The sequence below is a fragment of the Cupressus sempervirens genome, chromosome 11 (genome assembly GCF_028749045.1).
Source record: "Cupressus sempervirens isolate cs-2001-9-10 chromosome 11, ASM2874904v1, whole genome shotgun sequence".
In the NCBI taxonomy this organism is placed as follows: Eukaryota; Viridiplantae; Streptophyta; class Pinopsida; order Cupressales; family Cupressaceae; genus Cupressus; species Cupressus sempervirens.
In genome coordinates this window covers 366,396,644-366,468,732 of record NC_143128.1, presented here as the reverse complement: position 1 = coordinate 366,468,732, position 72,089 = coordinate 366,396,644, and positions in this window count along the sequence as shown.

The window sequence follows — 72,089 nt, the reverse complement described above, 5'->3', positions numbered from 1 at the left end:
AAGATCCTAATTTAAAAAATTTCTACTTTTTGAACAATGTATATTTTTAATTTCAATTTTATCTATAATTTTTATGTCATCATTTGGCAATGTACAATAAATATTAGATTTTTTCATTAAATATCATATGTAATTTTGAAGCCAAAGTAACATTTGAAAAGTTAGATTTTATTAAGTTTTAAATTTCTATTCCAACCCTAAACCAAACACAACTTTAGTTCTAGAGTAAGTGGGCTCTTATTTGGATATCCTAGTTATAGTGGGCAAGCATATATTTGTATCCATGTCTAATATTTTGACACATGTATTAGATGGTAGTGGAGGTGGAAATCAATTGAAAATATTGTCATTACATCAGTCTTCAATCCTTTTACCCTTGAATTGGGATTTTTTGTATTTTTTTTAAAGATAAAGGGTGAGAAGGCTAAGGTAGAACAATAAAATTATTTGAGAGTTGGGGTAGATAGGTATAAAAATGGTCTCGCTTAGAGTTTGAAACCATCATAATTCCCTATTTCTTGAGGTTTTACTTGTAATTCTAGACCTTCTTCTTTGTTAACATGTATTCCATGTTTGATAGGAAAAAAAGAAAGTAACAAGAGGCTTCTATAGACAAACAACTTAAGTGTTAAGAAAAATTAGAGAAGAAGGCTAAGAAAGACCTAAACAAACCAAAGAGACCATCGAGTGGCTTCTTCATATTATTGTAAGTCAAATGCACATCTTAAGATGTTTATAAATCTTGGAGCATAGTTTGAGATATAATAACAATTTACTCTTTTTGTGCCTTTGATATCGATTTGAAATGTTAATATAACTCTTTACCAACTTGTCTTGCTAAAGCTATACACAAGATTTTAGATTATTGTACAATTAGAGTGACAATGTATTATCTTTTGAAGGGAGGGATATATAAAATAGTATAAGGAGGCAAATCCAAATTCAAAATCTATATCCATTGTATGTTTATATTAGAACAAATTCCCAAGTTTTGCATCCAGCTTGCTGTCAATTTTTATTTCATTATTCTACAAAATGATAAATTGTGTTTTTTTTTTATAGGTTGCAAAAGATGGAGGGGAAAATGATAGTCAATGCTCATGAAATTATTGGTTCTATTTCTCTATCATTGAAATTAATGACATGAAATATGTATTTGATTATTCTACATGGGACTCAACCTTAGTCTGATTGTGAAATGTTTTTAGATTTTGGTGGAATACTTATCCATTTTACTTTAGAATCTAAGCAAATAAAGAAAACAACTGTATAATGCATTCTTTAAGGGAGCTATTTTTCCTATTAGACATTGGTTCACATGGAAGCATGCTTTACCAAATTAATGAATCAAAGGTTAATGACAAGATTCATTTGCATGAACAATAAAAATAGAGCAAAAAACAATGTTCCTTGTATCAATTCATTTAGTAAAAACTTCATAAATGAAAACATATTTAGAACTTACAATGAAAATGCATAAAGTTTATTTTTGGTGAACTAATGTTATAACCTATTGATATTGTTCCATTGAAAGCCCCACACAGAAGACATTATAAAATGACAAGGGGAAGGGAATACTAACAATAAATAGGAGTTTGAATTAGTATGTTGTTCCCTAAGGAAAGAGATTTCAAGTTAGATATGTTTCTTGTTCCTTTTAGGAAGTGTGGGGCAATATAGTGCTCTTTTAGGGTAAAATGAGAAATTTGACTTTCGCCCTGATCTAAAATGCCTTGCTTCTATTTTCTAATTAGATGTGTGTGTAATTAATATCTCAAATCCTTATATATTGTATTTAACCTTCAACTTGAAGGTTTGAAAACTTGTTAATTCCTTGGCTATCTTTATATCCTTTGCAATAATTCCGAAGCATTTGGTTATTTTAGAAACTTTATCTACCTAAGCTACTGACAAATTATAGATTTGTTTAAAATTATTGTACAACATTTCTGTGAAATGTCCTTAAAATTCATAAAAAAGTCAAATGCATATTTTGTTGCCAGACTTCACTTGGAACCAACCATCTAACATTATGTTATTGACATCCATCAGAATTCACTTTAGATTCCATTTGACATTAAAAAAAAATCAAATGACCTTTGAACTGTATCTTTACTACATCTTTGCATATCTATGAGCAATTCACTAGTTTACAAAAAAATGTTGTCAAGCTTCAATGGCCTTTGCAATGCCTTGCCTTCACTGGTCTAAAAGAAATGTTCTCAAGATTCCATGGCCTTTGCTAGAAATGATAAAATCTTAAAAAATAGAAATGAATTTGAAAATGTTGATGATGGAAAACATTGCAAAATTTTAATATAAGCTATAAATAAAACAAAAATGTTTTAAATGTCATAAATTTAAAATATGCCCACTTTAGATGATTATGATGAATTTGATATCAATATGCAGGCCCAATGTAGATGATTATGGAAAAATTGCATATCAATATGCAATCTTTTTCAAAGCATGGCTACCCATTAACTTAGTACTATGCATTCAATCACTTGGACCTCATCCTGAAGTGCAACAAGATCAATCTACTTGCAAACATATAAGATGTATTCTTCTTGATGATAGGCCATTAATAGCACTAGCAGTGATTCAAGCCTAAATTTAGTTTTGTCACTCTGCCCCTCGGTCATTGAATGCAATTTTTGGAACTGTAAATTTTTCAATTATCCAAGTTTTTTTAATTGTAAAATTTATACATATTAATGTTGATGTTGCCTGCCAACTTGTGTTTAGGATCCATAGAAACCTCTATATTGATACAGATGTAGCATTTGTAGTAATATTTTAATTAAAGTACAAGGTTTCTTTATTATTATTTTTGAATTATAAAGTAGCAAAACAAGGGGGTTGGCCCTTACAATGGCCAAATTGGTCAACAACCAACAGATAACCACAAGACAAAATTACCACCTAATGCTTATAATCAAAAAGACATTAACTAGATAGATGAAAATAAGAGTTTTAGTAGGCATTGAGCTACTATTTCATATACCATAACAACATAAACTATAAGAGTTTTTAAATAACGGCACAATTTCCTTAAAATTATCAAAGCTCAAAAACTTGCAGACGATAAACATAAGTTAAAAAGAGGAAACGACCCTAATTCCTTCCCTTTGAGGAGAACATTAACCCAGTCCTCAACCAAAAAGTTGAATAACATTCTGGAATCCTTGTTGGTCAAATCACCTTCCTGGTTGTCCTTTAGTATTTGCAAGGTGGTAGCCACAACATGAGTAACCTTGATAGTGAACTTGGCCAAAAGTCTCACTCTTTCCTCTAGGGCATAGAATCTCTCCTCAACACTTTATCAAAATATTTATGGGCCTCTGTGAGGGTCTCCTACATACCACTCTAGTTACCATTCACCTAATTTTTAGCCATTTCCTGCAAGACTAGTGGGTTAGGGAAAACATTATCTTTGGTTGTAACCTTAACCAGTGAGGACACTGTCATGGGGGAGGGATCACTTTCCACCATGTCAAGGAACTTGTGCCATGTGAGGTCCATGCACCTTAGTGCAATGGAATCTAACACATGATTTTTCTCTTTCCCACCTCTAGTCACACCTCCTGAACTAGGCATTGAGGAGTCTAAGACCTCCACCTTCTCCCCCTCCATATTCCCACACAAAAGTTTGAAGTCTTCTATTTAGTTCTTTACCTATGGTGGGTTGTCTCATCCAAATTAGAATTCTCCTCCTGTGAGGCCCTAAACATCAATGTCCTTTTGCACTGGACTTAGCAATTCTCCTAGACCTCCTCCTACCACTTTTCCCCTTATCCTTAGAGTCCTCTAATTCTTTCTCCTTACCTTTCTTCTTCCTTTCCATAGGGGAACCACTATGGGAAGGCTAGGGGGTGGGGGCTCTAGGCCCAATAATTCTGAGTGGGATTTGGTGGGGAGGGGGGTTAGGGAGAGCAAGGCTATCCACCTCAACAATTCTAAGGGGTAGTAAAGCAAGGTGAAATTGATAAAGTTGAAACATCAACCCATGATGGAGAATGGTATAGTTAACCACCTTCATCATTTTCTCCATAACATTAACAACCATATCAATCAAATCATGTAATAGGAAAAATAGGATAGAAATGTGATCATGGTGACGAAAGTGGTTCAAAAGAGGAATATGATAATAATAGTAGACACCATACCTTCCTTTGAGCATTAAATACTTCATTAGCACCAAGAAAACTTCATTCCAAGGCTCTAGGAGCTTTTCCCTCATAAAATCTCCCCTATGGTGAATGGGTTCTTCACCTTCCAGAAAAAATGATTTAGGCTCGCCTCAACATCAACCCTAGTCACCTTCTACCCCTTCATAACAAGGCCTATAACCATAGAGATAACTTCCTTAGAAATATGGAATGATATGCCATTAATAGTAACCTTTCTATCCTCCCATGAGTTAATTAATTATAGAGAACAATTTTCATCATAACCATTTAGCACCTCCATGAAAGGTATAAACCCTCCCTCTTTGAGAATGTACCACACCATCAGTTTACAAGCATTGTCCTCCACCATTGAAGGTTCAATGCACTGAAGATCACCACCCATAATAGAAACTTCCACTAGAATTCTCTTCATATTAAAAAACTAGAGGCAATTACTAACAATGCACTCACACTTAGGTGAAAAAAATGGTGGCTTTAAGTATTCATAAAGGCCTTTATTATAATCAATAGTCACATCACATCTATGCTCAGTTGTCACATGTCGCCTATCATTGTTATAATTCCAATTTTTTCCATCATTGCCAATACACTCAAACCTTTTAAAATTTTAACTTTTACTTAGCACTACATAAGAAAATCATTAAAAATACACCCGTATCATTCTTCAATATCCTCTTCCTTTCAAAACATGTGAGACAATTATTACACGTACCCCTTTCTTCATACCTTTTCATCTATCCTTTATGACATCTCCCCTTCTACCCACTCATCAGTGAGCTATCATCATTAATCAAAAAACCCTCCCAACTAAACTTAGTCATGATATAATTTCTTTGTTCATTGAAAGTCCTACCAAGTTTAGTAAGACTCCCAAATCTCTCCAGTACTATAAACCTTGTACTTTTAGTCCTATCACAGTCATCCCGTCTGCCACCCCATTTCCCTCCCAAAAAAATGGTGCAACTTAAATCTCTTTATTATGATCAATAAATGCCTAATATCTTCCACAACCCTCTTGATTTCCCAACCTTTTTTCATGATGCCTTTCATAATGTTAATTATTATTTTTGAGTCAACTTCAATCTCCACATTCTCTCATCCAACACTGATTACCAATTTCAAACCCCATAGCAAAGCCACTACTTTTGCCACATTAGTCAAGACTTTCCCCAAGTATCCAACATAAGCCAAAAGCATTCTATCATCATTGTCTCTAACTATACCTCCTACAAATCCATCCTTCCTCACCACTCCATCCAAATTAAGTTTAACCCAGTTCTCCCTAGGTGCTTTGTATCTTGTCCTTTTCATAGCAAGTTGCTTGGAATTATCAATCTCCAAGAACCCATCATCTAAATTCTAGTTTATGTAAATCCTTTGTTACCTTTGATTGGGGGGTTCATTAGTTTTTTCCACTTGTAGCTTTTCATATTCTCCACCAAATCTTGTAGATAATATCAGTAATAATCTCCTCTCACTCTTCTCTTCATTTCGGAATGCCCTGTTGCTTCTTTCCTTCCAAATGCCCCAGCAAACATGGGGGGATAACTTTCCACATTTGAATAAGGAGGGAGTGAGAGAACGAGCATTGCCAACTCTAATCAAATTGGTCCATCCCAAAATTAAATATGCAAACCATATCCAAATTCTATAGCAACCTACCCCATATGTTGATGGAAAAATTACACTCCAAGAATAGATGATGGATATTGTCTCTACTTCTTTACAAAGGTAGCATCTATTGAGTATTTAGAATCCCCTTTTCCTTAGGTTATCAATGGTAAGGATCTTCCTGTGCATAGAGGTCCACTAGAAAATATTTACTTTTGGGATCAAATAGCTAAACAAAACTTTCTCCTAGTATTTAGGCACTAATTATTTTTCAAAAATTAATTTATAGGTAGAATTGATAGTTAAATCCATCGTCATAGTCACCTTCCAAATAAAGGTATCCTTTTTTAGCTCCTCTTGGGATTCTGTACCCCTTGAGTAACTCATTTAGTTCCTCTAGTAGCTAGTTACCATCTAAGAAGTTATCTTGTAATTCTAACTTTTTCTACTTCCTCCATGGACCAATAAAATTAAACACCTTTATCCCCACCTGCTCCTAAAGATGGTCATGGAGGGAACCCATATAGCATTATGACCAGAGGTTTATCAATAAGCCAAGTATCCTCCTAGAAATGAACTTGACCACCATCACCCACCAGCCACCTCACTCCTTCCCTGAGTAAACTTATGTTCTTAAGGATATTACCACAAATCCTTGAACCCAATGGGAGGTCATTTCTCCAAATGTAATGAGAAAAATTCAAATTTCCCAAATACTTAGCTTTAACAATCTTCCACCAATTGACCTCATCCTTCAATAGTTTCTACCTCACCTTACTGAGAAGGACATTATTCAAATTAGAAATCCTTCTAATTCCTAAACCTCCTCTACCTTTGGCTTTATAGACCATTTCCTAACTCACTAGGCTTAATCTATTCTTCTCCTCGCCCCCTAACCAAAGGAAATTTCTTTGAATTTTCTCTAGTTTCTCTACCATACTATGCATTCTTTTGAATAAGGAGAGGAAGTAAACTAGGATTCCTTGGAGGGAAGAGGCCAACTGTTGTAGCTTTCACCCACTACTCAATGTTTTCCTTTTCCACCCAATCAACTTCTTTTGCATCTTTTCTAGAATGGTATTCCAAAAGTTATTACTTACTTCTTTCATAGTCAATGGAAGCCCAAGGTGAGTATCAAGGAGTGAGGTAGTATTACACCCTAGAATATTTATGATCCTCCTTTGGATATCAGACACAATGTTAAAGAAAGAAACCTTACTTTTATCAAAATTAATTTTTTGTCCCGTATTGATAGCATAAACCTCTAGGATGAATTTCTAGGTTTTTGCTTTTGCCACCAAGGACTCCTCACTTAGGAAAGTGTCATCCACAACCTATTGAATCACCTCCACTAGAAGTGAGGTAGCGAGCTTAATACCTTTTATCTCTCCTCCTTCCATCTTCCTCAAGAACACTCTTCCTAGTACTTTAGAAACCATTATGAATAGATAGGAAAAAATAAGATCCCCTTGTCTTAGGCCTCTCTCACCTCCAAAGTTTCCCCAAGGTGATCCATTCACTAGCATAGAATAATATATAATTTTTATCATTTATTTAATCATATTAATAACTTCCTAGCTAAAACCAATTTTCACCATAATATCATACAAAATGTCCATTTGATTCTATCATAAGCTTTTGAAATATCAAGCTTTAGTACCATACCAAGATTACCACTCTTCTCCATTGAGTGAAATACCTCATGTGTTTTTATAACAACATCAAGGATTTGACAACTTGGGAAAAACCCATTTCGGGTTCTCCCAATGAATTTTTGCAACAATGGCTTAAGTCTATTCACCAAAATCTTGGAAAAGATTTTGTAAGTGGTGTTGCATAGGCTTATCAATATGAAATTAGAGAGAACGCCTAGATCCTTAACTTTCTGGATAAGAATGATGAACATTTTATTGACTCACTTTAGAAGCTTCCTAGTTTTGAAGAAATCACAAGCAAGTTGAATCAAATTAGTTTTGATCATCTCCCAGAAGTATTTGAAAAAGGCCCGAGGGAAACCATCAAGGCCTGGTGATTTATAATCTTTCATGGAAAAAATAGCTTTATGAACTTCTTCCTCTATGACCAATTGAGTTAGTTCCTCATTCTCCTCCACCAAGATCACAGTGGGCATGGAGTTAATTAGCCATTGTCTATCATCCTCATTAGTAGTTATATGCTCCTCTTTAAGAGACTCTTTGAAATATGTGCTAGCCCAATTACCAACATCTTTTTTTTTTGTTAGTATTGTGTTATTCTCATCACTCACATCATCAATTGTGTTTCTTATTTTATGGATGGAGGCCTGCCTATGAAAAAATGTAGTATTCCCATCACCCAGTTTGACCCATAAAACCCTTGATCTTTTCTTCCAAAATGTATCCTCTCTAAACATCATATATCTCCACACCCTCCTACAGTTTTCCTCTTCTAGTATCATGTCGTCTAAGGCCATTCCCTCCCCCATCAATTTCAAGAGTTCCTCTAACCTTTTTTCCACCTCCTGCTTAGTCTTAAAGATATCCCCAAAGTACTTCTTTTTCCATAGTTGGGCATTCCTTCTAATGTTGTTCAGTTTGGTGGAGAGTTTGAGCATGACAGTTCCTTCAACTTGTATTCCCCCCCACTCTACCACCCAATCACCAAAGTCAAGGTGAGGATGCAACATTATTTCATATCTGAAAGGTCTAGGTCCCCCCTCCATCTCCTCCTTCCAATTAAAAATGATAGACACATGATCTAAGGTAATACTGGGAAATCCCATGATAGAGGAGGAAGTCAAACCTTCCTAGCCCACTGGGACTAGAAGTCTATCTAGTTTGACTTAGATAAGGTCAGCCCCCTTTCTATTATTTGACCAAGTAAACTTTACACCATGCATTTCCATGTCCATCAAGTCATATTTATTAATGAACTTAGTCAAATCCTTCATACTTTCTGTAAAATCCACCACAACCCCAATTTTCTCTAAGGGGTATAAGGGGGAATGAAAATCTCCCATACAAAAGGTGTTCTTGGAATGGGCAAGTAAAATAGACAATTCCTCTTAGAGATGACCTCTTCCTTGTCTTGAATTTGGAGCATACACATCAACAACATTCCAAACCTTGCCATCTTTTGTATGTTCAGTAATAAGATAATTTTTAGAATAATGTATGAAATTCCCTTTTCTAACACTTGGGTTCCAAAAGGTAGCAACTCCTCTTGATGCTCCCTCCACCTTGCTATAGCAAAAATTAGCCTTGGCCAAATGTAACTAGCAATAATTCCGAGGTTAGATAAGGTCATTTTAACTTCTTGGATAAAAAGGATATCCACTTTCATGTTAGATAATTGTTTCTTGAGAGAAAACTATTTTTGAGGGCTATTTAACCCCCTCATATTCCAAGATAGAAAGATCATTTTCTACCTTTGGTCATAGACTCCAAGGCCAGTTGCCTACCACTAGCCACCTCCCTTGCCATATACTTCATTCTTCTATTATGTTTCTCAAATTTCCCCACATCTAACTTCAACTCCTTCTCTTCCTCAAGTTTCCTTGAGATTCTGATCTATCTTCTCTAGGTTTTTCATTTCCCCCTTTCCTCCTCCTAGAGGGGTAATAGGGTAATGATGTTATCTATCCTCTTAGAGGCAGAGGGAACATCATCTCTCTAACTAAGCATTCTAGCAACCTCCACCATTTCCAACCTTTCTCTTTGTCCTTTGAAATCTCTTTATCTTTATCCTCCAAACCTCCATATACCTCCTCAAGTACCATATTTCTCATAGGGGTTTTGAGAAGATCCTTGATGCCTTGTAAAAAAGGGAGAGGTCCCCAACTTCACTATCCACTATCTCCCCTTCCTCCATCACACTGGAGGACCCACCCAACTCCATAATCTCCCCAATAGCCACTACAAGAGCATTCTTCTCCCCTTCTGAGGGCACTTCAACCTCCACCACAAGCCTTTCCCTAGACAAAGATTCTAAAATCTCCTTTTTTTCCAACTCTTCCTCCCCCTTATCTTGAGAAATAACCCGAGCTTCCTTGTCTTCAACTAGCTCCTCCTTCCTTTCAAAGTATTGTTCTTTTTGTAGTTAACACACAAATTTCAAAACAAGGCACAATTATGGGAAAAAAGCCCTACATTCTTATAGACAATAGATTGTACTTTCTTGCCCCACTTAGAGCTAAGTACAATGGATTCAGGTAACATGGCCCCAATCACAACATTCACACTAAACCTTGCAAACACCAAACAAGATTTCCAAAGGGTAACTGTGTCTACTACAACAAAGTGTCCAAAGGAGTTCTCAATAAACTTGAGAATTATTTCATCCTAAAACTCCAAGGGAAGTTCCTGGAACCTAACCTAGATCGAGGCCATTCTGTTCAACTCTTTCGCTAGGTCCAGAGTAGGGTGCCATTTTGCCACTATTAGGCTATGTTTCCCATAGAACCAGGACCCCACCAATACCATTTTCATTTCTTCCATCACCATAGATTTGAAGTATAAGACACCACCTGACATTTTTGAAATAGGCACACTCCCTTTTAGCTTCCACTTCTGACTTACCCACTTCCTAGTCATCTTAATCGATGGGTAGAAGGAAAAATACCTACCAATCAGACACAGTTTCATATTGGTAGACACACTATCCACCAAACTATCTAGAATAAAAATCTTGACTCCCTTTTCACCATTGATCACCTTGGGAGCTTCTAGTGGGGCATGTATCTTACTTTCTTGAAGGACCACATCCTTCCATCGTTAAGTCACTTTTGGACTCACAACGCTCTCTTGACATTCCATAGGAAGTAGAATAAATTCCACCAGATCCCCACAAATAGCATGAACAGAGTCAACTCCCCTCTGGGCATCCACAGTCGAGGTCAAAACTAGTTGCAGGTCTGGGAAAGAAATAGGGATTTGGCCTGGCCCTGGGGGGCTATTCCCACTCATCAAATTCAAACTTCAAAGGAGTGAGAAACATAAAGAGCAAAAATTGTTAATGATAAAGAAACAATTATTTTTATTATTATTATTGTCAGTGTTCCTTTATAGATTCATTTATTCTAATTGAACTAATTTTTTTATTAGCATTAAACATCGCACCATAAGTTAGAAAAATAAGTCAACTTTGACTATTTAACACTTTTAGTCTAGGAATGAATCCTTAGTATGTGATGTTTAAATCATCCCCAAAAGAAGATACATGATTACACTGATATATTAGAGGTACAAATAAGAGCACTAATAAAAAAAAATTAAATTGACATAATAATCATAATAAGATCCACATATAGAACCATAGCCTATAATAACATCCTAACCTAATAGGACACACATTATCTCTAACCATAATACTAACCATAGCTCAATAAACTACAACTACTCAAAATTAATATTTTTCTTATAATGTCAAAATAGAGATTGAAATGAAAGTTGAAATGTGCCATGTCCCTTTTCGTAGAAAATTGTAGAAACACAATTTTTACAAACACCATTATTTTGTAAATCATCTATCAATAATCTCATACACTATATGCAAAACAATCACAATTTTTTTATTTCTAATTATATTATAATGCCTCTTCAACTATTTATTGCACATAGCATTACAATTGCTAATAATATTTACACAATACATAAAATTTGAATCACATGAATAAAAACTTTAATTGATGTTAACCGTTTCATTCATTTTATGAACCCTTATAAAATGTGAGCCAATAAGTTTGATTCAAAAAGTATAAATTAAATTCTATTAGAAATATTACAAATTTTATTACACATTAAATAGTTTAAAATTATCTAAATATATATTACATAAAATTTGTAATAACATTAGATATATATGTATATGTCAACAAAGTACACTACTGTGTAATTGTGGTGCTTTGCAACTATTGTCCTACCCATTTGATTTTCAAATTTCCTAATGGTAGATGTTGAGGAGGACCCATCCTCCCCCTTGTCACGTATGACCATGTGCCTTTGAGTTCATCCTCTAATTTGATGTTGACTAAAGAAGACCACAGTCTACCACTTATGGAGTTAGTTGAAACCTTGGGGTGCAAAATGTTGGTTTTGGGAAAGTTGTCGAGGCTATGAACCCCACCAAGAATGGTTGGAAATCCGTTCTTGTGGGAGCTCCCAAGAGCATTCTAGAACCATGAAGTATCTTCATTTGGTAGTGGTGGGTATATTTCTATACTTTTTTACCTTCAATTAAAATATTTAGGAAATGGGTTGGGGGTCAGTGGAAGTTGAAAGGAAGTGTCTCTACATTAGCTATGTCAGGTAGCCTCTTCCTTTTCAAGTTTATGGATGTTGAAGATCTTTCTATGTTCCTTATGGGATCATGGTTATATGGTAAGCACCCCCTCACTAAGGAAAAGTTGAAGCTAGGGTTTGACCCTACCAATGACCTTTTGTATATGGTGCCAATTTGGATAAGACTATAGGGCCTCCTATTGGAATTTTGGGATGAGAAGATATATCACTAGATTGGTGATTCTTTCAGGAACTTGATTGTTGTGGATGGTGTTACACTAGCCAAATCCAGACTTGTGTTTGCACAGTTTTGTATAAATGTTTTCATCAATAAAACCCTTCCCACCTTTTTCATCCTAATGTCAAAGTTTGGGAAGCATATACAAGCACTAGTATATGAAAATGATACCATGTTTTGTCAGAATTGTAGAGCTAGGGGACACACTATGGATACTTCCAAACCTAAGGAACAACAAGAAAAGGATAAAGTATCCTCCAAAAAGATTGTGAAAAATAATGAGGGAAAAAGCTCAAAATCCAATGGGACCACCACCCAAGACACTCTGGTGAAAGACAAAAAATGGTTGGAGGAAGCAGAAATCTAGGAATCTTTCTTAGGTAATTCAAATAATGGAGTCCTTGTAGGTGTGAAACCCTAGGAGATCTCAGAAGTATTGGAAAGCCCTGAAGGGACAAAAATCCAACAAACCTTTGCTAGAAAGGAGGCTGAAACTACCATTGTACCTAACCCTCTCTAGCTAAAGGGTGAGGTTTTATAGAATAGGGACCCCCAAAACACTTTGGGCTCCCTAGGGATGGAAAATAAACAAAACCTTGCAAAGTTGGAAGTAGGAAATACCATGGTTCTTTAATTCCACCACCCTAAGGATGGGGATCCTCAAGAGTATGGTCTACAAAAAATTATGGTCTCTCTAGGAGAGACTAGCCCCAAGGTTCTAATTAGTGTTACTGAACACTCAAAGACTACAACCCTCAATTCCCCCAGCGAAGGGTTATAGCAAGAGGATAACCTCTAGAAGCAAGTGGGGGATACTTAGATGGAAGATGAAACTAAGGGGGAGGAAGGGGAATGGAAAAAATAGAAGAAGAAGAATAAAGTAAAAAATCTTTAAAAAATAGATGTGGGAGGAGACTCCACAAGAGGTAGACCAAAAGAGAGGGATAGGCGTCAGAAAGTCATTACAAGAGAGATTTTTGTTGGTAGGAAACTCACCTTAAACACCCACTGAAGAGGTAAGAAATGATCTTCTTATTTTAGAATATAAGAGGGTTAAATAACCCTAAGAAGTAGTTTTCTACTAAATAGTATATTTTTTAACATAAGGTGGACATCTTGTTGATGCAAGATGTTAAAATGAATTACAATAAATTTACCCAAATTGTTAACAACCTCTAGCTAGGGGCTATGTAATTTTCATTTGAATCCAATGGGGCTTTTGGAGGTATTGTCACCCTCTGGAACCCATCTAGATTGGAAGGCTCCCTCCTTTCATTCTCTTAAAACTAACTCTTGGTTTCTTTTGAGAAAGATTAGAACTCCTAGTATTTTTTCAATGTATATGTCCCCAACACTAAGGATTCCATAAAATCCCTATCGGAAGAAATAAAGAATTTTTTGTAGTCTTTCCCTTCTAACAATTGCCTATTAAGAGGGGGCTTCAACTCCCCTCTGTACCCATATGAAAATGTAGGAGGCTTGCTAACTATAATGATAGCATGGGTGATCTTGTTATCTTCATAAATAACTCCACTCTTGTGGATATAAATATCACTAGCAACCCCTCTATGTTGACAAATAATAGGAAAGGTGCCCATTTGATCTAGGTTAGGTTGGATAGATTTTAGAATCCTATGCTTGGGTGGCTTTCAATGACTCTCATCTAAAGTATTTACTTTTTACTATCTCTATTCACAACCCATTGATGTTTTGGTGGAAGGATATCGCATTGTGTGACCCTCCTTTGTTCAAGTATGAGAGAATGTGGTCTTCCACCCATCTTTTAGGGAGATGGTTAAAAGGAGGTGAAACACTACCATAATGGGCACTATTATGTTTACAATTTGCTTCAAAACTAGAGATAACTAGGACAAAGTTCAAAGGGTGGGGTAAGCATAATTTTGGGGACATATTTTATTTACCAATAAAGATATTGCTAGTTTGGTATCCCAACTCCAAGCCCAACTATCTAAATGGAATGCTCCATTGGATGTTCGACATAACGAGGAAAAGTGTAGAGGAGACTAGAAGAAACTTTTGGACAAAAACAAAACTTATTGGAAGTAGTGCTCAAGGGTCCAATGGTTGTGTGAATGAGATAGGAATACTTGCTTCTTCAACTAATTTACTACAAATTAGAGGAGGAACACTATTTACCTTCAAGATGAAAGGGTTGAAACCTCTAATAACAAGCTACTTTTCGGAGGGATTTCTACTAACTCTTCCAAATCCTTCTACACGTGTATGGGTATTGACATGAGTGGTGTCTATGAACCACTCCTCCAATACATCCCAAATATGGTCACAACTAAGGATGATGAACTCCTTCTGGAGAGGGTATCAGATGAGGAGGTTAGAAAAGTTATCTTCTCATTGAATTAATTTAAGGTCCCTAGCCCAAATGGCTTCCTCACTGCCTTCTATTAGGAATTTTGGGACATTCTATGGGTGGATGAGTCCAGAGTTGCTAGGGATCTTTTTAGGACTTGTAAAATGTTAAGACAACACAATAAAACCTTTGTTGTTTTGGTCACTAAGCACATCACTCTAGTTAATATCAATGACTTTAAGCCTATGCACCACTTTTTATAAAATTCTATCCAAAATCATGGTTAACAAGATCAAGACCATTTTAGATTAAAAAAAATTAGTATCAATCAAAATGGGTTCACTTAGGGAAGAAAAATTATGCATGTTGCCATCTATACACATGAAATCATTCACTCCATGGAAAAAAGTAAGCAATTGGGTATGGCTCTTAAAATTGATATTTCCAAAGCATATGATAATGTAAGCTAATCCTTTCTTTACAAAAGTTTCTCTTATTTTGGTTTCAATAACAAAATTGTCACTTTAATCAAGGAATGTGTGGAAACTATTAACTACTCTGTTATTTTTAATAGCACCTTGGGAGAGTTTTTTGGTCCTAAAAAAGGGCAATGGGACACCCTCTCACCCTATCTATTTATTATGGTTGTTGAGGTCATAGGTAGGAATATGCAAAGGTTGGTTGATGAGGAAAAAGTGAAAGGCATTTGACCAGCCTTGAACCTCCCCCCTCTATTGTCCGACAGTTTTTGGATGACATCTTTTACTTTGGTGAGTTCTCAATGGTGGAAGCCAGAGAGTAGAAACTCATATTAGGTCAATATGTGGTTGCTTCTAGACAAAAAATTAACCTTCAAAAGACAAAAACCTTCTTCTTTAATACTGACAAAGACATTCAAAATAACATGATCAAAATTCTAGGCTACCAACCTATTGACCTCCCCTCTACTGAACTTAGCCTACCTCTCACAATTAAGGAGGATTAATCATGATTTTGGGACTCTATCCTAGAGAGAAATCAAAAACAACTTGTGGGGTGGAAAGGTAAATTCCTTAATCACGTTGGTAAATTGCTTAATCTTGTCCCTTTTCAAAAATTTTGGTGTCATGGTTAACAAGTTGGAAAGGATACAATGCAATTTCTCATTTTTGGGAACTGAGGAGGGAAAAAGACTCTCACTAGTAAGGTAGGACATGGTTTGTGCTCCTAAAAAGAATGGTGGCCTAGGTCTTAGGAAAGTTAGGAATATTAATAGAGGTCTAAATTGCAAAATAGCTTGGAAGTTGATGAAGGATGAAGAGGATTGGTGCAACATTATGAGAGCTAAGTATATCCAAGAGGGAAGTTTTAAGGACAGGTTTAAAGATGGGAATCTCCCTCAAGGTTCCAAAATTTGGAACAATATTACTAAATGCAAATCTCTTCTCCAAAAATGTCTAAAATGGCAACTTGGAAATGGAAAGAAAATCATGTTATGGAAGGACACCTAGAATACTACTACCTAGTAGACACTAATAAGGATGTTAATGTATGTAATTTTTTGACAAATAGACTAGGTGATAAAGTGGAGGGGTATATTAGCAATGGGAGGTGGATTAACTTGAGTCAATTTTTTACCAATAATCAAGGGTTACAAATCATTATCAAGAGCTAGCTAACAACCTAAAGTACATGAAAATCTCACAAACTAATATTGACTTGAGAATTCTTTGGGCTCCTACATCCTCTGGGAGATTTTCCACAAAGTCAAACTATGAGCTCACTTTATCTTTACCAAGCTCTAACCTTGAATGGGGAAAAATTTGGGACATGCACCTCATTTCAAAAATAAATTTCTTTTGGTGGACTCTTCTACATGGGAAAGTCCACACTCAAGATAACCTTGTTAAAGGATGGTTTAGCTTAGCTAATAGATTAATTATGTGCAGATAAGAAAAGGAAGCCATTAATCACCTATTTATTCACTATGAGGTTGCTACTTATATCTGGTAATAGGTTTCCAATAAGATGAAGCATATTTGGACTATGGATGTGGACCACAAATAATTTGTTAACTAGGTTAGCCTCTCTATCCACCCTCTCATTTGCATCCTATGGAAAATCAACCCCCCTCACATCTATTGGTGCATCTAGAAGGGGAAAAATAATAAGATCTTTCATGAAGAAGAAAGAACTCCTCATGTCACCTTCCAATTGGGTATGTGGATGCTTTTGGAGAATGTGGCTACCAGTCAATGGAAAAGCCTAGACTCACTCCACTTCCTAGAGGAAATTGAAATTGTGAAGGATTAGAACCTCTTAAAAGGTTTTATTAGGATTGATAATACTAAAAAGGTGGCTAGATCTAACATTGAATGGGCTCCTCCCCTACCTGGATGGTGTAAACTTAACTCTGATGGATCTGCCAAAGGAGAAAAACATGCAAGTAGAGGTACGATAAGGGACTATAAAGCTAAATGTAAGGAATCTTTTTTGAGACCTCTAAGAGATCACACAATTAATCAGGCTAAGGGCACAGTGCTCCTGTGGAATCTTAACATTGCCTTAGCTATGAGGATAAATAAGATAGAAATGGAGGGTGACTCTAAAGTCATTATACATGCCATTCAAGGAAGGGCAATATTGGGTGGAGAGTTAGCACCATCCTTGATGATTATGTTGCCCAACTTCTTAGATTCTAGAACCATAAATGTGGGCACATAAATAGAGAGGTAAATATGGTTGTAGACTTTATGGCTTCTGCTAGGCTATGGATGGCAGGATTAAGATGATGGAGGGAGGTAAATCAGCTACTTGAAGACACAAGGAACCTCGTTAGGAGGGGGGAGAATATGTGAACTAGGTAACCATGGTTAACATAATTTTGTAGCTTACACAACAAAGGCATAAGGGTACTAAGGGTTACCCTTTCCTTATTTCTAGAATTAACAATTTTTAAAAAGACACTTGGCACAAATTAATTATGAGTTGGAAAGGAAAAATTGAGCTCAGTTCAAGGGTGTATAGGCACAAAATTTTAATGATGTCACATCATTATGTAAATAATTTGAGTAATTTTATTTCTAATGCAACAATTAAAAATTCTACACAAGGGCAAGTTGAGTACTAAGAACTTTCAAAAAATTAAGGCTTTGCATGCATATAAGTGGTTAGATTACTTAACCAATTCGTACTCATGTCGCTATCATTATGGAAATAAAAAGAAAGGATATGACCACATTAAAAGGGGTTTTTTTTAATTTCATTCTCTCTATGCAAATAATTCATTCGCTACATTTCTCTATGTATTTGAAACTAGAAACCATGGGTGACAACAAGCTTTGTATCGAGCCTAACAAAATAGACATTGCCTTCAGGAACAATGTGAAGGCCATTCTTGTGTGTGAAGAAGGAGGACTTTTATAGTTCATGGAATTTATGATGCGTGGGCATGGTGAAAGTATTTCAAAATAGTTTCTTTCATCCTAGAATGACTAAAGAGTTACAATAAGGGGCCTAGCCTTCAAAATTGGTCATTGCTAAAGCCACAAGCCCTACCATGGAAGGAAGAAAATGGAAGAGGACTAGTAAGACATATGATTATGAGGCCTTAAAGAAATTATTCAATCCCCTAGATGAATTGGTCAAGAAGCATGGTGGGTTTAGTAGAGAAGAACTCTTGGGTGTCTAGAAGATTGTTTGACACATCATAATGAAATACTTCACCCTTGAAGGTAAGTTTAATGTGTACTAATTTTATCACTTGCCTTTCCTTAACCATTTGCACCATAAAATCCTAATTTCCATTCTTTTTTTCCTACTTCATTCCATAGAAAGCAATATTGAAGTTAAGTGTAAAGGTAAGGACAATTTGATTTTTAATCAAGGGTTGTTGTTTAGACTATATAATTTTCACCATGCATCATGCCCTCCTATCAATGAGTCCATTGTTACACATGTTGCCACTCCCCTTGATTCCCTTGAAGCTGGCCCCTCTCATCCTAGCAAAAAAAAGGCCCAAAATTGAGTCATCCTTCTTATTTGACCCTAATGAAAAAACTAGTGAGCTTTCCAAGTCCCTTAAAAAAACAAAGAGAGAGGTGTACACTATGGAGTTGGGTGACAATATTGAAACCCTTGGGGTCTAGAGGTCTAATTAGCTTGCTTAATACAAGAAAGTCTTGAAAATTACCAAAATGTCAGAATCTAATAATTTTGTCACTAAATCTAGTGACAAAATTTATGCTCATTCCTTGAGAAAGTCCCTAGACTCCCCCCCCCCCCCCCGGCTCTATTTTCAAGAATACCCCCTTCCCTCATCCTTTGATACACAAATTAAAGACCCTATCCCAAATTCTACTCCTAGCCCCTCTTTCATGTAGGTTTCTTTCATGGAGGTGGCTAAGGACACTTTTTCTTTAGCACATGGTGGGTTGGGAAAGATGAAAGAAATTCTTGAGAAGTAGGTAGCAACAATACAAGAGCTGACAAGATAGGTTGATATCTTCAACAAGAGGATTAAGGATACAAACAAGCTTGCTATCAAAGTGATGCATGCTTGTTCTGTGATGTTGTGTGTGTTGCATGAGAATATTTATGGGTCAAAGTCTAAGATTGATGAAGACTATAAGGATGTGTTCCAATTCCTTGAAGAAGAGTGGATTTCCACACTGCTTTCGAAGTGGTTGGGAGTTAATTAAGCTATTATTCTTATGTTTTTTTTATTGTTTTTTTAATTAAGAGCTAGGATGGCTTTAGAACTTTTACCTACCTTGCGTGGCATAGAAACTATGGTTTTATTATGCTACAAGACTCTACTTTTTAGTAGCACAGATACTTTGAACTATTCAAAAAAAATTTGAGAGAGGAAAATTATGGGTTATGTGTGTGTGTCTATTGAAATTTTCTAGTGCTATTAATTCACTAGATTTGTTACATGGGCCAACACCCTCTTACTCTTTTTATTTATCAAAAACTATATATGTATATTTTTTAGAAGTTAAATAATATTATTACTAAAAAAATTGATACAATATATTTATTGAAATCATTTGATTTAGAAAAAACATTTAACACATAAATGATTAGTGGTTGTTCTCCTAAACCCAATTAAATACAAGAGATCATATTCCAAAATTCTCCAAATTTTATTTTAAAAAAACCTTTGTATTGAATTTGACTTTCAAAGTTTGAAATAATTAAACTAAGAACATCATAAGAACCTAAAAGTTCTTGAATGGAAGCTCAAGTGAAGCACACATCATATGATATCAAGAACATCCTCTCACAATCTTTAGACGTGTCCTTTCTTTCACCAAAATGTGTGATACCCAATTATATTTTAGCTAACCAATCAAAATCTTAGTTCACTTAGAATAAAATTCATACATCAGATAATTATATTTCAAAGTAATTATTAAATAGCAAGATATAAAATTAATATTATATATTACTATTATTATTAAATAATTTTATTCTTAGTAAATATTAGTACATGTATATTAATACAATTATTATTATATTTTATTTATTTTAAAAATTAAAGGATTGAAATTATTATTTTTTAAAGAAATATAATAATTTTAATTACTAAATAAAGATGTTAACCTTCCCACATCTCATATAAAGCCTAACATCAACATGTTACATATGATTCATTTATTCAGTGAGAAAAGGAAGAAGATGCAACCTATCTAGCAACATGAAAAACAAACATAACCTAACTCTAATTTATTAAGCACTAAATACTAAAAACACATACAAACATAAAAAAACAAGGGTTTTGTGTAGTTGGAGTCCCTACCTAAGGTGGGGAAGTGGTTAGTATGTCAAATATAGTGTAGTTCATGTTGTCTGACAAATCAACAATGTTTCATGTGAAAAATAAAATGAATGCATTTAAGAAGTGTACACAAATTTTCTATTTAAAGAGAAGTTTTCCTAATCCACATTGGCATAGTAAGAAAACAATTCAATAATTATGAAAGAGCTATTTATTACATCCCATGTTAATAATACACAAATATACAAAACAAATATAAGTGTAATTCAAAAAATAAATCCAAAACCTTGACTCTTCTCCAAAGAAATTAAACTAACAAAAGTAAGAACTTGAAAAGAATAAAAATATTTTATCAAAATATGATATCATGTTTAGTACAATCAAAATCTCATGTCTAGCTTTACTTTGTTTCTCTCTATGGTAAACTAAACCAAAAGACACAAAGGCTATAACAAATTTCCTAGACATTGGCTTAGTTGATCTTGGTATCCCCTTCATAGAACATTGTTTGTTAGGAGAAAGGCATGATCTAGTCATGGAACCTAATTCTAGGTTGAAGACTAATGTGAGCATATGTTTGGCTAAAGAAATTGCTTCACAATCTCCCTCCAACCATTCTAATTTAGATGGTAAACATTAAAAAAGAAGAAGTGTTTTTTCTTTTATAATGGCCTTGAAGATCTTAAAATTGCTAAAAATTTAAAAAAGAAGAGAGGTAGGAAGCCTCTATTAGAACTTTGAAAGAAGGAATGGTTGAAAATTGGTCAAAAAAAAATGCATTTATATATAGATACATATGCATTTACATATATGTGTATTTACATAGATATATGTTTTTAAATAGATTTATGCATGTACATATATTTGTATTTAAGTGTATGTGTGTGTGTGTGTGTGTGTGTGTGTGTGTGTGTTGTTTTATTATTTCTCTCTTTCTGGTTCTTATTTTTATTTTTATTTTATATTTATTTATTCTTATATTTATTTTCCTTTTAATTTCCTAACTCCTTTTTGTTCCTTATTTCTGGTCTCTCCTCTAGTTGAGTCACCTTTAGGTCTTTTTGTCCTTGATAGTAGGTGTGCTCGATTATTGTGCTTCCTTTTCCCCCTCCTTTTATTGGATTCTTGGTCTACGATTTTCCATTTTTCTCCTCTCTTCATTTTCTTGAACAACCTGATGATGGATCATGTAGTGTGATCCAAAATTTCTTGATGATAAAAATCATTCACACAATCAAATCCAAAAATTGAATAGTAATACTAATGGATTGTGGAAATTTGATAGCTCTAAAAAATAATAAATTTATTCAATGTTGGAAGGGGAAGTTCCCTTCCACCCCCCAATGAGAACCTTCACTTGGAATGTTAGGGGACTAAATGCCCCTAACAAACAATGGCTCTTGAAAAGGAGTTCTAAAACATTCAATTCATATTTTATTTTAATTCAAGAAACAAAAATGAACAAAGAAGAAGATATAAAATTCAATAAAAAGTTTGGGTTATGGAATTCCACTTGGGTTGAATCAGATGATGCTTCTGGGGGACTTGCCATGTTTTGGGATCTGAGAAGGATAAATTTATGTAATATTACCAATGGAAATAATTGGATTTGTGCTAAAGCTAGATGTGTTAACAATAACCAATCATTTTCTATAATTAATGTATACTACCCAACTAATACTAGAGATAAGGTTGTAGTTTGGAACCATATCAACTCCTTATTGTCTTAGGACCCATCCAAGAATTTAATCATCATGCTGACTTCAATGCTATATTAGAATCTTCTAAGAAAAAAAAGGGAGTATTTTTATTTCTCAAACCCAAAAGGACTCTAGTTTGTGGATATCTACCAATAACATGTATGGAATCAAAACTAAAAATGACATTTGCACTTGGACTAATAGAAGGACTTTAGTATAATATTTGTAAAATTAGATAGATTTTTGTTTAGAGGCAATCTAGCTAACTTTGACTTAGGTCTTCAAGAAGAAATTATTAATCATTTTGAATTGGACCACTTTTTAGTTAGACTTAATATCTCTATAACCCTCTCCAAAGCTAAATATATGTTTAGATTTGAAAACATACGGTTGTAATTTAAGGATTTTTTTTAATTTGGTTAAGTCTTGGTGGGATGAGTGTGAAGTGGTTGTCTCTAAGATGTTTAAATTCATTTCTAAGTTTAGAAGAGTGGTTTTGTTGGAAATCTAATTGAAAAGCTTATTGTTGTTGAAGATCAAAGAGGGAGATTGTTGTAAAAGAATGTTTTCAATCATTATTTTGCCATTGACATAAATCCTGCTATTTGTAGGGATGATTTTTCTTATAAGATCCAAGCACTATCACTTAGTTGATTGATGAAGAGGATTTGATCAACAAGATGTAACAAGAGCACCTAAGGGAAAGGTTGAGTTATGATATTGTAATGAAGTGCAAAGATCAACTAAGACAATGGTTAATTAGTGTATTGATAACATACTCAAAGATATAGAGGTTGGTCACACTTAGACATATTGGAGGAAGAAGTTGTAGCAAGGTTAATTGCAAAGCTTTAACTTCAATCATTAGTAGGTGTTGAGCAAGTTAGTTGAAGCTGAGAAAATTCCTAGTAGAAATTGAGTAGCAGACATTTTCAGCATGTGTTGAGTGATCTTCAGGTGCCGAGCATTAGGAAAAACATGGTTGATGCCAAGTAACATAGTATGTGTCGAGCAACAATATTTCAATAGTGCCAAGCTGCTACATTATTTCAAATGATGAAGATTCACCAAATCTAAGCTGAGTTAGTGGTTACATTGAATTTTGTGAACAAGTTGGAAGATAAGGATGATGAGTTGTTGGCACAAAATCTTATGTAAACCATTTTTGGGTGAATTCTAAAGGATTATTCAAGAAGTTTCTAGAGGAAATAGAATATGGGCTAGATACAATGTATCCTACCTAATCCATGCAAATTGAAATTGAAAAATGGAAGAATCGAGCACAAAAAGGAACTCCAAGACTTCTATTTAAGAAGTCATAGACCAAGAAGCAAAGAGTTGCTGATATTGTTGCTGCTAAAGTGCCAAATTTGTGAAGTGGTTGAAAGGGTGGCAAGAAGGAGATATCTAAGAAAAGGAAGAGCACAAAGGCTCTTCTTCTATGAGTGGTCATTAAGAGATGATTGCACTGGTACATTGAGTATGGAGACTCAAGGAGACAAAGCTTTAAAGAAGAGCCAAGCTATTAAGAGTTCTAGAGATTGAAAGCCAGGCAAGGTTATGAGCTAAGAAGTGATCTGAGATCTATAAGATAAAGTTGTATGTTGTAATCAGGTCAAGCTTTTCTAATACTCTCTAGCAATTGTATTAGATTTGAAAATCCTATGGACTTAGGTTGGCCTAACAACCATTTGTAAATCCTTTAATAGAGTGTCATTCCTAGTGAATTTTCTAAAATCCTCTAACTAGGCCCACTTTGAATAGGGTGGTTAAATCCTCTAACAAGATCACATTTAACAGTGTGTTCTAAGCCTTTGACAGGGTAGGCCTTTGACAGGGCATCACTTCAGAAGGGTGAGAATTGAGTAGCATGTTACTGGTGGTTTTCCCCAAATTGGGTTTCCATGTAAAACACTATGTCATGTGTTGATTTTTTATGCGTTATGCGTATATGTTGATTTATATTAACTTGCTAATTAGAAAAGTTAAAGCTTGGATGAATAAATGATTGAATTGGTTCACTACACTTGAAGAAAAGTTTGAATAGGACATTTGGACCTTGAATAACTGATTCAACACCCTGCCCACTCTTAGTTATTCTAAATAAATTCTAACAATTGGTATCAGAGCCATCTACTGATTTATTTTCAAGGTACTAGAACTAGGAAGATCAAGATGTCCAACAGAGAAGCCCACAAGCTCAACAAAGACAACTTTTTTGCATGGCAAAGTTTGATGAAATTGCACCTTAGATTAATAGGTGATTATGCACAAACCTCAATTGGGACTAAACATGTAACTCCAGTAGGACCTCTTACTATAGATGACTTAAACAAAAAGAAGGAGCATAACCAATCAATGTTGGAGATTGCATCTGCACTTAGCTATGCTGAATATGATGACATCAAATACTATAACACTGCATTCAAAATGTGGAAAACCTTATCATATATCTATGGAGGAGATCAAAATGTCCAAAGAGAAAAGAGAGAAAGCCTAAGAGGGAAGTTTGATGACATGAAGATGGAGGAAGGTGAAAATGCTGTTCAGTATGCTGCAAGAATAAAAGAAGTGGTGAGTGCAATAAGAAGTCTAGGTGGACAACTAGAAGAAGAAACATCCATCAACAAATACTTGAGAACTCTGCTCCCTATCTATGCTATAAGATTTTCATCCATCCAAGAGCTAAGGTTTGTACAAGGGAATACACTAACATTTGAAGGAATAGTTGGAAGATTGAATACATTTGAGCTATCCAATTTTGACAACTACAGACCTGAGAACCTTGAATGAGCTTTCAAGGCCAAGATGAAAATGAAAGATATTAAGGAGGATGCACCAAGAAAAAGGAGAAGAAAAGGAAAAAATGCATCCAATGATATCACCATAGATGAGGAAGATGTGGAATAGTTAGAAGCACTTCTAGCCAGTAGATTTCATAGAGGAAAAGGAAAATTCAAAGGTAAGCTCCCTGTCATATGTTTCAATTGTAATAAAGTAGGTCATATAGTTGCAAGATTCCCACAGAAGAAAAACTCTAATAAAAATGATGATGATAGCAAAAGAGAAGATGATAGCAAAGATTACAAGGAGAAAGGCAAGAGATGATACATTGTTGAAGAAGACTCTAATGAAAATGATGATGAAGTAGTCTATGTAGCCATGAAGGATGAATTAGCTAAAGGTGAAGATGAAGCAACAACATTGGTTACCTATGTGAACAAGAATAACAAGTGAATCATAGACAGTAGATGCTCACATCACATGACAGGAGATAAAAATAAGCTCATTACCTTTACTCAATATGATGCAAATAGTGTTAGATTTGGTAATGATGCTCCATGTCAAATCAAAGGAAAATGCTCTATCAAACTTACAGAGAAAATTTCATGTGATAATGCATACTATGTTGAAGGATTAAACTACAATTTGTTGAGTGTATCTCAGTTAGGCAATGTAGGTTTGCAAAGTGGAATTTGGAAACAAAACTGCCAAGATCTATGATATTGATGGAAATTTGATAGGAAAATGTGAACAAAATAGGAGTAATCTATTTTATCTAGATATGGAAGAAGCAACATGTCTTTTTGTTAAAGTTGATGATGTGTGGTTGTGGCATAAAAGGTTGTGTCATGTTAACTTTGATAATCTGATTAGTATTAGTAGAAGGAACAAAGTTGAAGGGTTGCCCAAGTTGAAGAAACCTGAAAACACAATGTGTAAACAATGTCAATTAGGGAAGATGAATAAATCTAGTTTCAAAAGAAAAACATACACTTCCAATGAAGTACTAGAGTTAGTTCATATAGACTTATGTGGCTCAATAGAAATGCAAAACTACCTAGGAGACAGATATATAATGTTATTTATAGATGATTATTCTAGGATGATGACTGCTATGTTCTTAAAGAAAAAATTTGATGGATTTCAAATGTTCAAGGGGCATTTGGCTAGGGTTGACAAGGAAATAGGAAAGAACCTAAAATGTCTAAGGTCAGACAGAGGAGGTGAGTTCACGTCAAGAGAATTTGAAGTATTTTGCAATGAAAGAGGTATCAAAAGGAAAATGTTAGCACCAAAAAATCCACCATAGAATGGTATTGCTAAAATAAGAAATAGGTCAATGATTGACTATGCTAGAACCTCGATGATGGAGAAAAATGTAGCACTAAAATACTGGAGAGAAGCTATAAGTATTGCAGTCTACACATTAAATAGAGTTCAAGTCAAGAAAGGTACAAATGCAACACCCTTTGAATTGTGGTATGGTCATTCACCTAATGTTAAACATTTCAAAGTGTTTGGTCATAAATGCTATATTCTAAAAGACACTAGAAATGTCAAGTTTGATGCAAAAAGTAATGAAGGAATATTTCTTGGGTACTCCACTAAAAGCAAGGCATATAAGTGTTTGAATACTAATGCTAACAAAGTTGTGGAGAGTGCAAATGTAAATTTTGATGAGCATGCAGAAGTTCACGTTGATGAGTCAAAGCAAGCAGAAGATTATAGATCCTTTGTATACTTCTATGAAGGAATGACATCTAAAGACAATGCTACAAATCAAGTTGGGAATTAGCAACAAACTTTAGTATCTACTGAGTCTCAACCTGTGAATTCTAAGTTGCATTTAGAAGTTGAGCTAGAGAATGTGGAAAATAAACATTTTGATTTTGAAAATAGTATGCAAGAAAGAAATGATGAAATAACAGATGTAGAAGAACAAGATGACTCTGAAGCTGAAGGATTAAATATGGAAAGAAGGATTGAACCCAGATCAGCCAAGTATGTAAGAAGACATCACCCTGCAGATCAAATTAGTGGTGATAAGGATGCTAGAAAAATGACAAGGAATAGACTCAAGAATGAATCATGTCTACTGAGAAAAGTTCAACCCAAAATAGTCAAAGATGCACTGCAAGATGATGACTGGTATAAGGCCATGAAAGAAGAGATAGATCATATTGAGAAGAACAAAACTTGGTTTCTAGTTCCCAGACCAACTGATAAGAATGTGATTGGTACCAAATGGGTGTTCAGAAACAAACTTGGTGAGAATGGTGAAATAACAAGAAACAAAGCCAGATTAGTTTTCAAAGGCTATACACAAGAAGAAGGATTGGATTATGGAGAGACATTTTCCCCTATTGCAAGAATGGAAGGAGTAAGAACATTACTTGCATATGCTACATATAAATGTTTCAAAGTCTACCAGATGGACGTGAAGTCAAATTTTCTGAATGGTATACTAGAAGAGGAAGTCTATATAGAACAACTAAAGGGATTTGTTGATGAAAAGAATAAGGGCATGGTTTGCAAGCTACATATAGCACTATGTGGATTGAAGCAAGCACATAGAGCATCATATGAAAGGTTGCACAAATATCTTGTGAAGATAGGATTTGAAAGAATAGATGATAATAGCAATTTGTACATCAAATTTGAGGAAGGTAAAGACATCTTGATATCAAAAATATTTTTTGATGACATAATATTTGGAGGAAAAGATGTTTTATGCAAAAATTTTGCTGATCAAGTGAAGCATGAATTTGAGATGTCAATGTTTGGAGAAATCAAATTCTTTGTTGGATTGCAAGTACATCATTTGAAGCATGGCATATTTGTGACCCAATCCAAATACATCAAGGAAGTACTCAAAAAATTTGGGCTGGAAGACTCAAAACTAGTTAGTACACCAATGGCAACAGGTCATAAACTATCCAAGAATGATGAATCTGCTAAAGTAAATTAGACATTGTATAGGTCAATGATTAGAAAGTTACAATATGTTGTACATAGTAGACTTGACATTACATTAGCTGTTGGAATAGTAGCAATATTTTCTACCAATCCAAGAGAAAATCATTTAATGGAAGTAAAGAGAATATTGAGATACTTGAAAGGAACTGATGACTTTGGTCTATACTACAAGAGGAATGAGAAGTTCAAACTAAAAGCTTACACTGATGTAGATTGGGGAGGTAACATTGATGATAGAAAAAGCACCAGTGGAGGAGCACTTTTCCTAGGAAAGAGGTTGATCACATGGATAAGTAAAAAGCAAAGGTACACCTCATAGTCTACTGCTAGAGCTGAATATGTGGCAGCTGCTATAAACTGCACCAATATTGTGTGGATCAAAAATTTGTTGCAAGGTATGAAGGAAGAGTTATTTGAACCCATGACACTTTATTGTGATAATACAAGTGCTATCAATATATCAAAGAATCCAGTAATGCATGCTAAAACTAAACACATTGCAATGAAGTATAATTATGTAAGAGAACTGGTGGAAGACAAACAAGTGAAGATGGAATATGTCAGCTCAAAGGAATAGATTGTTGATATATTCACCAAAGAACTACCTAAAGATGATTTTGAGTATCTTAGAGGTCAGTTAGGGGTGATACCCCTAGCTAAGGCTAATTGAACCAAAAAGAAAGTATGCCCTACATCAAATAAGCAGAATGCTTAGATTTTACACATTGATGCAGAGGATGTTTACTTTGGGATCCATGCCTAAAGTGGTAGAAGTGCTAAAAACTTCAAATTAGTCAGAAGAAAGATAATAGAGGGAGACATTAAATGAACTTGTAAGAGCTATATCTGCATATTAGGATGCTAATATGTCTTTGGAATTGTTGTCAAAGAGGGAGAAGTGAACAACTAATCAACAATTGTTAAAGATAAAGGATCAAAGAAGTAGAGGGATATTTCAAAGGTTGATCAGAATAGTAGAAGATGAAGAATATAGAGGGAGAAAGACAAAGAAAAAGGCTACAACAAGAAAGAGGGAGAAGTTGAAATGAAGCAATCAGAATAGTAGTAGGAGATGTATTTATCTTTTTTTGGCATTTGACTTACTGTTCTAACCTACGTAGTTTGTGATTGAATAGCTTAGTTTGATGGTTGATTAGCTCATTTTGCCATCAATGCCAAAGCGGGAGATTGTTGGAAATCTAATTGAAAAGCTTATTGTTTTTGAAGATCAAAGAGGGAGATTGTTGTAAAAGAATGTTTTCAATCATTGTTTTTCCATTGATGTCAAACCTATTATTTGTAGGGATGATATTTTCTTATAAGATTGATGCACTATCACTTAGTTGATTGATGAAGAGGATTTGATCAACAAGATGTAACAAAAGCACCTAAGGGAAAGGTTGAGTTATGATATTGTAATGAAGTGCAAGGATTAGCTAAGACAATGGTTCAATAGTGTATTGATAACATACTCAAAGATATAGAGGTTGGTCACACTTAGACATATTGGAGGAAGAAGTTGTAACAAGTTTAACTACAAAGCTTTAACTTCAATCATCAGTAGGTGCCAATTAAGTCAGGTTAAGCTAAGCAAATTCCTAGTAGAAGTCGAGTAGCAAACATTTTTAGTATGTGCTGAGTGATCTTCAGGTGTCAAGCATCAAGAAAAACATAGTTGATGTCGAGTAACACAGTATGTGCTGAGCACTAATATTTCAATAGTGTCAAGCTGCTGCATTATTTCAAATGATGAAGATTTGCCAAATCTAAGCTGACTTAGTGGTTACATTGAATCTTGAGAATGAGTTGGAAGATAAGGATGATGAGTTGTTGGCATAGAATCTTATGTAAACCATTTTTGGATGAATTCTAAAGGATTATTCAAGAAGTTTCTAGAGGAAATAGAATATGGGCTAGATATAATGTATCCTACCTAATCCATGCAAATTGAAATTGAAAAATGGAAGAATCAAGGGGGAAAAGGAACTCCAAGACTTCTATTTAAGAAGTCATAGACCAAGAAGCAAAGAGCTATTGATACTATTATTTGCAAAGTGGTTGAAAGGGTGTCAAGAAGGAGATATCTAAGAAAAGGAAGAGCATTAAGAGATTATTGCACTAGTACATTGAGTATGGAGACTCAAGGAGACAAAGCTTGAAAGAAGAGCTAAGCTGTTAAGAGTTGTAGAGATTGAAGGCCAAGCAAAGGTATGAGCTGAGAAGTGATCTGAGATCTGCAAGATAAAGTTTTATCTTGTAATCAAGTCAAGATTTTTTAATACTTTGTAGCAATTGTATTAGATTTGAAAATCCTATGGACTTAGGTTGGCCTAGCAGCCATTTGTAAATCCTTTAATAGGGTGGCATTCCAAGTGAATGTTCTAAAGTCCTCTAACCAAGCTCACTTTTAATAGGGTGGTTAAATCCTCTAACAAGGTCACATTTAACAGTGTGTTGTAAGCCTTTGATAGGATAGGCCTTTCACAGGGCATCACTTCAGAAGGGTGAGAATTGAGTAGCATGTTACTGATGGTTATGCATACATGTTGATTTATGGTAACTTGCTAATTAGATAAGTTAAAGCTTGGATGAATAAATGATTGAATTGGTTCACTACACTTGAAGACAAGTTTGAATAGGACATTTGGACCTTGAATAACTAATTCAACCCCACCCCCATCCCCCCCCGTCCCCTCTCACTTATTCTAAAGCAATTCTAACAAGTTTTTAAGATTTCTAGAATTGAAAATGGTAAAGGTGATGCTTTCAAGAAATCGAAAGAGATATATAATGACATTGTTAATTTCCTCCTAAAATTTTATAACAAGAAGGACAACTCTAACTTAGGTGTGCAAACTAAATTTCTTTTTTCCATCCCAAACCTTATAACTAGGAAGGAAAATAAAAATCTAAATAAAACTATTTCCTATAAAGAAGTTAGCATTGTAATATTTAAATGAATCTGAATAAATCCTTGGGAGTAGACAACTTTACCCATAAGTTCTTTCAAAAGTGTTGGGATATCATTGGATATGAACTTTATAAATCTCTCAAGACCACTAGAAATTCTAGGTCCCTCCTAGTTGAGATAAATAAGACATTTATTACACTTATCCCTAAAAAATCCAACTTCAAATCTATTGGAGACTTTAGAACCATATCATTGTGTAACATTGTTTATAAAATATTTTAAAATTTGGCTAATACATTAAACTCCTACTTATTTCCAAAGTTATATTTGAAGATCAAATAGGGTACATTCCTAATAGATCCATCCTTGAAGGAATCATCATGCTTAGGAACTTTTTCACTCTTCCCAAATTAATAGGGACTATTGTTTGATGATTAAGTTTGATATCTAGAAAGAATACAACAAAGTTGATTGGCAATTTTTATGTAAATGTTTAGATGCTTTTGGTTTTTCTAGAAGTTGGATTAACCTCATTTTTAGTTTCATTGCCACACCTAAGCTTTCCATCATGGTTAATGGTAGGTTGGAAGGATTCTTTAATATTTCTAATGGTATTAGGGAAGGTGTCTCATTATTTCCATTTCTTTTTGTTATAATGGTTGAAGCCTTAGGGTGATCCGTACAAAAATCCCATAATGAAGGTAAGATAAATTGTGTTCAATTTTTAAAAAAAAAAATACTCTAAATATTACTCATCAACAATTTGTTGATGATACTCTCCTTCTAGTGGAGCATTCTTGTGAGGAAGTCAGACGATTTAAAATTATACTTAATAATTACATGGAGGCCTCTGGTCAAAATGTTAATGCTAAAAAGTTAGAAATATTCTTTATGAATATCCCTCCCTCAGTAGAGAAAGACATATGTAACATTCTAGGTTTCAAATTAGGGAACTTTCCATATAAATATTTATGGGTCCCACTAGATAAGAGAAATAAAAGAAACAATATTTGGGGGATATTTTAACCAAAGTCCATCATAAATTTGAGGGATAGAAAGGGAGATGGTTTTCCAATGCAAGTAAAATTACCATGATCAAGTATGTTCTATTGACCATTCCTATTTACCAAATGTTTTTTCTCCCCCATTAACCTCTCAAACATTAACAAAATAGAATCCAAAATTAGAAAATCACAAAATTATGCTAGTAAGGATCTTGTAAATTTTTTTTAAAAATTCTCTTATTAAATGGGAGAAAATTTGTCAATCTTTCAAGAATGGATGATTAGGGATTAAAAACTTGGCTAAAAAAAATCTAGCACTAAGAGCTAAGTTGGCTTGGAACCTTTTTATAGTTCCAAATAGGAAATGAGATTCCATTCTTTTAATAAGTGTGTTATCAATGCTAATCCAATTAATATGTTTAGGGTATTTAATCACCCAAAAGGATCTAGGATCTAGAACTTCATTAAATCTTGTATCCTTATTATTAATAAGAAATTATCTTGAGACATATGCTCTTTCTTGGGGAGATTCATTAGTAGGCTATGTTCCTTTAGACTCTTTAGGTTTGGATCTCAACATTAAAATTACTCTATGTGAAGCCAAAGGTAAGAAACTTGGTAATTATATTATTAGGGATTGAGCTACTCTTTTAAGCTAGAAGTGGAAATATTTTAGTGATCTTTTAAGTCCCCGCTTGGAAAACCAAAAGAAATAAACCTAATATATTACAAATTTCACTAAACCTTTTTGTTTCTATTAAATTTTATATAACATCAAAGATAAAATGTGGAAGCAATATACAGATACACGTCATTTATACATAAGTAATACGAATACAAATTTAATTCCTCAAGGGTTCCTTTGCATTGAGTCACATTTAAGAAGTTTTATTAATAGTTAATTCTCAAGTACAATGTCTACAATTATAATGAATTACACATTCATAATCTCATAAAAACATACATAAGAACAACAAGTATGATAATGTAAAAATAAATAACATCATCTGTTGCAAATGTCATAGGGTATACAAAAATAGATATAAGTACATCAATATGCATTAAAAGATATTGTAGGATCGCAAGACACATTGTACATAGACACATCAAATGAACAAAAGTCTCCAAGAAAAGAATAAGAATGATAAAGATACAACTGCATCCACAAAAATTTGATAACTACCAATCTTCGGGGGAACCCAATGGTAAGAAGTCACTACCTCCCATCCACGTGGTCACCTAATCAAGGTCCCACTCCCACCATGCAGGAAAGATAATGAAAGATCCATAAAGAGATAAGTGAATCATAAATCAATCCTAAGAAAGGGGTCCTAATAGACAAATCTATCTCAAGGGTACACAAACTACTGATAAAGAAAGATAACAAAAGTTAAACAAGATGCTCAACCAAATAAAACACCACATACCAAAGTCAACATCAAACACCAAGTATACATCAAATATCTAAATAAAGAGATATAACATTGAAAGAATATTCATTTCCAAACCAAGTACTATCAAAAGAACAATAACCAATAGATAACCAATTGTCATTAATGAAAGTAAATCATCAATATAATAAAATGTCACTAAAAGAAAATACCAAAAATATATGAAGGAGACTCAGGCTACATACTAGGGAGTATCATCACAAGATCAAATTATTTGAGTTACCCTAGACTGATCTCTCAATAGACCCCCAAACCCTTGAGCATTGAGCTACCCTGAATCGGTCACTCTGGACACTGAACCCTTAATGTGATACATGTAGAACCAGAATGCCCTATCATGAAATGGGAAACTAGTCATACCTCTCACTAGGTATCATCTCATTCCAATCCTTAACATGTATAAGCACTCAGGACATGGACAAGGAAAAACCTCTAACTCATCTTTTTAATATTTTCTAAAGATTTTAATTACTATGTTATTTCTTACTATGCAAATTATGATAGGTTATCTTGGTACTAAACATTTTGGGTCCCAGGCCCCTATTGTAAGCCACACCCATAGAAATGCACCTACACAACCTCTCCTAAATTACAAACCACATTTGTGCCCCATTCCACAAAACAATAATAATCAAACTTGGTCCCTTGACAAGCAACCTAAGACTACAAAGGTTCTCAAAACTCAAGTAACCCATAAAGAATCAACAAGATAAATACCATAAACATAACTCTCATTTTGAAGTATAAAAGTGCATCATGACATCCAATTTAATATAAAACAACTTCCACCAATGCCTCTAGTGTACGTCCTAGATGGTCAACTAAAAAACTCAAACCATTTATGAAATAAAAACCAACAAGACAATAATTAAGAATATAAATAACACAAAACCAAAGCCACATGTTTTCAATGAGTCACTCTCTAAGATTTAGTTTAAACCACCAAATGTTTTCAATATTTAAGGCTTTACATGTTATTCAAATAAGGATAATACTTTAATAAAATAAAACTATGTGTACTATCAATTAAATCCAACTAGCTAATGCCCATTAATTTTCTAAAATATAATTTCAAATCTTAGATTGAAACTAAATAAATTTGTAAGTTTAAACAACTCCAACTAATAATAAAGTATTATCAAATAATTCACTTTCATAGAATTAATTAAAACTTTTAATAACTTTGAAATGTTAGTAAAACTATATTACATTAATAATTATTCAATTTCAAATTTTAGAAAATATAATAATATAATATCTATATATAGATATATTTATATCCCCTTAAAGAGGGTATCGATGCCTTAAAAGGTAGTGATGTTGCCTTGGACAAATTGCTCACTACCTTTGGCAATCAGGTATGTGCAGATCATGAATGCCAAAAAGTGGCGATGTCAAAAAAGTGGAGTTTTAAAATGTCTAAAAGCCTTTCAAAATGCGCCTTGACTTTTTTCCACCCATCCTAATACTAAGACAAAAAGGTTGGGCCAAACCTTATCGGGTATTTGATCCATTATTGGGTACCCAATATCATATCAAGTGTTTGATATGAGATCAAATACCCGAAACCTACAAGTAGGATTTTAAAAAAAACCTGAGCACAAAAAAGGTCATTTGCGACTGAAATGTTTTTTTTCTTCTATTTTGAATATCAAATCAGAGAATGGGTATATGATTGAGGTAACTAATTAATTTTACTTTTTTTATGATTTTGAATGAATTTTATTTAAAATTAGGTTTTTAAATAGTAATTGTTGAAATTTTTTTTTTTTAAAAAATAGAAATTGATGATTTGTTTTATTTTAATTAAAAACTTAAAATTTTGTTTTGTAATTTAATAGGTATGGGTGACCCAAATGATATTGATGACATTGAGCCATGAAACAATGTTCAATGAAACACTCCACCAAATGATCCAATACCCCTCAAAACCATCCATCAAATGATCTTCCACCCCCTCAAAACCCTCCTCAAATTGAAGATTTGATACAAGAAAATATTACTGAACTAAGGGGTTTGCAAACCACATATAAAACTATATCTGCATTGGCTCCCATGTTATTCATGTTAAACACCATAGTGCATAATATACAAACACTTACTGATGAATGAAATGTTGCTCTTCACTGGCATGAGAAAATGCATGCCATGTTTGATGATGGGTTGGACTATGATGAGGTTGTAACCCTAAACATAACTAAAGATGATATGGTTAACCTTTTTGCGGACCCGAAAATTGATAAAATAGTAGACTAGAAAAATCCCAAATTATCAATTAAATGGTGCACAAATGAGGCTATGCATTTGAACTTTTGGGATCCTTGGTGGATGGTTTTTGGCAAACCTCCACACATCAATTTAGAGGTGTCATTCTATTTCATTAGAAAACTATATGCTGAATTTGCATTGGGCCTCAAGGTAAACTCCTAGAGCATGAAGTCCAACATGGGTGTAGGAAGAGGAGCTCCTCGTGATAAACCCTTTTCTTAGTAGAAGAAAGCTGACACTTTTTCCCCCCTACTAATTTCTCCCCCCATCCTCCAATGCAACATCTCTATATCATTGCAAAGGCTAGGTCTTAGACTATGACAACCATCCATAGATTGAGTAGCCTATTGTTGCCTCTGTAGACACCTAAATTTGATTACACCGCTTTAGTAATCCTATTTAGTTATCTCTAAAGGCATCATTAATTAAATTCTTATTTAATTAATCCTTTTCCATCCCTATCTGATTAATTTAATTAATCATCTATAGTCCTAATTGATAAATCAAATAACCTATCATTTATCAATTAAATTCTATTCTTCTATCTAATTCCAAAATCTTCATTTATTAAATAAATCTATTTGATAAATAAAATCCTCAAATCTAAAAACCCCTAACTTATCCCTAATCCTCCATTTAGCCTAATCCACCCCATCCACCCATACTAACCAAGCTTAACCACTAACTCACCCACTCTCATTAATGCCATCCACTTGCACATCTCTAACATTCCTAATCTAATCCTAAACCCAAGCCTAATCCACCCCCTAATGTTGTCACATTCCCTAAACAAGTTTAAGACTTTCCTAAACCAAACCAAAGTCTCCCCTCAAAAATCCCAACCACCAAGTCATGAGTGCTTTTACAAACCATAAAATACTCTTACAAGCCCACTCATGACTCTTACATCCATCTTCCACACTCTTCCCTCTTCCACACTCATTCCTCTTACATCTCTCTTACATACTCAACCCCACTCATTATGCATTTAACCAACCCCTTACCCTACCCTCTCACACTCATCCTCCTTGTGACAAGTGTCACGTTCCCATTGGTGCTAAACAAGCACAATCCATGTGCTCCCCTTTGAGTGCATCTTAGCCCTCCTTAACCATCTCCCCATCCTTGCATCTAAGCCCTCCATCCCTCTACCCCTTGGCCTATAAATTGAATCCCATCCCAAGCCATTTCAATCACAACCATTTTGAGTAAAGTTATCATGCCCTTTTGAGAGCCAAAATCCATATTCATACCCTTATAATGCAAAATTGAGAGCTCACAAAGCTATCAATTTGCTATTACCCATCTCCATTGAAGCCATCTTGAAGCTATGTTGACATACACCGAATTCAATCAAATAGACGAAGCTAATCAACAAGAGGGCCCTTCATTGGGAGAGTCCACTTAATGGCTCACATTCCCATTTGAAGGCTCATCTTAGTCTTTCTTTATATGTTATTGTTAATTTAGTGTGTGAGTATTTTCATGTTTGTGATGGGGACACAACCCAAGAACAGAATGGACACAACAGAAAAGGGAAATTGTATTAACTGAGAAAATAAGCTAGTACAAATAGTACAGAGAAAATAAACTTCAAAACATGCCCTAAGGTCTTACAATAGCATAAATCTAGAGATAATTTCTCCTTTCAATACCTCCTCTCAAACTCCACTCCGAACTGCCTTTTACAATGCCAGAAATCTCCTTAAATAGACCCCAAAGGGTTAAGGACTAGGAGTACATTCTAGAAAGTGCTAGTAGGCATCCACTGACCAAATAGAAGGTTCCAAAAGCTGCGCTAGAAGTCGGTGCAAATTTAGAAGAATCCAGAAATGGTAACCGAACTTCTGGGAGGCATAACTTTTGAACCGTAGCTCCGATTGACGAACCGTTTACATTTTTAAAAATCTCTTGAAGCGCTCTATAGCCCTATGGACCAGCTTCACTCATCCCCCATTTTTGGACCTTTTTAAGGTCATTTAATGCCCCTAACTTGACTTTGAAGCATTCTTAGGAGGTCTCCAAAACTCAAAAAACTATAATAACTTTCAAACCGTGGGGCCTTATGACCTAATTCTTTTTCTGGAATGCTCTAAATTACAATTACATTCATCTAGCCAATTTACACCTCCTAGGTCACCAAAATGATGGCCCAATTACATGCTCCTATTTTTTTAGGATTTTCTAGCACACTGATAGTGGAACTGTGAGAGTTGGAACCTTTATTTGACCCAAATGGGTATCCAAAAATGAAAACACATGAAACATAAACAAAGTCTAAGTACATTTTTTTTGGGGGTGACACAGGATTGCCCTTATACCTCTGGATGCTCCTGCATCAGTTTGCTAATGTTCTTAGCACACTAACTTTTCATGTAAATAGCCTCCCCATGTTGATGATGTTGGTATGAATTCATCATTGGTGACCTCATCACATATTGTGTGCCCCATACTTGCATCATGTGCAAGAATATTTTTCTGGGTCCCATAGGTGATATTTTTGAGTATCAATTTCTATTTGAGGAGGATGATACACTAGACATGCCTAGAGAGACTACACACTTTGACATGAGAGAGGAGGGCATGCGAATCCATGGGATCCTTCTGTGTCAATACATGTATGCATTTTTTGGTTATAACATATGTGATTCAAAGTTAACCTTTATAATAGAGTAATTTTAACCCATATTGACTTATACATGTATGTGATCTTCATTCATGTTTAGTTGATGACTCAGAAGGAGCTCAAATAGGTCAATGATATCACACTCTCAACTATTTCATTTGGCCTTAAGACATCTACGGTACATTATGCTGTGTTCTCATTTTTTTTTCTATTTGATATTGGAACATATATGGTTTCTAATCTTTCCTTTCTCTTCCAGGTATCACTTGTCAATGGTAGGTAGAGTGTGGGGGGTGAGGCACAACTCAATGACAAGGGAAAGGTAACTAGGTGCTTTTAAAGTGATTAAATATTGATTCATTCTTGTAAAATGTTTGTGCTAATGAAATTTAATTACATTCTTTATTGTATAGGGCATGGGTACTAGTGATGAGTCTAGTTGGATAGATCCTTTGGCATTTCCATTCATAGAAAGAGCCCCATCATATGTATAAGTATCATTTATTTTTTATTTTCCTTATTTTCATAAACAAATTCAAAACTAATTTTCATGATATTAAAAACTAGGCTTTTTTATCTCATGGGAAACACCTAGTGTGCAGGAGGCTAGACATTAGAGTTTTGTATCTTTGCTCAAGTGGCCATTATATCCATAGAAGGAGTCGACAGAGGTAAGTTTTAGTTTCAATTCTTGATTATATGTTATAAATTTAGTATGCTATGAATTATAGTTTATAGTTTAAGTTGTAGATCCATATGAAAACCATACTTTCAAACATATACAAGCAATAATGAATAAGGTTCAAGCATTACTGAGGAAATATAAGAGTACTCTTGACCATCGTAGGAGGTTGACAAGAGAGTCATTTATGATGAAAGATTAAAACTATTTAAATCTTCATTAAAAAAGGATCATTGTGCATTTGAGTAATTCAATGTTAGATACATAGAATCATATAAATTTAGTACTCTAACTTTGGGTTTTCCTTTTTGGTTTATGTAGGAGGCATCTAATTGTGTTGGTTTCACAACACATGCCCCATTTCACCTAGAAATGGGGACCTCCTAGAATAAATTTTTAAGCTTTCTAGACCACTAGTTTGAGGTTTGAGTCTTTTTAGGGTTTTGGCTTAAGCTAGGTCTCTACCTAAAAACCCATCTACTAGAAACAGGAGATTCTAAGGAGGAATATTCAATTTTTTATATGTATATGGGAGCACACTAGCACACTTGGCACACCTAGCATACCCTAAAAGGTGCGCTAGTGAGCCAAATGCTTTAGTAGGAGCACTTCCCTTTGGAAGTGTGCACCTGTGTAGGTGCACACCTCCAAAGGTGTGCTCCACCCCGAGCCATACCCCTTCTAACACTTCTTTCTTTTAAGCACACTATAAGGGTGCGCACCTAGTGCACCCCACAAGGTGCACTAGGTGCACACCCTTAGTGTTGAGATTTTTTTAATGTAGGGGGAGGCACACTTGCAAGGTGTGTAAGGTGCTCCTTTTTCTCTTCTAAAGGTGTTTCGGTGTTTTAGGGTTTTTATTTTATGTTTTGTTATATCTAGGGTTTGTTTAAAAGAAAATTCAACTTTTTGGACTAACGTTTGTTTCTTTGTGTAGATGAAAGGGCATCCTTGATATGTTGGGGTCATAACTATTGACCTAGAGCTCATAATTTAAAACTATTTACACCATTGGAAAGAAGAACTAAAAACCTAATTTTAGTCCCTAAAATAGTGAGCCTTCAACTACCTAGTTTTAGGGACTAATGAAAGTTTTAATTTGAAATTTTGAGTAGAAGACCTTCAAAAAATCCAGTTAGAAACACTTAGGAAATCTTGTTAAAAAGGATATGGAAAATTCTAAAGTTGAAAAAAATTCTAATTCTGAAAAATTTTGAAGTTGAAAAAAATCTAACTCTAGAAAATTCTAAAGTTGAAAAATTCTAACTCTAGAAAATTCTAAATTTGAAAAAAATTCAAACTCTAGAAAATTTTGAAGTTCTAAAGTTGAAAAAAAATCTAACTTTGGAAAATTCTGAAGTTGAAAAAAAATCTAACTCTAGAAAGTTCTGAAGTTGAAAAAAAATCTAACACTAGAAAATTGACACTTAGAAGAACTTTGATTTTTTTGGCCAATTGAGCTTCCAAGCTTCTGAGCTTCTGAGGTAAGCTTCTTATGAAAGTGTTTGGCTATAAAGAGGGTATAAATCATCAAAATAGGGAAAAGTAAGTACATAATAATTGATCCTAGACCTCATCTGAGAACAACTAGAAACCATTTTCAAAATAAAGAACTTTGATTTTTTGGCAAATTGAGCTTCCAAGCTTCCAAGGTATGCTTCTTATGAAAGTGTTTGGCTATAAAGAGGGTATAAATCATCAAAAAGGGGAAAAGTAAGCACACAAAATTGGTCCCAGACCTCATCTAAGAAAAACCCATAAACCATTTTAAAAACAAAGAACTTTGATTTTTTGGCGAATTGAGCTTCTAAGCTTTCGAGGTGGACATATTATGAAAGTGTTTGGCTATAAAGAGAGTATAAATCATCAAAAAGGAGAAAAATAAGTACACAAAAAGTGATCCCAAACCTCATTTGATAAAAATCTAGAAACCATTTTCAAAACTAAGAACTTTGATTGTTTGGCAAATTGAGCTTCTGAGCATTTGAGTTGCACAGGTGTGCAAGATGCACTTTTCCCAAGGTGTGCTTCTTCTAAGGTGCACCAATAGTTAACTTCCAATTCTAAATTTAGAGCTTTCCATGCATCAAAAATGTATTCTGACAATAGTTTAACTCTTACAAACATCTAGAGAAGGTGGACCTTCTATTTTTGGGATCTCTAGATACTCCTACATCATCTAGTGGCTTTCTTCTTCTTATTTTCTCATGCTTTCTTTGTTTTAAGACATGTAAAAGATCATGGATCTAGTTAATGATATAAATATGGATGGAGTCCTACTTAGCACTAGTTAGACAGTTAGTTTGTACATAAATAGATTTGTTTTATTAGTTTAGAATCATATGTTTGCATAAAGATATCTCTCACTTTCAACACAAATTAAGGAGAAGATTTCTTATAAATTTAGGAATGTAATATGTATTCTAGGCCACCATTATTTTGATGCAATAATATATGTTATTGGTGCTCACATTTGGAGTGCATTGATTCTTGCCTAAATGTGTTATATTTTGTGGATGAATGTTCATGGAATGTAATTGAGCCAATAGTTTTATTCCATTGTTTTGGTTGTGTGATCTTTTAATTCTAGTATTTTTTATAGGTTCGTAAATTTTTTTAACGTACTTAGTTTGAGAAGAGATTTCCATATTGTTCCTGCATAGCTTTTCGTCTCACATGAGTGCACCTTTAGTGGCCTTGCAATTTGATAAAAAGAGAAACATCTTATGGATACTAAAATCCCATTGATGATTGCATCAATAGAATTAAGGAAACACTCCTATTTTCATTTGTTACCCACTAATCCTTTCAAAGTCTTAACTCACAGACATGTTGTTTCCATGGCTTATGTCTATTAGGATTTTTACTTTTCATTTTATTTTCTTAAATCTCTCATTACCCTATCTTTGATTTTTTCTTTACTAACCCCTTGGTTAAATTAGGAATTCATATAGTTGCACAGTTAGACTGCATTCATCATAAAACAGAAAAATACAAAAATATATTTGTTTTTGTGGTTCTTATTTTGCAATAGCAAGTAGATTCAAAATCTTATCTAAATTGTTTAAAAAACTAGCAAAGGCCTCCTCATGAACACTCGCATTTATCTTTAACTAAGAAGATTCTAGTAGGTCACAAGATCATCCAAAACCTTGGAGTTGATTCTAGATTAACTTTTCAAGAGAGGAGTTCGAAAGGATTTCTACCATTAAGCATCGTGCAAAATGACAACTCAACATTGATCCACCTAGTTTAGTGAAGAGGCTACATTTTGATGATCTACCAAGATCATAGAATAGTATTGTTTCCATAGGATGTGTCATGATTCATTTTGAGATGGAATATGCCACATTGTATACAAAAACATTGATATTATACACATTTCGATGGCATGATTAATGAGGCATATTAATGTCTTAATTTTGATATAGTTTTCATAGTTTGGACTTACTCTTTGTGCCTTGTCAAAAACATTTCCAAATTTTTTTTGTAAATATCTTGTGAACTTATGCTAGAGATAGCTAGAACTTACTAATCCTATGGGTAGAGTGTATGACATACTTTTCTTAACAATATACAGAGAATGCAGCATTTCATATAAATATCTTAAGCTATGTTCTAATATCTGAATAAGAATAGGAATGTTATCTTGCATATATGTTCTAGATGTTTCTAACTTTTATTAAAATAAAGAGTGACACAAAGGGTGATGATTACTACATTAAAGGAAGAGGATGATGGAGACCAATCATGGCAAGGGAAAGCACTATTCAGTTCCTATGGATCAGCCATGCCTGTAGAGGAGTTACTATTCTAGGAAATCTAGGAGACACAACATGCTATATTTCCTACAAGTTTTATTTTTATTTCTTAGTAATAAATGTACTATGTCATGGTTGATCTTCTGCCTTCTTTTCTAGTGATGTTTGTTCAACAATTTTATGTCATATTTTTAATAAGGACCCAACCCTCTATATAGTGGATTTGGATCATCTTAATAAGCTAATGAGAATATAGACAATGCTGGTTTAAGATTCAAAAGTTACTCTTTTTTTGTTCTTCATGAATTATTTAGTTGATGTGATCAAAGAAGCATTTTAATGAAATACAAATTTTGGAATACTTGTTGTGTTCATAGTTATTTGAAACTAACCAAGGGGGCCCACTTGGGAGTTGGAGTAGATTTAGGTAGAGTAGAATCATTCTTTGCAATTTTCTATTTTCAAGATAGATTTTTAGTAATAGTTTTGCAGCATTGTTACTTTGAAAAGTTCTTGCAAAACTTGCAAAAAATGATCATGGTGGATGTTTTGAGTTGTTAACTAGTTTAGGTTCATTTTCCAAAGCTTTCTATAGTTATCTATTGTAAGCCCAAGTGTGTTTACTATTTTTAAAAAATAGCACAGATTTTTTTCATGCATTTTACTTTCCTATAGCATAGGTGTGAAGACTCTTAAAGGAACTTAGTGCACATACTGTGCTAACCCATTTCAAGTCCTACATCCCTAGTTTAAAGATTCAAGTGTATTTCATGATGGAATAGGTAGTCTTTAGAATAGATATAGTATGCTTGAGAAAGACAATGGTTTTATTATCTTCATCTATTATGAAACCATACATTTTTGGCATCATTGTCGGGGATGGTGTCAAACTAGGAATCTTAATGAGTCTTTTATTTTTAGATTAGTTTGTTGGTTAAAACCACAAGTTGTGGGCTTGATTAACAAGTCTATAATTCAATTGCATGCATTAAAGAGGAAGATAACAAGATGAATATGGAAGATTTCTTGCACAGGAGTCTGTTAATTTGAATGAAGAATTTGAAGAAGAATTTGAGTTGCATTTTGAGGGTGTAAACCCTAATTTTCCTGCAAGATCTTCCTCTAGAGTAGAAACCTTGGACACAAGTGGTCTTTAGCCTTTTACTAAAATTTTGCCCAGTTTTCTTGATAGTTCTGGTCCAAATTCACCTATTGTTAAAAATCATGTAGCCAACACTCCTTTTCAGCAACAATCTCATAATCAAATACTTTTAGTAATGGCACAACCTATTTTTCTATTTCCTCTCTCGAGCCTCATAACCAATGCTAATCTCAAAAATATACCTGCAACTACTCTTCCAAACTTTTATGGCCTTGTAACTAAGGATCTTGATACTTTCTTGTTTAAGTTTAACATAATTTTTCATAGCTTTGACTATAACACTAATTCCCATAAGCTCAAGTTGTCTCCAACAACACTAAATGAATCAGCCTTACAATGGTCCATGGGCTTAGGAGCCAATGAAGTAGGTACTTGGGATGAAATGTAAACTTTTTTTTTGGAGAAATACAAAGAGTATTACAAGGGGAATGATCCAAGAGGAGATGATATCTTTAGAATATCACAAAAGGAGGATGAAACATTAGAAGACTATGTTTCACATTTCTTGTATACACTATAGAAGAACCCCCAGCATGTACTGGCAGAGGATTCACAGAAACTAGTCTTCTTGAGAAGGGTAAATGATAATTGTCTAGAGGCACTAGACCTGATGGCTGGTGGTGATGAATATCAATACTCTTGGGATTACCTCAAGAAAATTTGTCTTAAGTACTCAAGGTCAACTATGAAGAAAGGTAGAGGACATGGGTCCATAGCTGCTAAAGGGATCAATCAAGGTATTTCAAAGCTTGAGATATCTAATCTACTCTCAAATTTCAAGTAGGACATCATAAATAATGTCACTACACATCTCAACATAATGATTGCAAAGAAGAAGTATGCAGAGGCTAAGGTGCAATTAGCTGAGTACCATCCACACTGTCGAAAGCAGAAGAAAGATTATCAATGCAAATTGGTTGCTAGTGTGGAGAACCAAAATCTTCTAACTGAGTACCTCAAGATAGAAGAAGAGGATGATCAAGTATTCTTTGTTACTCAATGTTTTCCATGGGCCCCACATCAAGGTATGCCTCAAGACCCTTTACAAAATTCAAATCCATCGAGTAATCAATGGAAAAACTATAGTGTCCAAGGTCCTCCACAATATAGTCAACCTAATTGGAATAGTACTTGGCAAAATATTCCACAATAACCTCAATGGCCTCAATACTCCCAACCTTCCTCACCTAACCAGAAAAATAACCAATGGCAGAACTAGCAAAACCAATGAAAATCACCCCAAGGGAATTGGTAGTCTACAAACCAATGGAGAGGACTTCAGCAATGGCCTAACCAAAATCCTGGTAACCCACAACTACAGCCTCCAATCCAACAATATGCACTAATTCCACCACCTACAAGTTCTAGACCTCAAAAGTAGACTTAGTTACCTACACAACCTCAGCCAGATCCAAATAACCAATAGTTACAACAACCTATGAATTATGTTGATTCTTAGAAATATCTTGCTTATGCTCTAAATGTTACAAATATACATTTGAGATTTAGTACAACCCTACAAGTGCCTAAACTACCTCTCATAACTGAAATATTAGATACTCCTACAACATCAATACTAGCAACTTCTCTGCCACAAATGGTTGACCCAACCAATGTAACTAGCTAAGCTCAAACTCAAACAAAAGTTGAACCTCTTTTTCCACAAAAGCTCATACAAAATAAATCTACATAAATAAAGGAATAATCCTTTGACATCATTGATTAGCCAAAGAACATGCAGGTCCAGATTCCTTTGTTCCAAGCTATTAATGATGTTCTTATTTATGGCAAATCCGTTAGAGAAGCCTATCTAAAAAATCTTGGGAGAAAGAAAAAGGACCCAACCATAGTCCATATCATAGGACAATTGGCTAATATTACATTAGGAAAATTGGTTATTCCTAAATATTTTGATCCAAAAAGTCTAGTTGTGAATGTGATTATAAATGATCAGTCTATTAAAAATGTCTTGATTGATCTTGGTGATATTATAAATATTATGACCAAGGATACTATGAAAAAGCTGAATATAGAAATATTAACGGCTACCCCAACAATTCTACAACTTTTAGATAGTTCTATTGTCACTCCTAATGGGATGATAGAAGACATAGCAGTAACCCTCAACTCTCTAGAGAACCCTATAGATTTCATGATTTTGTCCCCGAAAATCAACTTAGTTGGTTACCTTATCATTTTAGGATGACCATGGTTAGCTATAGCTGATGCAAATATAAGTTGTAGGTTAGGGAGTATGACCATATTAGATGGATAGGAAATAGAGAAATTTGTCATGTATCCTCCAACAATCCCAACTAGATTTAAACACACCTGTGTGGCCATATTTAGGGGATGGAGAGGAAGAGTTAAACTCTATAGCATAGCTTATGATGTTACATAGACAATCTTTTCTAAAGTTGCAAGAGGGGGATTTAGTAATTCAGAGTATTCTTAATAATACTTGTGTGGTAGAAAAGGATGTATCTGATGGTTCTGTGTTAGAACTAACTACATATGAAGGAATATAATGAGAAATTTTTTCTATCAAAGGAGATAGACATTATCCATTAGCTTTTACCATGTGAACTAGATACAAGTCCAATATTTGAAGCTACTATGGGGTATCTCACAACTACTATTGAGTTTTCAAAAGGTCATAATCTCCATGTCAATCACAAACTACCTCCCAAATAGATGAAACAATTAATAGAGCTTCTTCGTAAAAATGAAAAGGCTTTTGCATGGGACTATGGGGATATGAAATGGTTAAGTCCCACATTATGCACTCATATAATATATATCAATGAAGGTTTCCTAACACTTTCATCAACCCTAGAGGAGGATTAATCCAACACTTAGAGAAATAGTTAAAACTGAATTGCAAAAGTTACTTGATGCTAGTTTTATATACCCTATATTTGATAGTAGATGGGTCTCACCTATGGTTATAGTACCTATAAAAGGGAGGGAAATGGTAGATTTGTGTAGATTATAGAGAATTGAATAAGACAACCAAGAAGGATCACTTTCCTTTACCCTTTATTGATCAATTTCTAGACACTCTAGCTGGTAAGAAATATTTTTCTTTTCTTGATGGGTACAGTGGTTATAATTAGATAAGTATAGCTCCATTAGATCAAGATAAAACCACATATACATGCCCATGGGGTAATTTTTCATATTATGTATTGTCATTTAACCTATATAATGCTCCCACAATATTTTAAAGAGTTGTAATCAGCATTTTTACTAATTTATCACATGACTATATGGAAATATACATGGATGATTTTACAGGGTTTGGAGTCACCTTTGAGGAAGCTTTGATGAATCTTGAAAAGGTTCTTATCTAATGTAAAGAACATAATCTATCACTCAATGGTGAGAAATGTTTCATGCTCATGCAAGAAGGAGTGGTGCTTGGTCATTTTATATCAATTGTAGGTATAGAAGTAGACCTGACTAAGATAGAGGTAATTCTAACATTTCCCATACCTACAAAACCAAGGAATGTAAGATCTTTTTTAGGTCATGCTGGCTATTATAGGTGTTTTATAAAAGATTTTAGTATAATAGCTCATCCTTTGTATACACTATTGACTAAAGAAGTTGAATTCATTTGGACACCTGCATGTAATGAAACCTTCTTGCAGCTTATGAAACTCCTCACCATAGCACCAATTCTAAAGGGGCCAAATTGGTCACTTCCATTTCATATATATATTGATGCATAAGACTATGTTGTAGGTGTTGTATTAGGGAAAAAACCTACTAGTCTTGAAAATGTAATCCACTATATTAGTAAAAGCCTCCATGGTCTTGAACTAAACTACACAGTAACTAAGATAGAACTTTTAGCTATAGTTTATGAATTGAACAAAGTCAGATGTTATGTAACTAGATATCCTATTTTTTGTTCATACTAACCACTCATCTATAAAGTACTTAATGAACAAACCTACTATAACTGGTAGATTGGAAATATGGCTTATGTTGTTATAGGAGTTTGATATTACCATTGTTGATAAGCTAGGCAAGTCCAACATCATTGTTGATTATTTTTCTCGACTACACATTGTTGATGAAGATCCAACTCCAATTGAAGATACCTTTCTAGATGAGCATTTTTTCTACATAGCAACTCATACACCATGATATGTAGACATACCAAACTATCTTGTTGCAAATAGAATGCCCCCACACTTGTCTCAAAAAGAAAGGAGGAAGCTAGTAGAGAAAAGTTTTCATTATTCATAGATAGATAACAAGACCAGATCAGATCATGAGGAGATGTGTCAGGGAGGATGAGATATATGACATATGACATGTCTATCATAACGAACCATGTGGAGGCCATTTTGCAAGAAAAAGAAAAACACTAAAGGTACTCACAACTAGGTATTATTGGAAAACATTACATAAGAACGCATCAAATTATGCAACCAAGTGTGACAAATGATAGAGGATGGGTTGGCCAACCAAGTCAGATGAGATGCCACTCAATCCATAGATTGTTGTAACACCCTTTGACAAGTGGGGTATGGACTTCATAGGTCCAATTGACCCACCATCAAATGGAAAATCCTACATCTTAGTATGCATAGATTATTTAACTAAAAGGGTGGAAGTTAGGGTAAATAAAAATGCAAAAGATGAGAAAGTAGCTAAATTCTTATATGACAAAATATTTATATGCTACGGAGTTCCCAGAGAACTTGTCACAGATCAAGGAGCTTAGTTCACATCAAACTTGATCATTGAACTTATGAAAGAATACAACATAAGGAATAAAAAATATAGTTCTTATCACCCTCAAGAAAATGGGCAAGCAGAGATCACTAATAGAGAAATTGAAGTCATTCTAACCAAGACAGTGCAAATATGTAGGAAGGATTAGAGCAGCAGGTTAACTGAAGATGTCTGGGCATACAGAACTACATGGAAGACAAAAACTAGATTCACTCCATTTGAACTTGTGTATGGAAAAGTAGTAATGTTTCCTATTGAATTTGAAAATAAAACACTATGCACTGCTTTGGAATTGAACATCAGTCTTCCTATAACACAAGAAGAGAGGCTTCTCCACTTGAACTCACTAGATGAAATGAGAAAGACAACTTTGGAAAAAATAGAGATCATTCAGTAGTAGTGAAAGAAGTGGCATGACACATATATTAGTAATAAAAAATTCCAAGTGGGAGATTGGGCTCTCCTATATGATTCTCATTTCAAAGAGAATCCAAGAAAGTTGCAAACTCGACAGCTAGGGCCTTATGAAATTTAGTATGTATTTGACAATGGAGTGGTCCAGCTGACAACCATTGATCCTATCTAGTTCAAATTGCCTGTAAATTGCCATAGGTTGTGCCTCTATCATAAAACATAGACCAAAGATGAGTTCCTTCAACAATTCCAACTAAATAGTATACCAACTCCTACGGACACAGTTCCTGCAACAAAGGGTGAAAACCTCCTTCCTGCAGTTGTACCATGATAAACCTTCAACAAGAACTCATAATAAAAGCTCATCTAATCTAAGGTCCATTCTTTTATTCATTTTTCTTTTTCTTCATATCAATTCATCTCATTGCATCTATCATTCACTCACAAATTCTATTTTTACTGCTTTCAATAAAACATACCATTAGCACCTTTTCTGTAGTCACCAGAATTTCCCACCTCATCAATTTGCATGTATAAATACACTCTAAAATTTTTAGGTACAACATTTTCACACCTTATTCATTTTTAGCACATAGGTTTTGATATTTACATATAATACTACATTAAATGTATCATATATGCCTTAAGCTAGTTTCTCATTCCTATGCCAAAAATTTTAAGTGTAGAAACTTGTCAAAATTTAGTGGGGGGCCAAGAAAGTGTATTAATTTCCAAATTTCATCTCCATGTCACCTTAGTCATGTCCATGTTATAGTTTGTACTTTGGGAGTGGTCTAATTTTAATTTTAAAATATTTTTGTATCTGTCATACCTTTTCATTACAATTTTGGGAAAGATCTCCTATGTTTGACATGATTGAAAAGGACTATGATTTATTACAAGAAAACTTCTAGTTAAACCTTGATGTCCTTCATAATTATTTGTATCATTATTTTATATGTCAAACTTAATAGAGTCTTGTTAAGAGAATGTGGTATCAACATTTCTCAGAAGATCAATTTGACATTCTAAAAAGAGGGTATTTGCAAAAGTGTTAAAGGGGTAAAAATTATTAGGGTGGTGAGAATAGAGAAATTTGAGGCTAGGAATTTTGAATATGGGAGGACAATTGTAGACACATGAGCCAGTTGTTCATAGTATTCTACTTGCAAACATGGAAGCAATCAGACAATTTAATGCATGTGGATGGTTTGGCTACTTCCTACAATTAATTGAGCTCAATGAAGAAGTAGCAATGGAGTTTATGAGGAAATTTGATGAAGGGGAAGCCATAGTATGGAGGTTAACAATAATTTCTACTGAGGAGTAGATAACAAAAGTCATAGGACTACCAACTAATGGGGAGCATTATCCAAATAAACATGATGCCAGGTCATTGCGGGAGTAGTTCTCTCGGTTGGGTGACCCTCTATTGGAAATTACAAAGAAAGTGTGTAAAAGGCTATCTATACCAACTATGTATTCAAAATCGGTAACCCATATCATCAAGTATTTGACCTGGGAAGGAAAATTTTAAAACTTGCATGATCACCATTTTAAAATTTAGGGAATACTTGATGATATGGGTTACCAATTTTAAAATTTTCCTTATTCCCTAAGTTTTAAAATTTATTTTATAATCTTGTTTCACAAAATTTAGGGAATGAGGAAGAAATTGTAGAGCCTAGTTAGAATCTGACTAAAATAGAAAAGAACCAGCATTACTCTCTCCTGATAAACCTGCTGAGCCTATTTTAGAGGGTAACATAACTAGCTCTTCTAGAGACAAAGGCAAGTATAAGGTTAGTAAAGAGAGCCCTAATCTTGAAAAGGAAGCCCAAAACCATTTTTTTAAAGTGACAAAGAGAAAAAGATATGTTCCTATAGCAACCACTCCTATAGCATCTACCCCAGTAGCACCTAAACCAAAATAGACCGACAAAATAGTAGAAGTTAAAGAGGTTCCTATGTTGAAGCCCTCATATTGGAGGTCAAGTATTCCCAACTTCTACTAAAAACCTAAATGCTTCAATTTCAAAATCTCATACATAATCATTGGTTGAGAAAATTCTAGATGACTCTTATGGTTGAAACGCCAAAATGTGGAAACAAATAAAAATAAGCTTGTTAATTAAATGTCATAGGGAAATTAGGAAATGTGTGAGTCGAACCCTGTTGTTGTCTTAGAAAAAGCCATTGAAAATTATCAACCTACTTCGCCACCAGACTCTGTATATTCTAATGTTTCTATCATGTTTTATAGATCCTCCTGGTATACCCATTACTTCTAACAAGTTGCTAAGGAATAAAACAAGAAATCTATGGCTCAAGAATTCCCTTCACCTACAATTCAATCTATATTATTTGGTCTATATAATCACTACATTTTTCAAAAGGTCTTGTGGAATTAGGAAAGAAACCAAATGCAAAAAGTAATATTTGACAAAGATGAGGAAATTGAGTCATTGAAAGAGCAACTTGAGAAATGAAAACAATGAATGAATAAGGCTTTAAAGTTAGCTAACCAAGTAATGGCTTGTAGGCCACCACCACGGGTGTATTCCATTTGTCTAAAGGAGACATTTTTTCTATTTCAATTGATGATGAAAATAAGAGATGTTTATTGTGAATTTAAAAATGCTTAAGATTTCTACAATGTGTATTAGACTTTGCCTTCATGGAAGAAGAATTTATTGTGTGAACTTTATTTACATAATTTTATAATTCCACATGAGATAGAGTGGAACCCTCTGCTTTACATAGGGGATGTTCACCTCATATCTTTAATGTCCTGGATGCACAATGAGACAAACTATGATAGGTAGTCAAAAGCCTATAGAGATCTTGAGAAATCTGAACCATTACTAGTATAGGCTAAATCATGCAAACCTGATGACCTTCTAAGAGACTAGTTCAGACTAACCTATGGGAGAATGAAACTAGAGATCAAGGAGAAAGTGTTTACAGAAAGAGAAAAGGTTTATAGAGATTACCAGACAATTCCAAACTTTACACAAAAAAGATCTATTACAGGTCTTAGCAACTAATGGAACAGACTACCAGAAGCTTTCAAAAAGGTAGAATCACATAGCCCTGTCAATTATGAGGCAGCCATTAATAGGGTGGCCAAGTATATACAACTAGGAAGACAAATTAGAAAGGAACTATGGATGTAATTGAATTTTTAGCCTCCTACACTTCTTTGGCCTCTTTATGGTAATGATGCTACTAGACTAGATCCATTCATTGAGGAACACATAGGTGAACATTGGAAGTGCACCAAAGGATTCTTTTACACTTTTAGAAGTGTATATGAAGAGAAAACTATAGTGGGAGACTTTAGAGCTATGGCAAGGAAGTACAATGCTTGAGGGCAAGCTTTTGAATAGTGAGGGGCAGATGATGAGGCATATTAATGTCTTAATTTTGATATAGTTTTCATAGTTTCCACTTACTCTTTGTGCTTTTTTGAAAACATTTTCAAAACATTTGTGTAAGTATCTTGTGAACTTATGCCAGAGATAGCTAGAACTTACTAAACCTATGGGTAGTGTGTATGACATAGTTTGCTTAATATTATACATAGAATGTAATATTTCATATAAATATCTTAAGCTATGTTCTTATATCTAAATAAGAGTAGGAATGTTATCTTGCATATATGTTCTAGATGTTTCTAACTTTCAAGAAAATGAAGAGCAACACAAAGGGTGGTGATTACTACATTAAAGGAAGAGGAAGATGGAGACTAATCATGGCAAAGGAAAGCACAGTTCAGTTCCTATGGATTAGTCATGCCTTCAAAGGAGTTATTGTTCTAGGAAATCTAGGAGACACAACTTGCTATATTTCTTGCAAGTTGTTATTTTTTTGCTTAGTAATAAATGTACTATGTCATGGTTGATCTTCTGCCTTCTTTTTTGGCAATGTTTGTTCAAGTCTATTATGTCATGTTTTTAATAAGTACCCAATCCTCTATATAATGGATTTGGATTGTCTTAATAAGCTAATGAGAATATAGACAATGCTGGTTTAAGATTTAGAAGTTACTATTTTTCTATTCTTCATGAATTATTTAGTTGATGTAATCAAAGAAGGATTTTAATGAAAGAGTGACTTTGGAATACTTGTTGTGTTTGTAGTTATTTGAAACCAAAAAAAGGGTCACACTTGAGAGGTGGAATAGATTTACGTAGAATAGATTCATTCTTTAAAATTTCCTATTTTCAAGATAGATTTACTGTATTATTCTTGTAGCATTGTTACTATGAAAAGTTCCTACAGCACTTGTAGAAAATGATCATGATGGATGTTCTAAGTTGTTAACTAGTTTAGGTTCATTTTCCAAAGCTTTCTATAGTTATCTATTATTAGCCCAAGTGTTTTTAATATTTTGTAATAGTAGTATAGATTATTTTCATGCATTTTACTTTCATGTAGCATAGGTGTTAAGACTCTTAAAGGAACTTAGTGCACGTATCGTACTAACCCATTTCAAGTCCTATGTCCCTAGGTTGACAATTCAAGTGTATTTCATGGTGGAATAGGTAGTCTTCATAATAGATATAATATCCTTGAGAAAGACAAGGGTGTGATTATCTTCATCTATTATGAAACTGTACAATGATCAACCACATTTTGTATATGGACCTATGTATTTTGATATATATTTGTGTAATTTGTCTATGGATACATGAACTTTGATATATATTTGCATAATTTGTCTATGGATACATGTATTTTGATATATATTTTTGTCATGTATGTACACAAGGATATACATATTAAATTAGTATAGTATTATTCAATTTATCATGGATCATGTGTATTGTTCATGTTTATGGAATATCATTTATTTCAATCATGTTTATTATATTTGATTCAAATTCAATAGTTTGTGAACAACATTTTAACAACCTTTACTATAAAATTTTGATGAAATGTTTAATTTGAAATTATATCATATATTTTTAATTTTAAATGATCTCTACAATTCCTTAAAATGTTTACTATTAGCCAAATCCATGGCCAATTTGGTCTTAGGAGCCCATCTTTGGCCTTACAAGATGTTTCAATATGTATTGGTTGCAAACATTATAGGGGCTCTGTGGTCAAAATAGGGGTGTCACTAGGTGTCACTAGGTTATTTAATACCTCAACATGACCATCCTATAGCATTGGACATTTCACTAATATCCCCCACAAGCTCTGAGTTACAACCCTTAGAAGATTGACCTCCAAACATATTTAAAGCATCTTCAAGACTCTTTGCTATGGGGTCACCGCAATGTTGTAGGCTCTCTGCAGATGAAAACAAGGTTATCACTAGGGTTCACCCACCCATCTAGAGCTAAAGGTTCTAATGATTTGATGCCAAGATTAGCGAATTAAAATTTACATAGTGATGTACCAATGAACTGAGGCACGCTGCAAGTTTTGACATCAAGTGAGATCGCTCTGCCAAATCCAAACAAAATGTGATCTCTCCAAAATGAGATAGGTTATTGTAGACTTCAACATGACCATCCTATAGCACTCAAATTTTTGTTGATATCCCCATGAGCTCTAAGGTATGACGCTCAAAAGATCTACCTCTAAACACACTTAAAGCATCTTCGAGACTCATAGGACCCCTAGGGACATATAGTAGTCAATCATATGGGTCGAATGGGGTTGTAGGCTAACCTACAACCTCATTCAACCCATTTCATTGTGGAATGTGTTCCTAGGGGTCCAAGTACCCATAGAGACATATGGTAGTCGATCATATGGGTAAAATGGCTTCTTAGGCTAACCTATGACCCCATTCCACCCATTGCATCACGACATGCATCCCTAGGGGTCCTAAGACCCCTAAGTGCATATAGTAATTGATCATATGGTTCAAATAAGGTCGTAGGCTAACCTATGACCTCATTTGACACATTACATCATGACATGTATCCCTAGGGGTCCTAGGACCCCTAGACATATGGTAATAGATCATATGGGTTGAATGGGTTCGTAACCTAACCTACCTCATTCGACCCATTGCATTGTAACATGTATCCCTAAGGGTCCTAGGACCCCTAAGGACATATGGTAATCAATCATATGGGTCAAATGGAGTTGTAAGATAACCTACGACCCTATTTGACCCATTGCATCACAATATGTCTCCCTAGGGTCCTAGGACCCCTAAGGACATATGGGTTGTAGGCTAACCTACAACCCCATTTGACCCATTGCATTGTGACATATGTCCTTAGGGGTCTTAGGACCACTAGAGGCATATGTTAATTGATTGTATGGGTCGAATGGGAATGTAGACTAACCTATGACATGCTTCAACCCATTACATTACAACATGTGTCCCTAGGGGTCCTAAGACCCCTAGGGACATATGGTAATTGATCATATGTGTAGAATTGGGTTGTAGGCTAACCTATGACCCCTTTCGACCCATTTCATCATGATATGTGTCGTTATGGGTCCTAAGACCCCTAGGGACATATGGTAATCAATCATATGTTTTGAATGGGGTCATATGCTAACTTACGACCCCATTTGACCCATTGCATCATGATATGTTTCCCTAGGGGTCCTAGGACCCCTAAGGACATATGGTAATAAATCATATGGGTCAAATGGATTTGTAGGCAAACCTTGACCCCATTCAAACCATTGCATCATGACATGTGTCCCTAGGAGTCCTAGGACCCCTAGGGACATATGGTAGTTGATCATATGAGTTGAATAGGGTTGTAGGCTAACCTCCGACACCCTTTGACCCATTGCACCATGACATGTGTCCCTAGGGGTCCTAAGACCCCTAGGGACATTGGTAATTGATCATATGGGTCAAATGGGGTCATATGTTAGGACCCCTAGGGACATTGGTAATTGATCATATGGGTCAAATGGGGTCGTAGGCTAACCTAGGACCCCCTTCAACCCATTACATTATGACATGTGTCCCTAGGGGCCCTAGGACCCTAGGGACATATGGTAATTAATCATATGGGTCGAATGGGGTTGTAGGCTAACTTATGACCCCCTTCAACCCATTTCATAGTGACCTACGATCCCATTCAACCCATTGCATCATGACATGTATGTCCCTAGGGGTCCTAGGACCCCTAGGGACATAAGGTAATCGATCATATTGTAATTTAATAAACTATATAATACTATGTAATAATTTCTAATACTATGTTCAAATATATATTATAGTAGTATATGTAATAATATATTTAATATAATAATAATATATAGATAATATTTATAATATTATAGATAATATATAATACTATATAGTACTATGATCCTAATATATTATCTAATCATATTTAATATCATATATAATATTATAACAATAGAATTTGTTAAATAATATATAATAATAAAATAAATAATAATATTCAAATATCATTATATCTTAAATATGAAAACATATTTAAGTATGTTTGTAAAATTTTTTTAAAAAATGTAGAATTAATTCCCACCATATCAATTTTTTAAATTTTGTGTTTTTCCCCATATTTTGGGTATCTGATTTTGGATTGAGTACCCAATTAGGCTTGGTATTTACCAAACCTCTTTGGTCAACTCAAACAATGTGCTTGAGACGTGTTTCCCTAACATTCAAACTTTGATTGGCCATCTGACAATATTTTTTTCATCCAAATTTAATGAAACAAAAAGGGTTTTTTGAGAACACTCTCAAGATTCCATTGATATCATTGCTGTCAAATTATGAGTTTGATAAATATTTATTAGTTAATTTCTAATGAAGATGTCTATAAACTATTGATTGACATACTGATTGAAAAAATAGCTATAACTTTCAAATGGTATAACATTTTTGAAATCCAAAAGTTGTCTCACATTCTATGCTTCGCCTAGTATAAGAAAAAATACTAATAATTTTGTAAAGTTTTCAATTAGTTTTGATTACATAAAAAAAAGTTTTAAAGGACCCAAAACCTTTAACAAATTATTAGAGAAGAACAAACATAAAATTTTAGATAATAAAAGGTCTCAGAGAATATTTAAACAACCATAGAAATAGGAGGCCAAAGTATAGCTATGCACTAAAAGATAGCAAAAGAAAAGAAAAAGGATAGCACCCAGACAACTATAGAGTCATCAACAGGTCCACAACATGATCTACCATAATGTTCATATTTTTGGAGAAGCTTTCATTTCATCTAGCTTTTTTGCTTCCACTCCTTCAGTCTTCTTGGAATTGGCCCTTGTTCACTTTCTTAGGCCCTGGTCCTCGTTCACAACAAGGGAGTCTTGGCCTTTAATCTAATCCATCTTGTTCAACAAGGTATTGAAGTTTTTAGCCAGTCTTCAAAATGCTACAATTTTGATTTGCCAATTTCTTGAAAAAAATTTCCATATTACTGACTCTGGCATCCAAACTCTTCATCCTTTTTTGAATATCTTTGTTTACCTATTCAAGGTTCCTATTTTTGATTTCAATTGTTGGCACCCACTTCATCAAGTTTTTAACCTCTTCTGCATTGCCAATGACTTTAGATAGCCTATCATTGTGTTGACCTAGTGTTTGCTCCCCCCTTTTCATCTTGTTGAGTTAATCAAAGTCCTTTGAAATATCCTACATTTTTTGTTTAAGGGTACCAATATCCTTCATAATTGACCTCAGGTTACCCATGATTCCCTTTAGGATTCCTTGTTCATCCTCTTCCCTGTTATGTTCAAAGTAGTCTTCCTGCTCCCTCTATTTGTTTTTATCCAAGTCCACTTCCTTAAAATCATTGTCATCACCCTCATCCTAATAAAATTCCATTTTTATTTTTCTTTCCATTATCTTAATTAAAGGTTCATCATTAGAGGGGACAAATAACTTTTTTGCATTCTTTCCCTTGTTTCTCGAGACCTTCCCTACGGTTCCTCTCTTCTGAAAGCCCTTTCTCTACTCCTCCTCGTAATCACTATATTGATCCAATTAACTCTCCTTTCCCTTCCTTTCCTTGGAAACTCTTCCTAAATCCACTTTCATGTTCTTCTTTAAATCAACCTCATCCACCTCATCCTTAGTATCCTTATCAAAATCCTCCTCAGAATCACTTCCCTCCATCTCATAATCAAGTGATTTCTTACTTTGCTTGGGCCTATCCACCTTTTTTGACTTTAGAAGGTTCATTATTAGAACCATTAACCCCTCATGGTAGGCATGATCTCCCTTAGGATCATTTCAAAAGGCAAGAATAGAATTACCTAGAAATTGTCTAAGGTATAAAGAAAATTTATCATAACCCCATGCCTAAAATAATTGACTAACATGAAATGGAGATCGTAGATCTTAGTGAAGCACCCATCTAAAGTAAGATACTCAATAATCACAAACATAACAAATCTCCAAGGGTGCAAAATGGAAGCTGGGCTAAAGTAGGAATTACCCATTTTAACTAGTCTATTGTGTTCTTTAGCTAAATCGACAAACTCATCAATCGCCCTATCTAAGAGCTTCCTATCCCAGTAGAAATTAATTCCCTCCATTACCAGCCTTGTAGCTTTAGCTATGATGTCTTTAGACACCTCCTTCCTTTGATTTCCCACTAGAACACTCTCATCTTTCCAAGTCTTTATGAAATGTTGGGTAATGACAAGGTTGCTTCCTTTCAATTTTTCCATAAAACTAGTAAAGTTCCCTTGCTCCGATATTTCCCAAATTTCCTTCTTCTTCCTCCACTCTTTGCAACTTGTCAGTTAAATTCTTTTTAACTTTCCTCCTATCTTCTTGTCTCCAAGCCAAATTTTCTCTCTTCTTAGAAAACCCTCTACAACTGAAAACCATAGTCGATGTCACAACCAAGGAAATTTGTGGAAAAAAAGAACCACAATCCATGTGGTATTGATTGGTTATACACTATCCTCATAATAGCCTGTCACTTCCCAATTCTTCCCATATAATAATTACTCCTTCCTGGCATATTCATCATTAATGAAGCACTTTTTCTTACTTCTAGCTTTTTCATGTTCAATCAGTAAGCACCCCTCAATAGGTATGATATTATTGTGGTTCCATATTAACTTTTCATCACTCTTGCATGCCACATTAGCCACCCAATTAGTAACTTGATTCATTTCTCTATAATTATGAGTGAAAATATGATTTCAAAGGATTTGATAAGATCTATGGTCTTACCTATAATATTATTAATAGTTCAAGAAGAATTGTTAATTTTATTAAGATAAGAAGTTATATTAAGGGAGTCCCCCTCAAGCCATATCTTATTCAATTTCAAAAATTTTGCATTGTTAAGACCATAGAGGGCCGCACTAGCTTTTGCCACATGGTTAGTTTGAACTCTAATAGGAATGGCCATTCCACCCATTATATCCCCATTCAAATTCCTAATGATGGTACCACAACCAACAATTCATGGCTCGCCCTTTGAGGCCCCATCAAAATTTATCTTATACTAGTCCATCGGGGGGCAATCCGATCTAGCTAGATCCCTAAGGTTAGGACTATTTTGCACCAAACTTATACCATTTAAATTCCAATTCTAAAGCACTGATTCTTCCCACTCATTTTGATATTGTTTTCCTTTTCCACTAGATCTGATATTCTTAGTCACCATATTCTTAATCTTATAGAAAATATGATTTGGATTAGCTTCAACATCCCTAAACACCCTATCATTATGTTCCTTCTAGATGCCCCAATAAATGAATAGGAAAGTAAAATCCCATAATCTCAAAACCAAAGTGTTAGTAGATGGTGACTTTTAACCATTTCAAAAATCTTGAATTGTAGTGGGGAAAACCCAAGTAATATTCAGCAAACCACAGACCCTTTCCCATGACCTTCTAGTATAAGAACAGTGAATAGTCATATGGTTAACTGATTTAGCATCATTCTTATAGAGATAACATCTATTAACTATTTTTAACCCTCTCTTCAATAAGTTATCCATTGTCAAAAAAAAAATCCTGTAAAAGAATCCAAACAAATATGTTAACTTTGGGAGTCAAACCTTTAAAACACACTTTAGCCCAACAAGGCTCATGATGCTCTTCAAAAGCATTAGCATACACTAAGGACATAGAAAAAAATCCATTAGGATTATATTTCCATATCAGATCATCCTCTTCATGGCTTAAAAAGACAACATTCATAATCTTGTTGAGATCATTCAGGTTTCTATCCACTCTCTTGAAGTCCACCAATTTATTCTCCTCCCAATAGTCCTCTACAAAAATCTCAAAAAAATTCTTACACTGTTCCATAAAACCATTCCACCTTTGATTAGCACTGAGTGGGTGATCAAGAATCCAAATATAATTCCAAAAAAGAATAGTCCTCCCATTTCCCACCTTCCATCTAACCCCTTTCTTAATAATTTTTTTGAGCATTTTTCAAATCATTGAACCCCCTTGCAAAGACTTATTGTTAAGAAAGTGTTTAAGATCTAGATTCTCCCTATTGTATTTATTATTCCAAATATCATGCCATTACCCTTCCTCTTTATGCCATCTCCATAAGAACTTGGCAAGCAAAGAATCATTCATAGTGGTAACTCTTCTAAGGCCAAGGCCTCCTTTATTAAAAGGCATGTAAACTTTCTCCCAATAAATTAGGGGCATTCTTTCTTCTTTTTTTTCCATACCTGTCCATAAGAAAAGCTTTTGAATTTTTTCAATTTCTAGCACAAACTTTCTAGGGATCTTAAAAGCACTCAAGGAATATAGCGAGACATTCTATAAAATAGATTTGAGGACAATAACCTTACCACCCTGACTTAGGAGGGAACCTTTCCACCCAGTTAATTTTGAATGAATTTTATCAATCAACGAACTCTAAAAGATCTCAAGTGGGTCGATACAAAGGGGTAATCCTAGATAAGAACTTGATAAGGTGCCAATATCATAGCCAATCATTCTTTTAATGTTTTTCTATCTAATATCATTAACATTGCTGAAATATATCACACTTTTGTTCCAGTTAATAATTTGACCAAAAGCTTGCCCATAATCCTCCAGAGCCTTCTTTATGTTTCTAGCATTTCTAACTAAATCTTCTCCCATCACTATAAAATCATCCAAAAATTGCTGATGCAAAAAAATCATTTCTTTGGATAAGGGTTTTAGACCAAAAAAATCCCCCACATTCACCATTTTTTCAAAAATCTTCCCAAACATTTAGCCATTAGAATGAAGAGGATAGGTGAAAGTGCATCCCCCTGCCTCAAACCACGAGAAGCTCAAAAGAAAGGAGTTGGAAAACCATTCACTAGCACCAAGAAATTAGTAGAAGAAATTAGCATAAGGACTAGTTTCCTAAATCTCTTATTAAAACCAAAAGCTTTGAGTCCTCTTTGCAAAAAAGCCCAGTCAACTCTATCATAAGCTTTGGATAGATAAGGTTTAAGGAGGAACCCCTCTTTCTTGGATAAGGTGAGAGAGTGAATATTTTCATGCATTGAGATAATTGAATCCAAGGTTTTCCTATTGTGAACAAAACCATTCTATTGCCTAGAAATCAAATTAGGGAGAAGAGACAAAATTTTGAGAGTTAGCACCTTAGAAATAACTTTATAAAAAGAATTACAAAGACTATGTTGGAAATATGATTAAAAATATCATTGATGAATAAGATTGATTGAAAGAGGGAGATTTTTGTTAAAAAAATATTTTCAATCATTGTTTTGTCATTGATGTCAAACCTACTATTTGTAGGAATGACAATTGCTTATAAGATCCAAGTACTATCACTTAGTTGAATGATGAAGAAGATTTAATCAAAAAGATGTAACAAGAGTACCTAAGAGAAAAGTTGAGTTATGATATTGTAATGAAGTTTAAGGATCAATTAAGACAAAGATTAAATGATGTATTGATAACATACTTCAAGATATAGAGGTTGGCCAGACTTAGAATCATTGGAGGAATAAGTTGTAACAAGGTTGACTGCAAAGCTTAAACTAAGGTCATCAGTGGGTGCCAAGAAAAATAGTTTAAGTTGACAAAAAAATTAGTTGGAGCTGAGTAAATGGAAAATCTAGTGTGTACCAAGGGAACTTTAGGTGCCGAGTGAAGTTCAAGTGCCAAGCAAAGCAATAGGTGTCAAGCATCAAAAAATCTTACTAGGTGTCAAGTAAACTTCAAGTGTTGAGCATCATTAAAAATGTAGTTGATGCTGAGTAACACAGTCTGTGCCGAGCACTAGAATTTCAATACTATTGAGCTACTACATTATTGGAAATGTCAAAGACTCATCAAATCTAAGCTGACAAAGTTGTTACCTTAAATTTTGTGAACTAGTTGGAGGATAAGGATGATGAGCTATTGGCACAAAATTTTATGTAAACCATTTTTGAGCGAATTCAAGAGGATTCTTCATGATGTTTCTAGAAGAAATAAAATATGGGTTTCCTACCTAATCTATATGAATTGAAATTAAAGGAGGGAAGAATTGAGCTGGAAAATAAGTTCTAGACTTCTATTTAAGGAGTCACAAACCAAGAAGCTAGAGCTGCTAGAGTGCCAAATTGTGAAGTGGTTGAAAGGGTGTCAAGGAGAAGGCATCTAGGAGAAGGAAAAATAGAGTATAGAGACTTTACTTTGATAAGTGGTCAAAAAGAGAGGATTACACTGGTACATTGAGTATGGAGACTCAAGGAGGCAAAGCTTGAAAGGAGGGAAAGTTGTCAAAGTTGCAAAGACTGAAAGCTAGACAATGTTATGAGCTAAGAAGTAATCTAAAATCTACAAGTTAAGTTGTATTCTATAATCAAGTCAAAGCCCCTTATTGTTACTCTCAATTGTATCATTAGGGTAGAAGAAAATCCTATGGACTTAGGTTGGTTTAATAGCCATTTGTAAATCCTTTAATAGGGTGGCGTTCCAAGTGAATGTTCTAAAGTCCTCTAACTAGACCCACTTCTAACAAGGTGGATAAATCCTTTAACCAGGTCACATTTAACAGTGTGTTGTAAGCCTTTAACAGTGCAGGCCTTTCATAAGGCATCACTTCAGAAGAGTGACAATGGAGTAGCATGTTACTGGTGGTTTTCCCTAAATTATGTTTCCACGTAAATCACTATGTTATGTGTTGATCTTTTTATGTGTTATGTTTGCATGCTAATTTATATTAACTTGATGAATAAGAAAAGTTAAAGCTTGGATGAAAAAATAATTAAATGGGTACACTTTACTTGATGAAAATTTTAGATAGGACATTTGGACATTGAATAACTGATTCACACCCCCCCCCCCTGGCTCTCAGTTATTCTAAAGCATTTCAAACAATTGGTATCAGAGACATCTACTAATATAGTTTCAAGGTACTAGAAGTAGGAAGATCAAGATGTCCAAGGGAGAAGTTCCCAAGCTCAACAAAGATAACTTCGTTGCATGGCAGACTCTAATGAAACTAAACCTTGGATCAATAGGTGATTATGCAAAAACCTCAATTGGAATAGAACATGTAGACCTAGTTGGATCTCTTACTACAAATAATTTGAGCAAAAGGAAGGAACACAATCAGGCAATGCTAGAGATTGCCTCTGCACTCAGTTATGCTAAATTTGGTAACATCAAAGGATGTGATACTGAATTCAAAATGTGGAAAGCCCTATCAAATATCTATGGAGGAGATCAGAATATTTAGAGAGCAAAGAGAGAAAGCCATAGAGGAAATTTTGATGACATGAAAATGGAGGAAGGAGAGAATGCTGCTCAATATGGATCTAGAATGAAAGAAGTGGTAAGTGTAATAAGAAGTTTGGGTGGTCAATTGGAAGAAGAGACTATCAATAGAAAATACTCGAGAACCATGCTCCCTAACTATGCTATTAGAGTTTTAGTCATCCAAGAGCTAAGGTGTGTACAAGGAAACACACTAACCTTTGAAGGAATAGCAGGAAGACTTACTGCATTTGAGTTATCCAACTTTGAGAACTATAGACCTAAGAACCTTGAATCTACTTTTAAGGCCAAGATGACTTTGAAAGACACTAAGGAGGTGACATCAAGGAAGAAGAGTAGAAACGGAAAACATGCATCTAGTGATGGCAGCATAGATAAGGAAGATGTGGAATAGTTAGAAGCACTACTTGCTAGAAGATTCCATAGAGGAAAAGGTAAATTCAAATATAAGTTTCTTGTCATTTATTTTAATTTCAATGAAGTAGATCACATTGTTGCAAGGTGTACACAAAATAAGAACTATAAAGAAGTAAGCAAGTACAAGAACAAAAGAGAAGATGATAGCAGAAATTACAAGGACAAAGGAAAAAGATGCTACATTGTTGAAGAAGATTCTGATGAGAATGATGATGTAGTCCATGTGGCCATGAAGGATGAATTAGATGAAGATGAAGTAATAGAACTGGTGACTTGTGTGGACAAAAATGACAAGTGGATCATAGATAGTGGATGGTCACATCACATGATAGGAGACAAAAGTAAGTTTATTACCTTTACTCAATATGATGGAAATAGTGTTAGATTTGGTAATGATGTTCCATGTCAAATCAAAGAAAAAGGTTCAATTAAACTCACACAAAAAATTTAATGTGATAATGCATACTATGTTGAAGGATTGAACTACAATTTGTTGAGTGTATCATAGTTAGGCAATGTAGGTTGCAAAGTAGAGTTTGGAAACAAAACTACCCAAATCTATGACATTGATGGAAATCTAATAGGAAAAGCTGAAAAAACTAGGAGTAACTTGTTTTACCTAGATATGGAAGATCCAACTTGTCTTTTTGTTAGACTTGATGATGTGTGGTTATGGCATAAAAGGTTGTGTCATGTTAACTTTGACAATCTGATTAGCATCAGAAAAAAGAAGAAAGTTAGAGGTTTTCCTAACCTAAAGAAGCCTAAAAATACAATGTCAACTAAGGAAGATGACTAAGTCTAGTTTCAAAAAAAAAACATACACTTCCAAAGAAGTACTAGAGTTAGTCCATACAGACTTATGTGGTCCAATAGAAGCGCAAAGCTACCTAGGAGACAAATACATAATGCAATTTGTAGATGACTATTCCAAGATGATGAATGTTATGTTTTTGAAGCAAAAATATGATGCATTTCAAATGTTTAAGTGGTATTTGGCTAGAGTTGAGAAGGACACAGGTAAGAATTTAAATTGCCTAAGATTAGATAGAGGGGAGAATTTACATCAAAGGAATTTGAGATATTTTGAAATGACAAAGGTATCAAAAGGGAAACATCAACACCAAGAACTCCCCCACTAAATGGCATTGTTGAAAGAAGAAATAGGCCAGTGATAGACTATGCAAGAATATTGTTGATGGAGAAAAATGTTATACTAAAATACTGGAAAGAAGCTGTAGGCACTGCTATTTACACCTTGAATAGAGTCCAAGTCAAGAAAGGTACAAATGCAACATCTTTTGAACTATGGTATGGTTACTCACCTGATGTAAAACATTTCAAAGTATTTGGTTGTAAATTCTTTATTCTTAAAGATACTAGAAATGGCAAGTTTGATGCAAAAAGTGATGAAGGCATATTCCTTGGATACTCCACTAGAAGAAAAGCATATAAGTGTTTAAATACTAACACTAACAAGATTGTGGAGAGTGCAAATGTAAATTTTGATGAGCATGCAGAAGTCCAAGTTGATGAGTCCAAGCAACCAGAAGATTATAGATCTTTTGTATACTTCTATAGAGGAATGACTATTGAAGATAATGTTGCCAATCAAGTTGGGAATCAACAACAAATTTTAGTATCAACCAAGTCACAACAAGTGAATGTCGAGCTGCATTTAGAAGCCAAGTTGCAAAATGAAGAAAATGCACATTCTGACTCTGAAAATAGTATACATGAAAGAAATGATGAAGTACCAGATGGAGAAGAGAAAAATGACTCTGAAGATGAAGGATCAAACATGGGAAGAAGGATAGAACCAAGATTAGCCAAGTATGTAAGAAGACATCACCTTGTAAATCAAATCATTGGTGACAAGGATGCCAGACCAATGACAAGGAATAGACTAAGGAATGAATCATGTCTGCTAAGTAAAGTTGAACCGAAAATAGTGAAAGATGCACTACAAGATGATGATTGGGATAAAGCTATGGAAGAAGAGATAGACAATATTGAGAAGAACAAAACCTAGACCGTAGTTCCTAGACCATTTGATAAGAATGTAACTAGTAAAAAATGGGTGTTTAGGAAAAAACTTGATGAGAATGGCAAGCTAACTAGAAAAAAAGTTGAACTAGTTTGCAAAGGCTATGCATGAGAAGAAGGACTAGGACTATGGGGAAACATTTTCCCCTAGTGCAAGAATAGAAGGAATAAGAACATTACTTGAATATGCTACATAAAAAGGTTTCAAAGTCTACCAAATAGATGTGAAGTCTTCTTTTCTAAATGGTAGACTAGAAGAGGAAGTCTACATAGAACAACTAGAAGGATTTGTTGATGAAAACAAAAAGGATATGGTTTGCAAACTGTGTAAGGCACTCTATGGTTTGAAGCAACCACCTAGAGCATGGTATGAGAGACTGCACAAATATCTTGTGAAGATAGGATTTGAGAGAATATATGACAACAACAACTTGTATATCAAGGTAGAAAAAGGTAAAGACATTTTAATATTTGAAATCTTTGTTGATGATATAATATTTGGAGGAACAGATATTCTATGCAAAGATTTTGCTGATCAAATGAAACATGAGTTTGAAATGTCAACGTTTGAAGAAATCAAATTATTTGTTGGATTGCAAGTACATAAATTGAAGCATGGCATATTTGTGACCCAATCAAAGTCCATTAAAGAAATACTCAAGGCATTTGGATTAGAAGAGTCAAAATTAGTCAGCACACCAATGGTAAGATGACATAAGTTATCCAAGAATGATGAGTCAACTAAAGTGAATTAGACATTGTATAAATCAATAATTGGAAAGCCGCACTATGTTGTACATAGTAGGCTAGACATTGCTTTAGCAGTTGGAATAGTGGCAAGATTTTTTTCAAATCTAATAGAAAATCATTTGATGGTAGTAAAGAGAATAATGAGGTATCTAAAAGGAACTGATGACTTTGGTTTGTACTACAAGAAAATTGAAAAGTTTGAACTAAGAGCCTACACTAATGTAGATTGGGGAGGTAATATTGATGACAAAAAAAGAACTAGTGGAGGAGAACTTTTCTTGGGAAGACAATTGATTACATGGACTAGCAAAAAGCAAAGTTGTACCTCACAGTCCATAGCAGAAGCTAAATATGTTGTAGCTACTATCAATTGCACTAATATTTTATTGATCAAACATTTGTTTCAAGGTATGAAGGAAGAGGTAAATAAGCCTATGATACTTTATTGTGATAACACAAGTTCCATCAATATATCAAAGAATCTTGTAATGCATGCCAAAACCAAGGACATTGCAATCAAGTATCACTATGTAAGAGAATTGGTGGAAGACAAACAAGTGAAGATGGAGTATGTTAGCTCAAAGAAATAGATTTTTGACATCTTCACAAAAGAAATACCTAAATATGCTTTTGAGTATCTTAGGGTGATACCCCTAGCCAAGGCTACTTAAAGTAAAAGAAAGATTGCCCTGCATCAAAGGAATTGATTGTTGAAACTGAGGATATTTACTTTAGGATTCATGCCTAAAGTAATTGAAGTGATGAAGTTCCAAATCAATCACAAGAAAGGTGACAGAGGGAGAAATTGAAAGAGCCTAAAAATTCTACACTAGCATGTCAAGATGTTGACATAGTATGTCTTTGGCATTGTTGTAAAAGAGGGAGAAGATGAAGAAATTGATCAACAACATTCAATTGAATAAAGGGAGAAGAAAAAGAATGAAGATTAAGAAAGAAATAGCAGAACTAGTCAATAGCTGATGAAGAAGAAAAGGGAAGTTGATTAGAACACATAGACAGAGAAAGAAATAATAGAAGATGAGCAATGCATATAGAGGGAGAAAATGTAAGAAGAGTAGAGAGAAAATAAAAATGATACAATAGCTAAGAGGGAGAAATAGAAGGAGATGTGAAAATTGATGCTAATACAATTACTTTTTGGCATTTGACTTACTGTTCTAACCTAGTTAGCATCCTGATAACATGGTTGATCAGTTTGGTTTCCCATCAATGCCAAATTAGGGAGATTGTTGAAAATCTGATTGAAAAGATCATTGATGAAGAAGATTTATTGAAAGAGGGAGATTGTTGTTAAAAGAATGTTTTCAATCATTATTTTTTCATTGATTTCAAACCTGCTATTTGTAGGAATGGAAATTGCTCATAAGATCCAAGTACTATCACTTAGTTGATTGATGAAGAGGATTCAATCAAAAAGATGTAATAAGAGTACCTAAGGGAAAGGTTGAGTTATGATATTGTAATGAAGTGCAAAGATCAATTAAGACAATGGTTAAATGATGTATTAATAACATACTTGAAGATACAGAGGCTAGCCATACTTAGAAATATTGGAGGAATAAGTTGTAACAAGGTTGACTGCAAAGCTTAATCTAAGTTCATTAGTGGGTGCCAAGCAAGCTAGTTTAAACTGAGCAAATTTTCAGTTGGAGCCGAGTAAATGGAAAATCTAGTGTGTGCCAAGTGAACTTTAGATGCCTAGTGAAGTTCAAGTGGCGAGCAAAGTAACAAGTGTCAAGCATCAGAAAATCTTAGTAGGTGCCTAGTAAACTTCAAGTGCCAAGCATTAGTAAAAACATAGTTGATGTTGAGTAACACAACATGTGCTAAAAATTATTGGAAATGTCAAAGATTCACCAAATCTGAGCCAACAAAGTTGTTACCTTGAATTTTTTGAACCAATTGGAAGATAAGGATGATGAGCTAGTAGCATAGAATTTTATGTAAACCATTTTTGAAAAATTCAAAAGGATTCTTCATGATAGTTCTAGAAGAAACAAAATATGGGTTAGATTCAATGAATCTTTCCTAATCCATATGAATTGAAGTTAAAGGAGGGGAGAATTGAGCGAGAAAAGAAGTTCTAGACTTCTATTTAAGGAGTCATAGACGAAGAAGCTAGAGCTACTAGAGTGCTAAATTGTGAAGTGGCTGAAAGGGTGTCAAGGAGAAGGCATATAGGAGAAGGAAGAATAGAGTGTTGTAAGCCTTTAACAAGGTAGGACTTTCACAGGGCATCACTTTAGAAGAGTGAGAATGGAGTAACATGTTATTGGTGGTTTTTCCCAAATTGGGTTTCCAAGTAAATCACTGTGTTATGTCTTGATCTTTTTATGTGTTATGCTTAGATGAATAAATAGTTAAATGGACACACTTTACTTGATGAAAAGTTTGAATAGGACATTTGGACCTTGAATAACTAATTCACCCCCCTCCCTCTTAGTTATTCTAAATCATTTCTAATAGACTAATTGGTCAAAACTGGTCCATACTATTAGCACCTGACTATTTTGGAATCAAAGAAAAGAAGGTACTATTCAATTCTTTCAAAATTTTCCTAAAACCAAAGAACTCTTTAACCCCATTACAAACATCATCACTAATGATACACCAATACTTATAGAGAAACATGAAAGGAAACCCATCTGGCCCTTGTGCCTTGTCTCCATCAAAGGAGAAAATAGCCTTGGAAATTTTGTCATTAGATGAAATAGAATTTAGGAATTTATTCTGATCCTTTGATATATAGTTTGGGCTACAGTCTAGAAACATATTCTACTTCTCCTTGTCCAAATTGGGATCACCTTGCAGTAAATTACTGAAAAAATCCATGGCTTCCCTTTTATAATCTCCTCATCCTCCATACTACACCCATTAGAATTGAGTCTAGATATTTCATTAGTCATCCTATGCTTCAAAGTATTCATGAGAAAGTACTTAGTATTCCAATCCCCTTCCTTCAAAAAAAAAAATTGAGATCTTTACCTCCAGAACATCTCCCCCTTAGTAATAATATCATGTATCTCAGTTAATTGTACACTCTCTTCTTCCCTAGAAATAGTCCCATATCCATCAACCTGAATACTATCCTAAATTTCTTTAAGCTCCTCTAGAACCTTCTTTACTCAAACATATTTCCAAAAGTATCATTATTCCATCTTTTGATATTCGTTTTAACATTTTTCAACTTACGTGCAATTTTGAACAAGGGAGTACCCTCCACTCGAATGCTCCACCATTCCTTAATAAGATTATTCTAGTCCCGAGTGGAGAGTCAACATTTTTTCAAATCTAAAGGGATAATTCTTCTTAAAGGTTAATAGGTTGACCACAAGAAAAGTGGGGTAGTAATCTGAGCCAATACAAACCTGAGTAGAAAGAGAGCATTTATATTTTATGAACCAATCACTACTAATAAGAGCTCTATCCAACCTAACCTAAATGAGGTCCTTTCTAGTTCTTCTATTGCTCCAAGTATAATCAATCCCATGCAAATCCATATCATGTAGAAGATGATTGTCAATAAAATCCATTAAATCCAATCTATTATCCAAGTTAGTTTGACTTCCTCCCATATTTTCATGTTCTTTCAAAGGAGTATTAAAATCCCCCATAATGATCCAATTATCCTCCACAAAAAAATTTCTTTGAGTGGTGATATCTTCCCAAATTTCCTTTCTACCCCATTTAGAATTGGGAGCATAAACATTAGTAAGAACCCAAAAAGATCCATCCTTAGAATTGGTAAATCTAATGTTCATCATATTTCTATTCTAAGATATAAGTTTCCCATTAATACATTTTTTGTTCTAGTAAACTGCTATACCACTTGAGGACCCATTAGAATCATTCCCAGTAATCTTGCCTCCCTAAAAAATTAAGAGACCTTCCACATTATCCTTCAACATTTTTGTTTCTTGAATTAGTACAATATCAAGTTTGTTATCCCTAATCATATTTTTCATAATATATAGCTTGTGAGGATTATTTAATCCTCTAATATTCCATGATATGAACTTCATTTCTTATGGAATTTTTTTAATTCTAAGATAGTCCTCTAACTACTATCCATTATACTTCTATTAGTCTCAACAATTCTTCTATGCACATTAGATGGTCTGCCTACTGAAGAAGGAGATAAACCAACATCTCCAACCTTAATAACTTTACCCAATGGTGTTGTAGGTAGATAGCAATCCTTGCCCTTGCTGCTCTTAAATTCACCTTTTTTACTACCTTTTCCCAAAGGTGTGTTAGGTATATCTCTTTTCTTATTACTCCTAGTTTTGACAAAGCATTCTCTTTATTCTCTTTGGAAGATACAACCTCACTTTTGTTTTTAGATTTAGTGATTCTTTGTTGGACATAATTGATTAATTGTTTGTTATCTTTGATGTTACAAAAATGTCATAATCATCATCAATCAGTCTATGCCGAGCTCACTCAAGCAGTGAAGATAGTTCTTATCTACTGAGTGTTCCTATTTTTGCCTAGTTTAGAAGGCAGTGTCCACCAAGTTAACTCGGTTGTCGAAGGAAAATTTGCAGAAAGAGAGTGTTAACCAAGCTCACTCAAGTAACAAAGGAAATTTGGATGGAATCAATGTTAATAGAGCTCACTCGATTGCCAAAGGATTTTCATAAGATTGTAGTGTTAACCAAACTTCTATTGGTTAATGAAGGAAATCACTTTAGAGTTAGTTTCTACTAAGTAGGGTTGGCTAGCAAAAGGATTTTCCTATTTTGTTACCTATTAATTCCATCTAACTGAGGTAATGAATATTGATTATTGTAAGTTGTATTTAGGTAAACTTGACAAATTGAAAGGTAAAAGTATAAGGTGAAGTTTTGATTTCAATGTGTGTAAGAAAGTGTGCAAGTGAGTTCAAGAGAATATGTGAATTATGGTGATGTGATTGAAGATCTATTGGTAAGCATAAGAAGCAAATTTGAAGGATAAGAAAAATATCCTTGTGGTGTAGCAAAGCCATATTCAATTAGGAAGGATCAAGTACAAGCCTAAATAGAGATATGAAATTAGAAATCAAGTTGCATTCAAATTAGGTCAACTCATTATTACTCTCTAACCATTGTAGCAATGATCTAAATCTATTAACAACAATTCCATTGAATTGTTCTCAAGACCTCCGAGTAGGCCAATCCTTACATGGTGATCCAATCCTTTAATAGTATCACACCTAATAGTGTGTTATTTAACCTTTAATAGGGTTGGCTCCTAACAAGGCTCACTTCAGAAGAGTAAAAATCAGTAACTAGTTGCTATTGGTGGTTTTTCCCAAATTGGGTTTCCA